The 72089-nt window shown below is 43.6% G+C and overlaps 4 protein-coding genes and 1 non-coding gene across 6 annotated transcripts; 2 read left to right on the top strand and 3 right to left on the bottom strand.

The window, feature by feature from the left end:
• The first annotated feature begins 44209 nt into the window (after positions 1-44209).
• On the top strand, positions 44210-44281 carry Trnaq-cug (transfer RNA glutamine (anticodon CUG)). Its single transcript has one exon. It is a non-coding gene; the product is annotated as a tRNA-Gln (tRNA).
• Positions 44282-44825: 544 nt separating this feature from the next.
• On the bottom strand, positions 44826-51963 carry LOC1270277 (forkhead box protein A4-B). Its single transcript, XM_061647028.1, has 3 exons — positions 48305-51963; positions 46724-47021; positions 44826-46530 (listed from the first exon to the last, which is right to left on the bottom strand). Exons 1-3 carry the CDS (start codon positions 48607-48609, stop codon positions 45451-45453), a joined length of 1683 nt encoding a protein of 560 aa, XP_061503012.1. The 5' UTR covers positions 48610-51963; the 3' UTR covers positions 44826-45450.
• Positions 51964-64532: 12569 nt separating this feature from the next.
• On the bottom strand, positions 64533-66317 carry LOC3290238 (BTB/POZ domain-containing protein 9). Its single transcript, XM_565412.3, has 2 exons — positions 65345-66317; positions 64533-65276 (listed from the first exon to the last, which is right to left on the bottom strand). Exons 1-2 carry the CDS (start codon positions 66183-66185, stop codon positions 64918-64920), a joined length of 1200 nt encoding a protein of 399 aa, XP_565412.3. The 5' UTR covers positions 66186-66317; the 3' UTR covers positions 64533-64917.
• A 245-nt stretch (positions 66318-66562) lies between these two features.
• On the top strand, positions 66563-68877 carry LOC1270280 (F-box only protein 9). 2 transcript variants are annotated; one of them, XM_061650557.1, is made up of 4 exons: positions 66593-66849; positions 66917-67786; positions 67853-68164; positions 68249-68877. In XM_061650557.1, the coding sequence occupies exons 2-4, from the start codon at positions 67086-67088 to the stop codon at positions 68562-68564; spliced, it is 1329 nt and encodes a 442-aa protein (XP_061506541.1). In that variant the 5' UTR covers positions 66593-66849; positions 66917-67085; the 3' UTR covers positions 68565-68877. The 2 variants fall into 2 exon arrangements, with proteins under 2 accessions (XP_308962.4, XP_061506541.1); XM_308962.4 differs by having other exon boundaries at positions 66563-67786.
• Positions 68878-68936: 59 nt separating this feature from the next.
• Positions 68937-71223, bottom strand: LOC1270281 (GDP-mannose 4,6 dehydratase). The gene is made up of 2 exons (XM_308963.4): positions 70465-71223; positions 68937-70374 (listed from the first exon to the last, which is right to left on the bottom strand). Exons 1-2 carry the CDS (start codon positions 70534-70536, stop codon positions 69358-69360), a joined length of 1089 nt encoding a protein of 362 aa, XP_308963.4. The 5' UTR covers positions 70537-71223; the 3' UTR covers positions 68937-69357.
• Between the last annotated feature and the right edge of the window lie 866 nt (positions 71224-72089).

Raw genomic sequence — 72089 nt, 5'->3', positions numbered from 1 at the left:
ACAGGATGGTGAAAGCAGCAGAACCTCGTCTTCAGACCGAAACGTTCAGGCTCCGTTTTAACTGTGTGCTCTTAAAACACTCCCTTAGCAAACATTGCCACACACACGCACATATTGGTTTTCCTGGTTTTCCGACCTTCTTGTACAAACCCTCCTCACTACACACACACACACACATGCAAAAGGGAGTGTGCAAGATAAACAATTCGCAACAGTCGCAAAACCGTTCGAAACAACAGAAACCAAACAAAACACAGCATCATATAAACATAAATGTGAACGGGCATTGGGGACGGGCGGTTTCCTTAGCTGATCGGTGCTGTGCTGCACCAGTGGTCTGGCCTCTGGCGGTGGAAAGCTTACATACTCCCACATCACGACATAGCTGCTTTTTCTTTTCCGACAAAGCAACCGCCATGAAGGTTTTGTGTTGGAAAATAACAATCAAACAATGGCAAACCATTTGTTGAGTGCACGTGGTTTTGCGCCCAGTGTGTTTGCGCGTGTGTGATGAAAACGCACCAGAAAGAGTAGGAAAGCATCTCGCAAGGACACAGTGTGTGAGCGAGAAGCGCGTGTAATCAAATTTACTGTCCTTGCTGCCGCTGGCTGCCCCGGCCAAAACCAATATTCCTACACCGATGTGTGGCAGGTCATTCAAGCCACCCCGAAAACATCTTCATACAATCCTGCGCCACTCCCAGCGCTCTCACTATCTCGACCATTTACCCAACGTAGCTCGGGCACCACCTCCAACACACTCCCAGCGGGGAATTTCGGGGACGGGAGGGATGGTTTTCTTTTCTTCCCGCCTCTTTGTGTCCAAATATAGTGTGGAATGGAAGGGCTGTCCAGTGTCGCCGCACCGGGGCCAGCCCGGCTTGAATGTTTTCAGTTCGAATGTTATTGTTTGGCCTCTCAAAAGTTCCATTTCAAGAAATGGCCCAAAGCAGCTAGTTTCTCGGGGGAGGGTTAGGGGTGGACAGAAAGGTACTGATGTGGTTGTTTCCTTGTTCACTTTCTTGACCTGCTTGAACTTCCTTGTTTTCTTGGATAGGTGGTGTAATATGGCGCAGCAATGGATGAATGGATGTACTTGTGACCTGATCGAATATCGAGCGGGAGCTACCGATCGAGTTGAATGGTAGGAAGTAAATGCGGCAAATTATTTGCCAAAGTAATTCAATCGCAAGATACCATTTGGCGATGGAGCTGAAAATATGAACGTTTATGGTGCGGGGTTGTAATTCAAAATGGAAGATAAAATTGATATGCTTTTGTTGAGATTTTCTCTCAAATGGTAAGAAGAATATAACATCATAAGGTATTTTGGTGGCGTAAGTGTAGTGTAATAATTGAATTATAATAAAATGCCTATATTTCTATCATTTACAACCTCATAATGCACAATACATCCATCACTCATACTAAAGTCTGCACGAATGAGAGCCATCCATCCCTCCGGCATGTCGCGGTCAAGCATCGACCACAACACTGTCCTTAAGCAAACAAACATACAACACACACACTCACAAGCACTGCTATAGTAGAGAAAACTGGAACATAATGCTTTTGTTCGCACGCCAACAATGGTCCTTCCGTCACTTAGTGACCCCCAACCAGTGAAAGATGATACGAGATGGATCCATTCTAGCTTCCTTTATCCTTTCAGCTCCCAAGCGTGTCATCCTACTGCAACAACAACAACAACAGCATCAACCACAACTAAAACCATCATAACGACCATCACAATAACCATACACACATGATTCGTTTTGATTCGTCGACAAAGAATTCAACAATTGTGTCGAATCCACATGACCCACCCTATTCCACCACCACAGAAGCAGCTAACCGCAAGAAGACAAACAAAAACCAACAAAATGGACCGTCATACTCGTCGTACCCATCCTGCCCTTGCATAGCCAATGGCGTTCTTTCTTTAAGTAGACCGTTCCGTGGCACTGGGATATGGCCGCCCAGGGACAGCGAAATATTGAGACCGGCCGGTAGGCAAAATTTCCTTCGCTTCTGCTTGCTGTTTGCGTAAGGCCTTTTAATGGTCAATTCCGCACCCGGAGGCTGTCACGTGCTTCCACTCGGTACATAAATATAATTTACGCAATTTCAGCTGTTATCTTTTGACCCAATAATATTATTTAAATTGGTTGGAACAAGTAGCAATTATATTGAGTGCAAATAGAGATACAAAATATATTCCGTGACAAAAAATCCAAAATTTAAAGGAATTTGAAGAATTCAAACAATTTAAATTTGATTGTTTTTAGACGGTTAGAAACCTTAAACAATATATTCATTAATAACCTTTCGTGTTGATAGTGTTCTGTACAACTAAATGTGATAAGCAAATCATTTAATAATCCTCCTTTTTATACTTAATATCTTAGTTATTGACATTGCTTTCTCGTTTGGTTTGTTCATTTGTTCTAATGAGGATTTTTCTTTTTATATTAATTTAATTTTGTTGCTTTTAGTTTAATTTAATTAATCCAATCATCTAACGATCTCTAAAACTGCTTTTATTCCAATGAATTCAGTTATCTTGTTTATATTGTAGAAAGTAACGTCAGAAATCTGTATTCATAAATCTCTCCACAAAATTTATCCACATTTAACTTTAATGCATGAAAAGGCTACGCACCCCAACGTATTGCATAACATTATCGCGATAACAATGATCCATAACACGCGACCACTAATATATAACCTTCTAATACGAGGCAAAAGGCAGCAAAACACCCTCTAGAATCTGGTGCGGCATGTGTAAAAGGGTAATGGGTTCACATCCTCTTCCTAGCTGAACTGCTGATTTCTTTCGATTCACTCAATGATGCGTAAGTGATTAGATACTATTGTTATTTGAATCATATTGTTTGATTGTAATGGTTATGGATATTAACACGCGAAAACCCGAACGACGACACTGCCGGTAGCAGCATTGCCACCTTGCCGGCTTCTCCCATTCGCATAATCCCACGCCCCAGCCAACCGTTCACGTATGTAGCGCGCCGCTTTAGCCTGTTGGCGTAGAACCATAATCGCACTGAAATAGCTGCAGAACACACACACATTCCCCTAAAAAGAGCAAGAAACTGGTCGACCATACATTCGATTTCTGGTTAACTTTCTCCTCGTCGAATTAAGACTAACAAGGGTGGGCTCGGAGCGCAATGGGTGTCTGGCACGGAACAAACCATTACACCCGCAAGTTGGAGACTTTTTCCGAAACTGAAAGGTACTGACTTCTGACTACCGCCCATTATATGGCGTCCTCATCGCATGGTTGCCCAAGAAACCTCATAACCTCACCACCGATGATTAGAAAGAGAATTTAGAGTAAACCTTTGTCGGGTGCCTTTTTCTTAATGACACCGCCCGGAATCGATGCCGCAGTGTAATTACATTCGAACGAATCTTACGACACGCATCACTAGCTGCTTCTGTCGCAATAGTTTTATCGTAAAAAGGGATTAGTAATTTTAACTCTTTTGTAGTCGTTTGCTGATTTTAAGATTCGCTACACTATTGATTCACAATGCGCTAGTTTGTATTATGGTACGAAATTTTAAAGGCAAAGACAATGTATAACCTTTAAAGCTTTTGTAGCATAGCAGCTAAACGATCTTTAAAACGTTTTTTTAATACAATATCTGGTGCTCAGGTCAATCAAGCGACCATAAATCAATCATAAAATAAAACATGTCACTAATGGAGCCTTTCTTTCACCCATTCAGCCAGACCAAAATCCATCGATTTTTGTCGATCGAACATTCCACGCACTGCGTAAAACATTTTTGCTGCGTATGCGGCGTCGTGGTTCAGTGCGGCACGCGCAATACGCGCTACAGGTATTTTCCACATGGAAAAATCAATCCCTTTTTCGACAGATCCCCGGTATTTTTTTGTGTGTGTTGCTTTCCGTTTTCATCATCATTTTTAAGCTGCTTTCACCCGCAATTGGAAACTACTTTGTAAAGGAAGGAAGCACAAGAGCAGGCTAAAAACAACACATCAAATCCCACTCGCTCGCTCCGCACACGCACAATTGCTATCAATTTCTTCAATCCATTTAACACAGCAATCGAAGAAACGGACCGTCACTAAGCCTCACGGAGCGGACCTTTTTGCATGATTTTGTTGCTGAGCTCAAATAAAAAGGGGAAATACAAAAAAGGGAAACAATTATACGCAACATAATGCAACAAAACTGCAGTAATCCTTCAAACCAAGTGTACCATCCGCTAAAAGCTAAATGGAAAAGAGTTTCAAATAGTTTAAAAATAAGCGAGCAATTCCTTTCAAAAATAAAAATTGAAAATCTGCAACTAGAAGCAAGCAGAACAAAAAGAAACGCACGCACCAGATAAACGTTTTTCAGAACAAAAAGAAAAACGATAAAATAGATAGAGCGCAGCACACAAATCAACCCAGCCTGGCCTTATTTTTTTAGCGAAAAACGAAAGGGAAAGAGATAAATCGCCATCGAACCGGAATAAGCGGATGTGTGATTGATTTTGCTAAATTGAATTCGAATCAACAGAGCAAATGGGCGGTCGGGAGTTCGGTGGAAAAATGTCCACGCCGATCGTGCGTATCCTTTGAGCCGCCTTCGGTGAGGGTTGCTGGGGCTGTTGGTGTTTCATCAAATAATTCCTACTAGATTTCGAGTACTCCGTACATCGATATGCATGCGTTTTCTTTCCTTGCAGATCCGACTAGTAGTTGAGAATTGGAAAGTATGCCACACAAAACCTGAGAGAGTGATAGCTAATTGAAAGAAAATTGAACATTGCTTTATTGAACAGTTTAGCGTGCGTTCGAGAAGGAAATTAATTGGTTAACGCTTGCTCTAGCCCTGCGGGCCCGCTGCTTCTGGCAATTTGTATTTAGATTGGATCGACGAATGTGAACCAATGGCCTTGGCAGCGATACTCTTCCGCCACGAAACGTAAACGCGAATGATAAATATTTACCCAGCGCATAATTCTTACGCAAATTGTCACATTTAGCGGCACTCTGTTCTTGCTTTCACCGCCCGCTCGGCTCCGTTGGCCGAGGACATTCACCCAGGACCGAACGAGGCAGCGGTACCATTCGTGAAAGGTTGCCCCAAAAACTGGCACCGTGTTAGCGGTTAGACCAGTGGAGTGTTTGGTGGTGGATCATCATGAAATTAAATTAAGTCACTTCACCCCCAGCAACAATGGTTATGTGGTGCAGCATTTTGCCTCGATTTAATACCACCGGCCCTAACCCAACCGAAGCAAGCCCGGGGTGGGCAAGCTCGTTCGGTCCGATAGCTTCGTTAATGAAAGCCACGTTCGATAATCGGTCTTTCCGGCGGCATTCACGCAATGGAGGGGATCGGGATGAACGGGCAACGAAGGCAGCTATTTATTCACCCAAACGCTTCCCATCCTGCGTTGGCACTGCACTGCTCTGGGTAGACAAATGACGGCTGCCTGCCATCGACAATATGGCTTCGTGCGGTTGGCGAAACGATGGAGTGACACCGAGGGATGGCCCCCAGCCGCAGAGAACGCAGCGGAAAAAGGGGTGCGTAAAGCTACGCAACAACTACGCAAACAATATCCCACCCCCTCTCCCACCCCCTCTCTCACCCGATACCCATCCATTGCAAACCATGGACGATAAATTATTGAATGATAATCGGATTAATTTATCTCAGCTCATTTGATCACAAAATGAAAATTTTGATTGTTTCAATTTCATCCCGGCCTGTGTCTGTCCCGTTCGCCTGCTCGTCACTGCGTCACCCGATTGCTGATGACCGATTGCTGCCACGACCGGCCGGTAAAGGCATGCCGGGCATCCCTTTTGCCGACAGGTCCGGGGCTAGGCTTCTATGCTCTCCAGGCTCGCCCGGATGAACAAGGAAGGTTTTCGGAAATTTAACGATGCTGAACGTGTAACGTGCTGTTTCTGCTGTGCTGCCTGGAGCCACTTTCACCAACAATCTGCAAACACTCGGGGGCAATTTATTGAGGTAGACGGTGCAAGGATAAAGAGAGAGAGAGAGAGAGACGGACTGAAGTGGAGGGGATGAAGCAACAAAGCGGACAACAGTTAACCGATCCACAGCACCAACAGATCCACCGTACACAACAGATGTAGCAATTTGTTTCGTCCTGAAGGTATTGTACCGGGGCGCTCGGGCAGGATGGTCAATCGGTGTAGGCGTAATTGAAACGATACACGCGCGCATTGATCGTTTTTATTGCGCCTGGTTGGTTTGTTGCCATACCGGGGGTGCCCCTCCCCCCCCCCCCCGTTGCCTCGGTGCAGAGATAAGGATTAATGTTCATTTCACAGCTGCATTAAATTATTAAACTGAGCATCGGTATCCGTGAAGCCCGGTTGAAAGATGCCCTCACAGGACAATGGTTTGACGTTGGGCGTTAGGCTGAACGGCATTGTTTTATTTTAGATCATTAGCTTTGGTGTTAATTTCGATTGGAGCAGATTGCAAGTGTCTAAGGTTTTGTTACTGATTAATTTGTTTGTTAAATTATTCCATTCAAGTTGAGATGATTAGTTTATTACCATAATTCATAATACATAATTCAATTCGCTAAAGAATTTAATTTAATTGTACTGCAGTTCTTGGAATGCACATTACTGGAAAATAATATGAGATTTAAGAGTTCGATTCATCTTCAAAGCACCTTGAAAAACTCCATCTACCAGAATCTCTCGGAATTAAAAATCCAGAGATGGTCTTAGTAACCACAGACAAGATTTACATCGATCAACAAATATTCTCCTTCTTTCTACAGTAAATTCCCTCTAATCTGCTAGTCGATGTGACTGTCTGATTACAAGGGATTTAATATTGCAGATAAAAATGTAGCAAAAATTAACGTACTGTTAAATTTATCATATTTATGCTGTTTTCCGAATAAGAGACCATACAAATATTACAAATAATTCATTATAATATCTCATAATCTGTATCATGAGGTAAAATTTTACTGATTTTACCTCTCTTTGCACTGCGATTTAAAGCCGATCAATAGTATAAAGTAAACTCGCTCTTATTTCGCATCACCTTGCACGTATTTCAATGATACTCCCTTCGTATCAACCCCGCCCCATCCAACTAATGCAAAAAGTTATTCTGATTCGATTTAATACCAACTCGATTCGAAATCGAACTATCAGCCCAGCTGAGGTTAGCCTACGTGGTGAAGAGGGGATCCGAGAATGGTTTACGCTTACTTCTTAGAAAACCAGCCAAATGGAATGTACAAAAAAACCATTCCCTCCAGCCACGATGATTCTTAGCGAACACGCTTGATTGGCACAACTGTACGACCATGGGTCAAGGAAACATTCATGCTCAAACATTTGCTACAGAGTTTTTTTTGTTAGCTCCTACTTTCTGCTTCACTATGCTCCACGACCACAGGTGTCTATGGGTTGGGCAGAATAGCAAAATGCTCGAAAAGGAAAAACGAGCAAAACTGTTTTCGGTGAAGGAAATAACTTTTCTATCGCGTCAGTAACGCGCATACTGGATTCGTGCTGAGAAGAAAAAAAAACCCCTCGGTGGCAAACTTTTGAATAATCGAATTAAACTCACCGACATGGACGAACTTGTGCACCCTGGTTACACACCAATCCTTGGTATTCCTTCTGGGCCGTATCACAAACGGGGGCAGGTGCCGTACATAGGAAACGCAGGAAAGAAAGCCATACTCTCAAACGCTTTCCAAGTGACGACATGGCGACCGGGCGAGATCTCATGAGATTCGCTGCGATGCCGTCGAGTTGAACAGTGTCTCCCGAAAAGTGTCAACGATCGATTCGAAACGCAGCGAAAAATCCAATGTCAACTGCGTATGTGCCAACGATTTATCACTGTCACGTGGTGCGAGGTTGCGCCGGTAAAGCACGTGGTGGAGCAGCGCTCAATGTTTGGTGGTTGAACTGTGAAATTGATTGCGATTTGATTCAGCCAACCGGAAAGCTGTGGAAGGAGTTGGATGAACGGACAGTCCGGAACTGCACTAGCAAAAAAAGTGTCGAGGTGCTTCGTTATGGTTGGGCAGCATTCTCTTTTAGTTCGTCTTATGTGTCCTGATGTCATGTGGCCGGATTGTGATGAAAGGTGAAATTAACTGTTGCTTAAACGGTTCCTGAATGTCTGGAATCAAAACAAAAGTGTGCAGGTGCAGCAAGAGTTCCCGTGAGGGTATAGAAGGTTACATAAAAATCCGAATTTAGTTCAATTAAACATCCCTATCTAACAACAAACGTTTAAATCTTACTCTAAAATCAAACAAAAATAGTTTTCCAGCCAAAGAACTTGCTAAACAGAATTTGGTTCATACACTTTAACGGATTCTTACATCTTTTAGGAAAAGAAAGTAAATAAAAGGAACCAAGAAATCCTTTGTCTTTCATCTTTCGAAACATATCACAAAAGAGAAAGAACCCCTGTTTATTACCCCCGAACCATACATTCCATGCTACAAGTGCATCATCTAAATTCACGTTTGTTTCGAATAACCACGTCCCACATGACAGGTGAACCATCCTTTTACCACTTCTCTCTAACACACACACAATATTCAATTCCCGACAACGAAAAAAAAGCACCCCGTGTAACGACTTCAATTTGCAGCAAACTTCAAAGCGTTTCGGCATCGCTAAACAAAACGTTTGTGCATGATAGTTACTCCTGCTGCACTCCCGCTGCTGGCTTGGGGCATGCAACACATGCAACCTCTCGCGAGTGAAGACTCCGGACACCCTCACTACTCGCCAAACCCAAAACCGGTCCCCAAACTTCAATGGAGTATAAATTTGAATTTCTGAACGACTATTTCCGCTTCAGGTGCTTCAAGAGAACTTTTTCTAACGACGAAAGTTCCATCACGTTCATGTGAAAGGAGGCGGTTTCTATTGTAACTTGCATTCGCTGACTGCAGCTGCGAAGCCATGCAAAGCTACTTCAGACTGTGTGTGTGTGTGATTTTTATTGGAAAATGAATTCTCCTCCAACAAATGCAAGGTGGGACAGGAAATGCAGAACAAACGGTCACTTTTCCCTGTACGCGTTTTTATTTCCGACGACAATTTTCTTGCTCCCACAAGCGACAAGTGCAGGCGGCCCAAACTCTCCCGGAGCAAGAGGAATATTTGGTCGCACTCGCCTAACCAAATGCAATATAGCGTGAATATAAATCTCCACGCAGTCTCTATAGCGTCACCGTTGGAAAATGCACGCGCTACCTCCTCCCCCCCGTTCCTAAGAATCCTTCGTCTGACCATGGCCGATGGCCAGCCGGACCCACACGGTTGACACACTGCTGGATGCTCAGGTGAACGAGGCCGAACGAACCACATACACATACAACTTGTTGTGAGCGTTTCCTTCCACCGCTTACTCGGGTAGCTCGGGTGTGGAATGGACCCCAAAACAACTTCCTTCATCGCGGCCAAATGCACAAATAACATACCACACCCCTCACAACCCCTTGCTGCTTTTGGAGGGAGGCACACCCGAAAACCCAACCCCGTAGAAACACCGGTACGTGCCTGTGCCGACCGTGTGCCAGGGAATCGTTTTAAAATGCATTTGCATTTCAATTATATGCGGCGTTATGTGAAATACATTTGGCAAACGGAATTTGCACATAAATTGAATTTTGCTTTGCTATTTTGCTGCTTCCGCCAACCGAGGCAGAGGGAGGGGAGAGAGGGAGAACTGAGGGCACTGTTCCACGGGACAGAGGTAAATAAGAACAACAACAACAACATCAACCAGCAACTGCAACACCGTCACAACGACTTCGTAACCCCTTCGAAAGTGGTGGCATCCCAGCACTGACCCGGAGTGACTTTTGTGTTCGCGGGTAGCTCCAACGGTCGGTCTTTTTTTGGGGTGGGAGCAACATTCTCCGGACGAGAAGGACGCAGCTAATGGATGTCAGTCCCGGGGCCGGACAAACTCCGTACCCAAAAAGGGGGATTTGGGGAGATTGTTTGCCGTCGAGCAGCGTGCCAAAAACTTTCGCAACAGCGGAGACTCTAAAGTTCGAAACCGCTTTGGCTCGAAGATGCTTTGCACTTCTTATCCCGTAAACCCCGTGACGCGGTTTCTAAGAAATCACCCGTACGGGCACAAGGCGCTCGCGCGTACTTGCACATATCTTTTGCAGTGCAAATTCTATGCCCGGTTATTTATCTAACTGGCGGTGGGCTTGATTTATAGGGGTGTGGTAATTTATTTTTCAATTTGTGCGTGAACCTTTTTGTTCCGCCCAAGGAATTCGATGATTTGCGTTTTGGCATGGCAAGTGCTGGATGAAGGTTAATGTTTAACATTTGGTTGTTTGTTATGCATTTCATGGTGAAAAGGGGTTCGAGAATTATGATCCAGTTATAAGCATTCTCTGTTGGACAAGAACCATCAAAATCCTTAGATTTGGATCGAGATAGATAAAATGAACATGACTTTTCATAGAAAATGACTTCTATGACTAAAAATGATTGTAGGATCTCCCAACAAAAGCTCAGGTTTCTTCATCTACTTCTCACCTGGCTCAACAACATAAGCCTAGGTCACTCTAGGAATTTGGTTTTTGGTGACGTATAGTGCTACCCATAGTAGTCCTAACGGGGCTTGAACTCATGACGGGCATGTTTGTTTGGCCGTGACCAGCGACTTGACGTCTGCTCCACAGAACCGACACCGAGGCTTGAGACAGTTAATTGATATTGTGAATGCATTTTGAACAACAACACTTAATTAAACATAATATCGAGTTTATTGTTTACACTAAAAAACATAAAATATGTTTTATCTTCCCATCAGCAGACAAACCTTCTTTATCAAGAGAAACTGCTGATTTCCTTGCCTCGTGACATAGATTAAACTTGCATTGTTGAACATCGCTACGGTGATCTGATTTCCATTTTGACGACACAGATAAGAGTAATTTAAATTTTAGCAAGAAATATCAAGAAGTTGTATGAAAAATACTAAAAAAATTAAAAAAAGAATTCAACTACTATAGAGCAAAGAACCTGCTCTTGTAGGTTAAACTACTGTAGCTAATTTTTCCCCCACCAAGCCTATTTAAACCCTTTCCGGGAAGCAGTTTTGATGCCTCAATAAGCTACAAAAACAGAAATTAACATATTTCAATCCTATCTTGGCCTTATCGCGTACACACGCTCTTGCGAGCACCATTACGACCAGATAATGAATTTAAGCGCACAAAAGTTGCATCCAACCAGCGGACTGCAACCTTCCCACCAGACGCCGATACGCGTCGAGAAAAGCGTAACTCATCCCGCAAACAGAGAAAAACTGATAGGTAAGGGAAAAAACGCCGCTACCACAACCAACAAACCCCCGCAAGCACACACACACACACCGAACACTCTGAGCGAAATTTATTCCTACCCAGCCCAGCGCAGTCCAGCCAGCACGATTGACTCCAGCGGTGAACATTAAATCTTCCGCAGCGTTTCACAAGCGCAAAACATTCGAACAAGAAAACCAAACAGTATCCGTCATGCTTCCGGTCAAAAGGGGGAATGAATCCCCGCGCCGTTGCCCCAAAAACCGAACCGACTGATCCGCAAAATGCATTGCAGGCAGGCTAAGTTGCCAGCAAACGTTAGCCAGACCATTTAATTCGGGAAATGCTGATTTTCAACCATATTCACCACTAAAACATGGGGAGAGAGGGAGAGTGAAAGAGTGAGAGAGTGAGTTGTAGCTGAAACTGCGATAACGTTCCTTGGGTGAAGCGATGGTAAATGAAACTTTGTGCCTGTGCCTGCCTTGAGACTAACCCGATATCCCTATCCCAGTGTCCTTGAACATGCAAAAGACTGAAAAAACTGGCCAAAAAATCCTTTTATCCTCCTCGGAACAGTTGTTGAAGGCTCAAAATATTCAAATCCACAAAATTTGTTGACTTCAAAACGAACCTTTCATCGAACGAACCACCATTACAAGCACGCTCAGTATCATAAAACACACAGACGCAAAAACGATGCTACCCAACATCATAAGATTTTGCACAAAGCATTTCGCATCCGAAAATATGGACCTATTTCCGGGCGTTCACAATTTTCAATGCTTCCAGAATTAAAACCGTTCGCTCGTTGGCCGTTCTCCTGTACGGCAAAAACATGCAACGGAACATGCACCCGTGCACCAAACCTGTACCTTACGCAGGCTGCGCAGTTCAACAGTTACGCCAGAATCGCTTCATGATAAATGTATGAACGCTGAATTCCTTTTGGGTGTAAGCCAAATATTGCCAACCAACACGTTTCGGTTGAACTAGTTGCAATTTCCTACGGCTAGTGCTGGCTCCCCTCCCCAGTACACCAGTGCGCTCCGGATCGGACTCTCTGTCTCTCTTTCTGGGAGGATTTCCGGATTTGCTTTCCCCTTTACAAACTTACTCCCAGGGACCCGGGATCTGGCCCAGAAGTTTTCCCCGGCAATCCCCGAAAGTCAAACAACCCAGATGGCCATTGTTGCCGGGAATCTTTGCTCGTGCAACAGTACAGAAAGCGGGGCATAGATATGCGTTACGGGAGAATGCAGCTACAGCTAGCAGAATGGTGTACGAAACGCTTGAAAGCGATGGTTTGTATGTAGAGTATGGGAAAACTTATTGGTATGGCATTATTGTAGGATATTTCTTGTATTTTAAAAGATTTTAATTTTTTTTTGAGTTTTTTTCTGCTATATCAGAAGGTTATTTGATTAAAGCAGTTTTTTAAAGGTGTTCATATTTAACCTAATGAATTAAACAACGATTTGACGTTATATAAACTCCTTTGCACAGGCGACTATCATAATTCAAATGAATCAAACGCCTATATAATAGCTTCACCTCCGTACCATTGCATTTACAGACGACTCTTGGGACTTCCTTTTCGGAGTACACCCAACATACCATTCAAACCTAAAGTCATTAATTATATTCCATATACGACAACAGACGCTAAGCTCTCTGATGTATTCATTTACCGAAAATCCTAAACTGAACCTAAAGTAAATCAAATTACCTGAATGTTCACCATTTGGGGAAAGAACTTTAGCAATAATAAACTAAAACTTCTTTGGCCAGTTAATCTACTCGTCAGACGGTAAAATGGTCAAATCAAGTATAGGGCAGCCGCTGAGCGAGTGAGATGATGAGCATGGCTTAAACGCCTAGACCTTACCACAGCAGGGTGTCATAATCATAACCTCATTATCTAAACGTCTCTTCAACGCAAGGCATCGCAATGTAGAGAGTCCTTAGCCGAAGGAATGGATCATTCCTTAGTTAATCCAGTGCCATACTTCTTCTGGTTTTGTTGATTTTTATCATAGACTTATATTTAGTAATCTTGTTATTATTATGTATATGTTAGTATATTTTCTATAATATAATATGATACTACATGAAACTAACAATAGTTCTTTAAAACATTCTGGGAAAGGCGAACATTTGCTCATATTTTTCAAATATCTCACAAAGGAATTCTTTATCTGTACAATGGTTCCTCTCTTTCCTGTAGAGTCACAGTTCTATCCCATCACGAAAGAAATTCTTTCGGTTTAACTATAATTTAGTGTCCTGCTGAGTGTCCTAAAGGACTAAAGGGTTCACTGTTGCCCTACGGTATCCGATTTCTACCCATGAGAAAATGGAAATCACTGGTTCCAGTCACAACCTGCACACTGCTTACGATTCAAGGTCCTTCGTAACTATTCCTTGAATCATCTTCCCAACGCTTTCCTCGATTCATCTTCATGTATCCTTCCACTGATGTGTTTCTCTAAAAACCACACTACCTTGCTAAAGCTTCGGCACCATTACACCAGTCGGTCAGTCGGTACACAAAAAAGTGCGACATCCCGTCTAGCCACTTAAAGGAAAGAGCAAAGAAAAAGATCACAACACAAACCCTTACCGACGATTGTCCCCATTGGAGCAGTCCCGCAGGGGCCAAGCAAACAATGACGGCTGCACTGGCTTGCGAGAACTGAATTCCCGCTGGGCATTTTTACTCCACCACCTCATTCTCCCCACTGTCTGATCCTAAGTGGTTTCGGTGAGGATTTATTAATCGCAAAATAAGACGTCGCTGTGTGGGGCGTTTTTCGTGCTCGGTGCAACGTGAGACGGAGTCGCCCCACCGCGCTACGCAGCCCATAACAAAGTGCACCACGGGTGGGCCGCACCGTACCCAAAAGGGAGGATTCTTTTGTGGTGTGCCTGTGCTTGCAACAGCCAGGCCTGTGATTTCTTTGCAACAGTTTGGCGGGATGGGGATGTGCTCTGTGCTCCAAAAACGTCGGTGCACTTGTGAAGACTCGTGGAACGCCGCCGGTGGTTTCGGGCTCGCAAGTGGAGTAATAATTGAGTTTATTAAGTAATTTATGGCAGTTTGTTAGTTTGTAGTTTGTAGCTGCACTGTGTACGCTGATGAGTGATGTTGCTTTACGTCATGCTATTTTTCTACTTTCAAGAGGTTTGTCCAGCTGACCGGCAGTGCTTGAACCAAACTTGTGTGCCCGAAGTCGGCACTTCAATGTGTTTAGTTGCACTTACTGGGGATTTATTGGAATGTTTCTCGGTTCAAATTTATAAGAACAAAATATCCCCTGCAATGATTTAATAACCTTCAACTGTTTGATGAATCTTCCAACAACCATGAAGTGCTCCACATTGAACGCAATCAACAAAACCACTGCCAATTAAGCTAATACGAGTGTTAGCAAACAGAAATCAATTTCACCTCAAAGATATTACAACTTATTCGGAAGCGTAATATGCTTACCGGACACTTTGACCCGGCCATGCCAAGCAAAATATTGACACTTTATTACAAGCCTATAAAACACATACAGCCCTGAGACAACCGCCCAGTACGCTAACATTAATCGGCCATATTTGCTCACCATCAAATGTGGATAGTTTGGTCCGGAATCTTCAAACTTTTGCATTAATTGCCGACCGAGTCCGATCATCAAACTTTGTCGTTTGTGGCCGATACCGGCACCCCATACCGAACACTTGTTTCCCGATGGTGGAAAGTGGTTTATCCTCGCTGGCCCCTTCCCGCTCTCTTTCTCTCTCTCTGTATCTTCCATTTGACCATTTCATCACCCAACCGACCAACCGAGTTACCCATTTCGAAGGTGGGAGGCGAAAAGAGCTAGATTAAATGTCCCGGACTTTTGCACAGACTCTTATCTTATCTCCCATTCGGTTGACCGCTGCCGGACAATGCTATGGATTGTTGGAGCTGATCTGCTCGCCGCTTCCATTCCCTATAGCCAAGCTAGACACTTCCGGACCACATATTGTTGAAAGGATAATTAAGTGATTCCAATTCGCCTTGTCGGTTTTGCGTCTCTCCATGTCTCCAAAGCTCGGCAAGTTCGTGTGGAAATGAATTGTATCCATACGGTTGTGTATGTGTTTCTGACGTACTATCGGTGTCCGTCACATCCAAAAACCCATTCCCCTTGTTACACGGCAGTGTGCTCTGTCCATTTTTTGTTTGTCCTTTCCCACTTTTTTTCTGCTGACAAAGATGAAAATCTTTACTCAAACACGTTTATGGGTTCCGGGAGCTAATGAAATAACGCTGAGATAAAAATGATTTATCGTTCTCTGTTCAGGGCGTATCGGGTGCAGCTGCCACTGTTACTGTCAGCGCAGACAATGCGGTCGAGCTGCTTTCCGTAGTACGGATTTACCTAGCGCAAACGGGTGCAGTTGGTGCAAATGGTCACACCTTGCATGTGTTCAATGCGGTTACCCAAAATTCGTACCACGGTCAGAAGGTTTCTTCAACCATCCGCTCAATCATCCCTCCAGAAAAAGGTGGCAATCCTATTTCCCAACCTCATCACGACATTCTTACTACATCTTACTCAAAACATCTTCATTCGACGTCCGATGACCGAAAGCATTGCCAAACGCCAAACAGATGTAGCAGTTACTTCCCTAACTTCCCCCTTCAATTTCGTAATGCATAGAGCCTACAGTGCAAGGAGTTTCCCTGCCGAAACAAATCTTGTTTACGACCATAAATAACATGTCCTTATTTCCTGTCCAGCCGCCCAACGGCCAGCATTTTTTTTTTTTGTTTGGGGGACAAACGGGAAAAGGAAAAACGAGATAAAAATGAATTTTATGCAGTGCCAGACAAGCGCACGCGTTGGTCAGCAGATTTTCTTCTTGCACAAGCACCGGAAGCTCGCCCCACGGCTAAGCCGAAGGCGTGCAACCAGGAATGTCTTGCAGATCGTAAAACTTGCCCATATCAGCAAATAACGCCCGCATGAAACCTGCCCGCAAAAAGGGACGTCGCTACCGGGCAAAAACATTCAAACAAGTGGAACTTATGGGGCTCACCCGCTCGACGGATTCGATAAGAGGATGGATAGTTTGGAGAGAGAAAGAAAAAAGAAAGAAACGGGGCGGATTTAGGCTGCAGATCAAACAAAACATGAGCCGTCTAGGGCCGTGTCTATCGCAATTGATCTTTGCCGTTCTCTTTGTTTGCCAAGTTATGCACCTTTCTTTTCGAAAGCAAAGGAAGCCACAGCCCCATACGAATGGGGCAAGGTCCCATACATGAATCATTGCGTGGATGGATAAGGATTAGTTCAGGAAAGTGGCATACACAAAGAAAGGAAGAAATTTGCCGTAAGTTGCAAAGATGTTAAGGATTTAAAAACGATTTATTAATTTAATTTATAGCTTTATCCTGAACCTCCGCATCGCTGCTGTCGCTCGCTGTGTGTATGTGTCCTTCAAGAGCAATCTTATTATAAATTCCTGCAAAGCCTCGTACAAGCTTCTTACAATTTGCTCATCTTTTTTCGGTCGGTTGTTAAACCCTCCTCCACGCGACATAAAATCACACACTTTATGCGAACAATAAAGCTCAATAATGCTGCACAAATCGCGTTAAACCACCTGCTACGCAATCGACAAACAGCAAATTTCGGGCGAATCGGTTCGAATCGGGAAAGGCGTTTGCGTTCTTGGAAGGAAGATAACTTCCAGCCTTTCTGTCTCTCTCGTTCTCTCTGGCGCCATAGTGGATTCATTTCCAGTTTCCACTTGACAAGAGCTGAAAATTGAAATTTTCCAACCACCGGGGGAATTTAATGGGTGCAGATTTTCTTCCCTCACTAGCACACATATACACTGCAGTGCGAGCGCTTGTATAATTATGTTTGCCTGTCGATGAAAACGCTTAATTCGTCGATTCATGCCGATGAAATCGTTCTGCGGAGTGCGTGTGTGTGTGTGGATAGAAAGCAATCCCCCCTGGGATTGGTAGAGCGAAGCGATGAGTTTTCAGGATGATGCGCCCTTCTTATTTGTGGGTAGACAACTCCATTTCAAACCCCGTACCCGACTTCCTTTTGTACTGGAACAGGTACTCTTGTTGATTGAGAGTGCTCCTCCGAAAAACTACCAAGATCGAACAATGTACTCGTTTGAGCAAAAAATACGCACAAGACCTGTTCCACCTACAACACGCCGTACCACACCACCCCAATGCTCAAAGAGAGGGGTTTTTGGTCTCATCATCACAATCAGTGGAAATAAAAACATTAAACGATATCAAAACACCATTAAAATATGCACCCCTTTTTCCGTTTTTCTTGCTGTGCGGGAAAACTTCCCTCTATTCCCTTTTTTTTTATTTCTACCCCTCCCGGTGAACAATAAATGGCTCACGAGATTCCTCCGTGCCACATTCCCGTAAAAGGGGGTGTCTATTTAGAAGCTCTCCCCTGTACGGTGTTATTTTGCTAGGCTCTAGGTCTAAGCAAACCGCGCTCCGTAACCATGGACGTGTCGGTCTCTGCACAACTGTAGGCTCACCGCGTACCCGGGAAGAGCGCGACAGACAGGTTGCTTGCAGGCAGACAACGTGTCTGTGTTTTGTTATAATTTATGTTACGCCACACCGTACCACCCACCGTGTGTGTGTGTGGTTCGACCGAGTATGGCGAGTTGGCTGGCTGTTTATGCCTGTATACAGGCATCGGGCATCGAATAATCACAGAGGGACTCCGATAGCATCAAGTGGAAATAGAGGTATAGCAAGCGTGCTATGTACTCCCCTAGCACGTGGAGAGTCATCTGTCAAAACGCATCCAAGCAAACATCGCTACCAGCAGCACTACGTACGGTTGTTAGTGTGTGCGAACACGACTCCACTACTGGATGCTTCAGTCCGATAACTTCGCAAAAACGAAAACACCCACCAGAACAGCACCAACTATTAGAACAAAACTGAAATGAAGAAATTGGGGTTTCACATAAGGGGTGTGAAACAAGGCAATAGAAAAGGATGAGATAAATAATACCAACACACACACACACAAACATGTCCTCCCTAACAGCCTGCAGCGGTAGAGGTCGCGGTAAGTGCTCATGAGGGTATTTAAGACATGTTGCTTCGCGATTCGCAGGACAAAACTGGGTGCAATTCCACACAGTGGTACAGTAGTAGGCCTCAGGAAAAAGGCAATTTGCTGCGATTTATATCACCCGGCGAACACTCACGCCCTGGCTGGTTGGAGAAATCGAGTCCTTGAAGCGTCCCGGACAGCGACCGAGCAAAGCGATATTTGGCCAGATAAATAACTATCACCTACAGCCCACAACACCCGGAGCCGTTCCCCATAAACAATATGATTTTGGTGGTCAATTTTATGATTGCTTTCTTTCGCACCACCCTCCCAGCCAGCCGAGGTAGGAGAATATGTATTCGATCGTTCGTAGAAATTGGGCGAAAGGAGCTAGAGAGTTGCTCGCTGCCATTTTGAGGACTTTCGCCGGTGTTTTGTTTTGTTTTTTATTGCTCACTGTCAACCTACCCCACAGAACACCCCACAGCACCTTTCCGCACTGCCATCGGTCATTGGCCGTACAATAAATCCCGATCGATGTGCCACCATCATCAACATCAGCAACGATTCTCGGAAAGGCGCCAACAAACGGCTGCCCTCAATCGTTTGAAGCCAAACCACCGGCAGCCTCCGGTGGTCGATTTATTTGCTTGTACTTCTCCGGTGTCTTTGCCGCATGTTGTTTGTTGTTTTTGTTGTTGCTGTTGACGTTTATGTTTGGGTGAGACCGTTTGCTAGCTTCCCCTCTTCACGGTACATTCATTTTTATCTGATTTTACCGATTGTGTCGTTCCAGATTGCCTTCCGACACACCGTCTCGCATCTAGGCGGAAGCGGACGGACAATCGGTCCAGAGAGTTGTTTTTTCTTTTTGTCAAAACCACCGAAAACGGCCACTAAACAACCAGGCCAATGTGCATGTATCCTGCGGCAAACAATGGACAATCCGGAGATACTGCGGGTGTTTTGTGTTGTGTGTATGTGTGTTTGTTGCCACCATTTTACCACTCGGAGAAAGTCCCTGGAGGATCATAACCGGTTGTAAATGGGTTTATTTGCTGGACGGGACTCCAGTTGAACGTCAAAGTGAGAGTGTTTGCGACCGTGTGTGCGACGGTCATCACGGCATGTCACGGCGTGATGGCGGAACGGACATTATTGCTATTACCATTGCTTTACTGTTGGATTGTTGCCTCCCGGACACGTGTGGACCGGTGGACGTTCTGTTTGGATATGTTTATTGAGCGTTAACACGTTGTGTAATGCATTTACGCAGTTCGAGGTGTTGGGGACCTAGTGAGGGACAATTTTTTGCAAGCAATTCGGGTTGATTTGAGGACACATTTCATATTTATTTAAATAGTTAATCTTTGTAGTTGGATTTGATTATAAAAGAAAATAGAATTTGAAGTGCTTCTACGCGAAGTTGCCCAATTTTTAGATTCTTTGTACCAGTTACCAGGCATAAAGATACATTTAATATAAAATAATATTTTCCATAATTCCTGGTAGAGTTATTCCAATAAATCAAACAAAATAAAGGCATAAAATTCACGTTGATCCTTAAGCTATTCTTGCTTTGGGTGGCTTTGTAAAAGATTCTTGGTTGAAATTGAGTCTGAAAAATCAAACTAATTCTACATCAAAAGTTATCTTGCACATACTCTGCGTATTGTATGCATCCTTTCAAAGGAACCTAACCTATATCAGCTACACCATATGAGTTTTACCACCTTGTTTACCACCACACCACTTTCGTTGCTCGATCAAAATGTATTATTTTCTTGCACTTCAAAATAAAAGCAGCAAAAGATCAGCTTTCATCTATCCCCTTCCTCTTCTTCATTTTCGCATAATTTTGTAAAGTTCATCCAAGTTCCCCATCGAATCCTGCGCTAAGTGGAATTTGTTGTTTGGCAGCTAAGCACTCCAACCGGGAAGCGTTCCCGTGCACTTAAGAGCTTAATTAATCGCGGAAACATCTGGACGGGTGTTACCATCACCACCAGTGTGTGCACATACACAAACACACATGTGATGAAAAAGGGTTCATCCACACACACACACACACACACACACACACTCACATATGCCACTTTCAAAAACGACCGATTTTTTAAAAACCACCCTCAGCAGCGTGATGCCATCAATTTGACAAAACCCCCTGATGCGTCCAACACCGCACGGTCAAAACATCAACCCTTGCCATGCCAGTCCACACATGATCCTTCTCTCTCGTGTGTTTGTGGTAGCCTAAGCAACGGGGGTGTGGCTATCCTGGTTTAAGGGTCGAAAAAACCAGAGGGGAAAGGGTTTAAAATTACATTACCTCTATCTAAATCGCCCGTAAAACTATGGACGGCCCCTTGCGTGTTCTGCCTGTTAAGGTTTTTTTTTTTGCGTAAAGAAACTGCTTCATCAATACACTCACATACACATCCCTCAAGTGTTCCAACGCAAAACCCGGGCGATGGAAATGAATGGCATGCAGCTCGAAAACGCGTCCTTCCCTTGCGCAGCGTGTGTGATTTCTGTGGATAAAACATTTTACGATCCAGCGACGTGTTAGCGTGAATAATTTTTAGACCGAGTGCGTTTCTTTGATTTTCCCCCAATTTTTTATGTTTAAATTCCGCAAAGGGAGCGGAAATCACCGGGCTCAACAGGCACCGAGCCGGTGGACAGGGAACCGGTTTGGTAAAAATGGGAACCTTTATCAGCAAACCGGAACCCCAGCCACCCGCCCCCTGGGTGGCAGCAGCGCTAAGGCAGAGCGATGAAATGTGACTATTTTGATTAACTAAATTACGAAGGGATCTCGTTTGGCCTTTGCTCCCTTCGGTGCGTGTGTTTGAGCCAGTGCCCGTTTTAAAGGGCCATTACTACACGCGGGCAATGGAATCATTTACCTCACACGCGCGTTTCCCTCCGTCCGTACCAGCAAGCAAACCCTTATCGCGTGTTTTGGGAGAAAAGTAAAAACTTAATCATATTTTTCACACCCATCAAACGTTCGGTGCAAGAGCAATACATTTTAGCTCGCGAATTTCTAACCAAACCTCACACGTGTCTGTGGGTTTTACCATTCTGCTTGTTATGAAAATATTTGCGCTAGCAAAAATATACACCAACCAAGAGCGATACGCCGCACGTCGCACGTAAAGCACGAGCAGGGCACGCCTCACACATGTGCGCCCCGGTTTGAGGACGATATAGGCCAGTTTTACGACCGTGTTAAATCATCTTATCAGTTTTATTACGCGTTTCACAAGTTCCGGTTTAATTTATTATCTATGGTCGTGTGGATGGCATGGCGGCTCGGGACGAGGGCCACAAGACAGCGGGTCTAAGCGGGTGCGTTCTTCAGCTGTGTCTGAAGATTTCTTTTTTGTTCAAAAATAGCGATATTAATGTGTCGTTTTATGTCTCACAAAGTGGAATACATAGGGGAAAGCGGGGCAAAATGGGCATGTGGGGCAAAATGGGCACCCTCTATTTAAGCATTATTTGACTACAAAGATACTTTCCAATGCTCAAAATGTATTCATTGGAGTGTTCTATGAACACCATGTAAGTTTCATAACCCTAACACAACAAATAACCAAGAAAAGTGCAAAATAAGTTTTAGTAGCATATTGATGTAATTTTTGGCACTTCGAAAATAAGCTTAACCCAGTGTCACAGGGATGCGTTGAAGTTTTACAGTATATATTATTAAAGATATGATATTTCTATACAATTTGTCTGAAGAAAGCAAGGCGATCGAATGCGTATTTATACTAATATAACATAAAATACAAAAATGCTTCACGTGGGGCAAAATGGGCAGTTACGCTTGGGGCAAAATGGGCAGATACTTTTGACAAATGGCGTTTGGTGAGGCTATGGTGTTGTATTTGTCGCCTCAATAATGATAACAGACACAGCTTCAAAAGAATCGATTTTGTAGATTTAAACGTGTAAAAACTATTTTAATTTTGATAACATATTTTTGGAAGAATTTTAAGGGCTTTTCTGACCAGCAAAACAAAAGATAGAACGAAAATACATTTCACGAAACGTGCGCAAAAGCATAGACCATTACCTAAGCGCAGTTGTTGTGGCCCATTTTGCCCCAGTGTTTTGACGTTTCACAGTTTGTTTACATATGCCCATTTTACCCCAGGGATATGCCCATTTTACCCCGCGTGTCAAAAATGCTTCTCGTAAAACATCAACTTTTATTTTACATTATTTACATGTTTTTAAGTTGTTTTTATTCTATGTGTCAATTTTAATCCATAGATAAATGGTTGAGGCATACATTAATGAAAGAAAAATTGTGTTTTGTGGAATATTCAAAGGAATATTCAGTAAACTGCTTAACATGCCCATTTTGCCCCGCTTTCCCCTATCATACATTGTACTATTTTTAGGCTAATTTGAAGCCTAAAAATTCAGCTCTGCTTACAACTTTCTTAAAATAGTCAGTTAAACAACTAAATGATTACTGTAACTTACATCAAATGTGAAATTAACTTACAAATGAGTAAAGAAAATGTTATTAAATTTCATTCATGCAGCCAATCCCACCAAGCTACACAAATGAAGACATAACTTTCGTTTAGTGCCTTCCAGCAACGCTCCTTCTGAGCTCTCAATTAAGCTTCTGTATCGTAGCTATAAAATTGAAACTCGATTAGCTTCATTTGCATTTGTACGCTTTTTTGTGTTTTGCCGAAAAAAAAACTCCACCCGGTCGCATAAAAAGGAGGCTAGGGGGCACTTAAACATGCAACATGCATCTCCTCCGCAAGCCGCATTGCATTGCATTATTGCAAGGAAGCAACAATTTGCGCAAAAGATTCAGACACGAAAACTCGGTTCAACCCGCAACAGGATCGTTAAAATCACGTTAACTTGCATTTCCTTACGGTTTCGGTTCTGCAAAATGGGACGCGCTTCCGGCCAAGGATTCGAGCTTGCCTTCCCCCCCCCCCCCCCCCCTTCATAGCAGCACGGCAGGACAGCGACCTACAAAACCCAGGCACCACCTATAACAATTGCCCCAAATGACTGGCCTGTGTTTCAAAAACTAAAATAAAGCGAAAAAAACCCCAAACCTTCGTACATTCGCGGTATCTTCCAACCAAGTCTGGCCACGGAACAGATTTCCAGTGCAATTATGGCACAGCGCAAACCGGTAAAGACCGGGTTGAGGCGCCCCCGGGGGGGTTCGGTTTTCGGGCACACAACTAATGTGCACTGGGGGCAATATGGACAAAACACACAGTACGATCGCAAGCACAGACCAGACCAGAGAACACAGTGGTCCAGAAAACGCATTATCATTACACAGAGCGCTATTTGTTCTTGGGTGGCAAAGATGTTCCCCCCGGAGCGGAGGAAAATGAGCTTCCAACAAAGAAAAACATTACACACCAAGCACACCCCTCCGAAATCTTAATAACTTTATCTAACGAAAAGTGGAACAGGGGGGGTGGAGATTTTCCAGGTCGTAAGTTTTACTTTCGCATTCTTCTTAAGACCATGGTGCTGGCTGGCGTTTCCTCCCATCCCGTTCAGCTCAAGGGGTTTCAGTGATTTTTCTACCATTTTCCACATTTCCATGCACTTTCCCTCGTCTATCAGCTCCAAAAACCCCCCCTCATTTGCTCCACTATGGTAGAGCAACAGTAGGAAAATATCTTTTTCTCATTTGAAACTCATTCGCTCCCACCGCACGGTCAACCTGCCTAACATCCGGTCGGTTTTCGTTCGCACAAACCCCCCGCAACTGAAAGATTAAACACAATGACAAAGGAGATTAAGCAAATTATAAACTTTATCCATAAACGTGCGAATAAAAATATAGGATACAGACGTTCACCTTGTGCTTTCGCAACGTTTCATTCCCGGTGAGTTTTCGCTGAACTTCTTTCCACCTCCGCATTTTTTTGTTTGTAATTTTCTCTCTCTCCTTTCCCATACATCGCCGATTGCACCTGTTAATGGGTGGAAAAAGGAACGGGAAAACCCTCCATATAATCCACCTACTTCCGTGCCAGTGGAAGCCCCCAACATCCCAAGCTCTTTTAACGACCCACACACACACACTCAGGGAGAGAAAGGATTTAAAAATAATATAGCAAAAAAAAAGGTGGTGAGAAAGCGGTAGGAATTGGAAAATAAACCATTCCACAGAGAGAAAAAAGCACAGAGGAAAGAGGGAAGATTTTTAACCCACCTGACCCCCTATCGCAGTGAAACGGCACCGATACGGAGCGAAAGGGAAATACGGCGCACGCCACACGACAAAACGAACTTTTCCGCAGTTCGTGTTTTTAAGCAAAGTCATGTTACAGCAACTTTCGATGCATGTACGATAAAAACCCCTTTTTTGTCACACAACCTTTTCATCGGTTCTTTTTTTTACACACATGCAACCCCCTTCTCCGGTATAGGTGTGACCCTAGTAAATGAGTCCCGTTCTAGGTGATGGAGGTGGTGGTGGTGGTGTTGGCAAAAATTGAAACCGAAACACGACGAACTCGGGGCAACACAACACCACCTGCCCTCCCCGGTGTGGAAGACGGGACACAGTTTCAGGGTTCAGGCCGGGCCGTGCAAACGTTAACGTGCTTGTTATGCTTTTCCGGTCACAAGCGTACCGTAATGATACACTTCCGGGAGCCGGTGGAATGGTGCACGGTCCGGAAACTAGAAATCGAACGAAATCGAGTCGGACTAGCAGAGTCCGAAGTTGGCGAAGGAAGTGTGAGAACAAATGGAACGAAAAACTCATACACACTGCCCTGCTCCCTGCCACGCAGACAACGTACAAGTAGCTCGAACCAACGTTTTCTGTTCACATTGGTCAACATCGACCATACATCCGTAAAAGTGTGTTTCTCGGTAGTAATTTCGGTTACAACTGACAACTTGAATAGGGTGTACCTGGGTCCGGGATATTGTTTTTTTTGCTGGCCATGAGAACATGCACACGATCATTGGTTTCTTAGTCATGACAGAAATCAATGTTCTGGGTGCACTTTGACCTGCATGGAGAAGAGATGTAGAAATTGTTGAGAAAAAAACACGTAAACATGTTTTCAGACACTAATTCAGCATGAGGCTTTGCTCGAAATAATATAAAATAATCAAGTTGTGCCTGTTAATCATAACTCGTGGAAAGATAAAGCAATTACATGGACAGCAATTGACAAATTTGGTGCCATTTGAAAGAAGAAGTTTTACGCCTCCTTTGATTACACAGCTGTCAATGCTGTCGATCACCGTAGCTTGCAGTTAAATCGTTAATTTAAATTTAAATGCAAGTCAAAAAGTAAAAAAATAGGAATATCTAATAGATAACCGTCAAACAATTGCTTGACTGAATGTATGAATCAATTCTTTTTTAAATTTCCAATCCAATTGTCTTCATTTCTCAGCACAACGAGTTAAACCATCTTCTCCGCTTTACTGCTTCCAATTTTATACATTTATCGTAAATTTAACTTTTGAACAAATGCCCGCTGAGTTTTGTTCGATCGCCAGAGAAACGAATAAATCAGATTCGAGAGATTCGGGATTCGATTAAGATGATTTATGTGCTCGTTCCGAATCAAAGTTATAAAACTTCAAAAGAAATTATCTACACCCTCTCGCTTGCACCTCGCTTCTCCCCCTCGGCCGACAGACTCAGCCACCCTTCGCAAAAGGGGCGACAACTTCTTCCTACTAGTTCGTGTTTATTTTTTACTCCCTTTACGTTGTGCAACCAAAAAAAAACCGCCCGAAACCTTCACTAACAAACCTAACGATATAATCAAATATTTGACAGTCGTGCTGGGAAAAGAAAGCGTGCTGGTTCCGGATGATGATTTGCGCAACAGAATCAAGGGCCTTTATCGATTGCAGCTCGCCCGTCAAAACCCGTGCTCGTAGCGCCTCGATGGCGCTGTAACACGGCTCCTGCTTCCCATCGTATGCGCATTCCCATTCCCAGTGCCCATCCGCAAGGTGACGAAATGTTCTAATGTTGCGAATGAGTGGTGTTATGTCCACTTTTATTGTTCCGCTACGTTCCCACTCTTCCCTTCCCAGCAACTAACAGCATCCAACAGATGGCAATCGAAGCGGTTTAGGGGATGGCAGTCACATACGCAGCCGGCACTCTCGCAACGCAAACTATCAACAATCGGCATCCATAAATCGGGATGAATTTTTATGAATTCACATAAACTGTAAACGATTCTCGGTTCAAAATCGTTGATACTTGGGCAAGTGTGTACCGGCTGTAAAGCTGGTTGTTGTCCCTTTTGCCATTTTCCTTATGCATTGCAAACGGGGGAGAAACAACGGCCTCGAGCTTCGGCATGAAGCGCTACAAATGGAGCCATAAAATTATTTAATTTTTTATTAACTGAATTATACCGGCTTAATGGACTCCCGGGTTGAGTTTGATTTTAATACATTGTAGGTACAATGTGGGAGGGCGATTGAAATGGTCATGGAAAGACGAAATGGAGCCATTTTTACACGCTGAAGTTTAAAATGCAATGCGTCGCATACGTTACACTGTTTCGATGAATATTTTCCTCAAACTATCATACGAAACGCTTCACAATCAATGGTCCCTGCTTCTGCCGCGTTCGATGCAAACCGCAGCCGATAACGGGCCGTAACGTTTGTCGATGGAATTTATTGAAAAGAAGAAAGATAGCGCTCCTAAATCACACTCACGCCCCGCCAATCGGTGTGACAAACTTGGCGAAAATATTGATTCCCCATTAAGCTCGGCCACACACACACACACACACACTCCGAAAATCCGTTTCGAACCAAAGCCCCATCATCATCTTATGGCTTCGGCTCCAGCAAGAACCACTCCCATGAATCACAACGGGAGGCTCACACGGACACACTCACATTAGTGAGCGCCATTTACGTTCGATCGGAGTGTAATAATTTTTCCTTCGATGTCTTCGCAATCGCGCAAAAGGAAATAAAGCTATAGAAGAAGACGTATCGTGTAGAAAAGTTTTTCCACTACGATCATAACCCGTACCGAAAGCCGTCGCCGGGTGCGTGTTATCCCACTGTGCAACAATCTCTTGCACGGTGGACCGCCGCTTTTGCAAAAGTTAAAATGTGTTTCTTGTCAAAAGCGAAAACTATTCCAGCTTTGGCCACACGGATAAAGCTATCTATTTCCTTCCACTCTCAGCCTTTTCCTCCGAATCGCGCTCGGGTTGGTTGTTGAAAATTGGACATCCTGTGCTCATCGCACACTTAACAGCGCCACAACCGATTGGAAGATTTGCTGCAAATCTAGCCACTGGCCGCTACCAAAAAAAATGAAACAGCCGGACCTTGCTTTTGGAGTGGAAATAGTACAACCACAAAAGTTGTAGCATAAATTCAACAATAACGTTTTATTACCAACGAGAGCAAGCGCAGGAAATAAAAAATGCTTCTCAAACAAACACACACACATACACAAAAACTCATAAACAGATAAAAATATGTCGTATAAAACCACAGATTTTACGAGTTATGAGTGCTCCCCAGAACCGTTGTCAGGATGCTGCGAGAACACACACACTTAACACGTTCATCCTGCCGCCGTCATCTCATTTACACCCCGCTACCCGGGGCGCATTTTCAATGCGAGCAAATTGGTTGTGCGAATTGTTATTTCCACTTACTGGGATGCACTTACCCATGCCCCCGTACAGAGAGAGGGGGGAGATTTGGTTGGTTTCGGTGGTTTACTAGTTTGTCCCAACGGTTCGGCAGTAGCGTAGCCTCCGTTTGCTACAACGTTTTCGAGCGCTTCCTCTTGAGGTGGCACCTACCGAGCACAGCGCCGAACATGGCGGAAAACCCATTACACCACACTCAATCGCACTATTTTACGGTCAAAATTGTTGCCTCATTTAGCACCGCAAATGCGGGTATGCTCCCCCTGCCTTTTCTTCAGGTTTCTGTACTTTTGCTAGAGGTAAGCAATGGTGTGACAAATCCACAAAAAGAGACAGAGAAGAAAAAAAGTCCCCCGCCACAAGATGAGTAGCAAGAGATAGCAGCCGAAAATTGAACGAAACTGTCGAAACTTGTACCGCGATTGAAAGATATTGCCGAAACCGAAGTGCCCCGAAGCTGCTGCTGCTGCTGCTGCTGCTTGCCTGGGAAGCAAGTGGTACCCGCGCAAGTAAAACTTCAATTTCAATCAAATCCTTTTTCTTACGACTTTTCAACTGCACCAACTGCTGGGTTGTGGTGACATGAGAAAGATTCAAGCCACCTTCGCATCAATTCTATGATGGGGAGAGTAACGGAGGATTTGTACCGTTTTGAAGCGCACATGAGCTTTGCAAGAAATGCATCGATTTTCTGCGGACCGATCCATCGCTTCACATTGTTCTCGTGCTATTATGAGTTGTAGGGCATTGCATTATTATTTTCATTTTCAACCCACTTTCAATTCTATTTTAGAAAAAAGATACCTACGGTTTGTCGATTTGTTGAACTGTTCGAACTACAGTATGAAACATAAAACCCTTAATATTCAATGAAATCTCTCTAATATCTTCAAGAATAATTGTTTCTTTAAGATGAACAAGTTTACATTTGCTGTTATGGATGTCTCATAGCAACTTGTAGATTTTGTTAGCCTTCTTTTACTAAACTGTAACTGTCTTTTAAATTTACTTTAAAGAGACTTCACTGTATGTTGTATTTCTTCGATATGAATTCAAGATTAATTGAGACATTATAATAAAACAAGAATAGCAAGTTGGCTTCTTAAACCTATCAAAATGATATAAAAATCTGTGTCTCCTGGGTAACAAGAACTAACATTTGCAACATCGGAAAACAGGGCGATTATTTTACAAATGTAAAAACTCAAAATGTTACCATCGGTAATGGAGCTTCGCACTTTGTAATGTGTACCCACCGAAAATATAAAAAAATGTTAACAGCACAGATATTGAAGCTTAAGCATTTGATTAATTATCCCCAACTTGCTCAGTAAGCAAATCTATCAGAAGTTCTTGTCAGTTGACTCTTCTCAGACAATTGCTAGTGTTCTCTGGAACAATATGAAATCAGTTGGTTTTTAATCCAGTTGGAAACTCGAATAACAAGTGTCAATAATCCAGTATAATTCGCAACCCTACACAAGGCTTATATTATTTAAACCAACTCTATGTGCTTCAATAGAACAAAACAAAACAAATGTAACTAAATAACCTAATCTCCCGCAACGAATTTGAAGAATTCTTGCAAAACTCAACATTCCTAAACTCAAAGAAACATTTAAATCAAACTTCAACCAATAAACTTAAACCCCAAAACTAAACCCACACACGATGGTTGGTAAAGCTCATCCTTTTGCGTTGACTGTTCGCCTTGCTCAATCACCCAGCCAACCGAAAGCGCCCCATGCTGTGTGCATCTTCAGCTCTCGCATCTGTATCCCGCACGCCGCATGTTAACCGTTGTTTGTATCCGTTTGATGGGAAATTGCGGATCAAAAAGTTGCAAAACCCCCATCGCGAAAAGCGATGATAGCGCGCTACATATATCCCCGAGCACCCTGTTCAGCAGAACCCAAAAGTTCCATCACTGCACAAATATTGCAGTCCCAGAGACTGCAGACCCACACAGACCAATGCCTCTTCAAAGAAAACCTCCGTTGCCTGCGAGCAAACAAAATACGCCGCTGCGGTGAAATAAGTTGCCGGCGGGAGTGCATCGAAAACCCGCGAGATGTACGCGATGTGTGGTGCAAAAAGTTTCTTGCAGGCAGTTTGGGGGAAGTTTTCGACCCAAAACTGAGCAAGACAACTCCCAGCACTGGATGCAGAATGGAACGCCCTCTAAAAGCCAATGGCAATTCGTCTCTTTCGCGAGCGGACATCCTCCTCAGATGGCTTTAAAACTTTCCTCGATTTTTTTACATGTTTTGCAAAATATTTTTTGCTAGAATAAAAGGGAAAAAATCGCTCTGATGAATGCTGTGCCGTGATGAAAGCGATTTGATTTCCTACATCCGATTGTAGGATAAGATATTTCCGTAAGCAATTTTTCTTCACTGTCTCTGTCTTTGCGTTTACCTTGCGGATGCATGCCCACATAGTATGGCAGACTACCGTCAGAACATAGTTTTGGCTTTGATCCTTCCCAGCGGCAGTAAATCGCGCTAGATGGAAAATCTTACAACCAACTGAACTGACATAAATGGATAGAGGCTTCGGAAGGATGTATGCTTGCACGTTGCAATCCGTTCCAAAAGGCGAATAACTAACGGGATAACTTTCATTCCAGAAAATGGCTTCAATCCATACAGCTCAAAAGTCGTTTGTAGCTCGTAAATATACATATTTTGGGTAGTGAAGTCGAAAATCCACGCTTTTGGAAATTTCTCCTCACGTCTACAAAATAACTCGTGAAAGTGATAGATCGATGAAAATCACGATTACTATTATTTGAGCGTTTGCTTTTCCATTGCTTTGAATTTGTCTTACAGTAGCGTAGGCAATGTTTAAACTGTAAAAGTGGATGTTATTTCACACAAAAGCTATTTAAATACTTCCAATTACAAGCTTTCGTTTCGACACTTCGCGAGTTGACATCCTTTTCGCTTCCAACTAATAAGCTCACATCCATAAAACATGACCATCGCTAGTGATCGCTGAAACAAACACCAAACAAAGAAAACAATTTAAAATTGAAAAACCCACCACACGGCTCTCTTCCCATCTGATAAGCAAGCTCTAAGTGATTTTTCTTTACGCAGCTGCAGTAGTTGCAACACAAAACACCAACCACTCCCAGCAGCTGCAGCTACAACCAACCGGTTGACGAAGTGCGATGAATAATGCAGCAAGTAACCTCTCCTGCCTACTTGCTTGCCCACCGTTCGACCGTAGCCATCCCAAACAAAATAGTGACCTTTCCCCCAAAAAACCTGCCCCAATTCAAAGGGGGGGGAGGGGGTCCAACAATAGCAGCACCATTAACAGTCAGATGATTTCTCTTTCCAGTACGTTCACACGTTCGCTCGTTGTCTGCCGTTGACATAATCCTTGGCCGATGCAATCGACTCCACGATGGGTCACGATGGGTCAATTCCATTTCGCAGTTTGCCTTATCAGATCCTTTTCGGTGCCACCACACTCTCTGCTGCATCTAGAGCACTGTTTTTTTCCTTCTCTCTCTCTCTCTCTCTCTCTCTCTCTCTCTTACTTCTCACTGCTCTATCCTGAAGAAAATAAGCGAAAGAAATCGAAAAACATAAAACGAATCTACTGGTGCTTCAATGCAGCACTGTAAGTAACAATTTCATTAAGACAGCTAGCACAACAGAAGCAGCAGCAGAAGTAGAAGTAAAAAAACCCTAGGACAGATACCGAAACCTCACCAATAGCAGCTGAGATGAGCTGAGGGCAAACAAAACACTGATTTCGATTCGACTCACCATCTAATTAGCAATTCCAGTTCGGAGTGACTGTCGCCTGCGACTTGGTGTGCAGCGGCGAGTTGGCGTTCTACTTGTTATCGTTTTTCTTAAGACACAAACGCGCCACAGAGAATGACCTAGCCGGAGTGAGGGAGTGTGAAAGTGAGGAAAGCAAGAAATGACTGACTGGTCAAAACTCGATCCTTGTGCCCGTTGGACTGGTTGGGCTGGATTGGTTTCAGTAGCTTTGGTTTCTCCACCGTACCAAGTCAACCTTTTCCTCCCACCCCGATGTGTGTGTGTGTTTGTGAAGAATCTGCTCATTTAAATAACCACTTCACTTATTACCATAAACTGTTGTTGGCGAAACTTTCTGGGCGGTTGTATGGGTGATGGGAGAAACCCGATGCTGCGGTTCCGATCGTTTCCATTGTGAGGTTAAAACGTCTTATGAACTTCTTGAACTCTATTCCCGAGCAAATGTGAGGGGAAGAATTCAGTTAACAAACAAATGAAAATGTGCTTTATTTTGTCACATAACATGTAGTCACATCACGTATTATTTATTAGTTTAACACTTAATTTAATGCTCTATATGTTGATATAATGTTTTCCTTGATTTTTGTGAAGGTTTTAGATTGTTTTCCAAATTGATTGTGGGAATCATTCAAAACACTTTAAGAAATAGTCAGTTAGCAAGATTCAAAAGACTTGCAAAAATCATTGAGGCACCATTGTAAAACTCCTAAATTTATTTATTCATTCATATAGTTAATCATTAGGAATTTAAGAAGAACATCAGTAGATTGAATAACAAAGAAAGTGTATTGTAATGAAGAACTTCATGCGCATATGAGCGACAAGGTGAGACCTGTAGATGAGACTTGTAAATGAAGACTTTAAATGAAGATCGTAGCTGTTGATGTACACTTAAACTACTTTTTTCTCTAGTAAACCGTGACCATTGTGTATTTTTTTCTACTTTTCATGACAATTCAGTAATCCAGTATAATTTCAAATATGATTTTAGATGTATCGCTCTTGTGAAAATGAGTTCCAACATGTAGGAGATGTTTTATCCTTAATTGGACTTTTTTTCTTCATGCCAATAATTGCGAACAAAATACACCAAAGGCAGAATACCCTGGATATCAAGAAGCAAACTATCAATTTCCCTCCTGATCACGGGTTCGAGCCCAAACCACTTTAGATCTAGATCGCATAAAAGTGTTTCTAAAAAGCCTTTTTTATTAAGTACAACAATAACTTACTATGCATGACTTCAGCTACAAACAATACATTCAATTTCTTACATTAACTCTAGCCAGTGCACCCCTCGCAAGCCCATCAGCAATGCAAATGTTTGCGAATCAAATTGGCTCGATCTGGCTCGCACTTCAGCCCAGAGTTTGATGTTTGTCCGTTTACGTTCGGCAGGCAAACATCTTTTGCAGATTCAGTTCAATTCTTAAAGTGCACCATCACTGTTTATCAGTTTATCTATCTCCTGCCATTCGGACACTACCAAACATTGGGTCGTAAAGTTTTCCATAAAAAAACATTCAGCAAAATTCGCCCGAAAGGACACGTGGCGGATAACGCCACGTAAAAAAGGAACTTTCTCCAGTCGAGTTTGATGGAATCAACAAGACCGCTACGGTTCGGCTAGGAGGAGAAAGATATAGAAAATTGACCGGGAAAAAGTAGTAACACACAGAAAAAAACGCAGATCATACAATACAAAGCCCCTTATTGTAGTTCCTCTCCTCCCTTTTTTCATTCCTCTTTTACTCACGCGCCTTCCCTTCTTGGCTTTTGAAAAGATGAAATATTCCTCGTTTGTGACGGTCGTTCCGGCGTAAGTGTCCTCTTAGCATTAGAATCCTAGTGGGTCCATTTGAGCTGAAGAGTTTTGTAGCGCTGCAATTTGTAAGTAGGAATTGTTTTCATTTCCCCGCCACCAACTGGCCGCACACGTCCCCGCCGCCCAGTGAGTCAGTACTCGACGGTACAGATTGCATGCGGCGCCATCCTAACAATCCCACTATTGGACAGTAATGGCCGCATGTAAAGCACGACAATCCTTTCGCCACTCGTTACCACAATGCTCGGCAGCCTTGGGACGGATGGAGGGAAAAAGCAAGGAAAGAAATAACAACACACAGCTAGCAACAACAAAAAAATGAATTCATTCATCAGAGCTCAACCCGAAAGGGAATGTCCTTTCGCCGAATGGTTGGCAGCAGCAGCAGCAGCACCAGCAGAACGAACTATACAGGCACTACAGCCGAATGCCGAAATCGAAAGTGAGCGTTCGAAAGCAAGGCAGAAGGGTAAGTACGGTGGTATTACTTTTATGCCTCTCGCTCGGTACATACACAGAGTGGCTGTGCACTGAAATTAAATTGGCTGGCGTCGTCTCGACTTGTTGGATGCTGCGATTCGTTGCCCAACACGCCCGAACGCGCCACGCGGACCAACGCAAGTGGTTGTGCATTACTTATACGCAAGCGAGCTTCAGTTTTAGGTGAAAGGCAAAGCCTTTTAGTAGTAAATTTGTGCCGAAAATCACAAATGGAAAAAATCGCCATCGCCATCGTTTATCCCGCCCAGTGTAGCCGTTTGTGTAGCAATTGTGCATGAACGTGTGTGTGTGCTTGTGTAATGGATTCTATTTACAGTAGATTGTTGCTGAAATGTAATGGCGGCCGACGAAATGTAACGAGGTTTTCGAAGTGAAGTATGGGCCACGGGTACTTTATGGAAAACTTATTCATGCCGAATTTATTTCTTATCTTGCGGAAAATGTAAGTAGAAAACTCCAATTTTATGTGAAATAAAGACAAATGATTGGTAGTAATATTTTTGATAAAGAGATAGCAATTTCATTAGAAGAAAGTAAATGCATATGAGTTCCTTCTGAGCCACTTTCTCGCTCCGAGAAGCAATTATTCAAATATAAAACTCACAATTTCATGTATTATACTGTGATATTTCAGCATATTGATCTATTCCATTGGGTGCAACAACAAACAGTGGCTGTTACATACTTTACTCACCTAAAACATCTTCTCACTCGCACCATCTCGTTATTGTTACACAAACACAAGTAGAAACAATTAAACCGCATGCCGCATCTTTCAAACACCTCGCCGGCCGATGCCGATTTTGGGGGATGATTTAGGATTGGATCATGTACGCCAACGACACGATCTACCCATCGAATTATACCAACCCGCGCAGCAAACCAGCTCATACACACATCAAACCACAGTCCAATTCAAAACCACCGTAAAGTCGGGATATTCCTGCCACGCCCGAACCAGACGCCATGGATGAGGAGGCAGGTTGCAGGTCGAGAAAGGCAGGGTGATGATATATTTTGCTACCGTTTGTGCATAATTTATGTCACTTTAAATTTTCCCCAAAAACCCGTACCGCGCTATAGGGAAAGCAGAGAAGCAAACTCCTGTTGCTTCCACACCGAGCAAGCGAAGTGGTAGTGGCATTTGGCGGAACGCGCTGGCTCCACCACCGTGCATTATCCCGGGGCGATGCATTGCATCCGGACAAAGAGAGTGTTGGGCGTACGAGAAAAAAAGAAGAGAGAACAGTGGGCGAGATCGGTGGTGGTGGAATTTTTGGATGAATAAATTTTAAACTTATCTGCCCCGGCACATCGGCACACGGTCTGCGCAAGATCACGCGCTATAATAATCCGACAGGGAGCGGGGGAGGGGGGCAGTTGCATGGCTGGCACTGCACTGGAAGGGGGAAGCACTCCGCGGATCGAGAAAGAATCATCCATTTTTCATGTTTCGCGCTATGGCTTTAATGGGGAGGGACACGTCTGCAGTGCCTCCAAGTTTGTTACACCTACCAGCGAGGTGCACAGGAACGCACACGGTAATAATCATCACCAGTGGATGTTTCACGCACCAGTTGACTTATGAACTGTTGAATGAAGCCATCGAAGGGCTATAAATTGCACTTTCACCGTCCCGATTACCCCATCGAGAGCGTTTGGGATGGCATGCTGTTGGTAAATATCTTCTTGCTGTACAAGAAATGTAAGCACCGATCCTATAAAGCTGATTAAAACTCTGCCCAATATCACTCAAGGCACGGTGAGGGTTTAAATCATTTTAAAAACCATTTTAACTCTTGTCATTACTTCATACATCATGCACCGGAGCACCAGCCCAGACACGGGGACACGGGAACATCCCACGCCGATACCGTACTCGAAGTCGGCGCGCTGCTCAAAATCTTCACCCAAGCCTGACAATTCCCTTCTACCGTGTGAGGAAATTTGAACAATGTTCATGCATAAAATAAAACCAAACCATTCTTATTTGCAGCAGCACCAGCTGCAGCACCTGGGGCAGCGTGCGACGGATAGTGCGATAAATCATGAACACCTTCACCCTTCCTCCGGCTGCGATCGGCAGAACGATGCAGGAGGAGTCCTTTTCATCTCCTGAACCGCAGGGTCCTGTGATATCCCCTGAAAGGTACTATCCTCCTAACTGCCGACATAGCGAGAGAGAGAGAGCGAGAGAGAGTGAGAGAGGAATTATTAGTTTCTGCTGGACGCCTCGACATTGCGCCCGTCCATTACCAAAGCCATATGCTGATGTGGGCAGGACCGGAATTCCTACTCCAAGCGAAGAAAGCGGTACCTCCGGGGTCCGTGGTCCATCCGAAGAAATGGTTATTTCGCAGACGGTACGTCGCCACGAGCACGATGCGGATGTGCCACCCGCCCATTGCAAACGTGGCACGTGATTAGACGCTGGGGGACATAAAACAGCTACGTATGCCTTATCCATCTGAATACCAAATACCGGCCCGGCTTCTGCTGTTTCTGCTTTAACGCAAACACACCGGAACCGTTTCCGGGGGGCGACGGCTCGAACTTGTACGTGTGTGTGTGGGTCTATGTGTTTGACCAAAAATCTCGAACCTTCTCGATGGTAGTTAAAACGGACATCGGAAATTCCGCCCGGCTTCTTTACAGTTTCATCCGTAGCTAGCCGTGTGGACGGAAGTGGTCGTCGAAGTGGTGGACGCCCGGAACTCGGTGCCGCCCAGTCCACTCAGTCTAAACAGATAGACACACACACACACACGCCGGACTCCGGCAAAGATCAGACAAGCCAAGCCAGTGGTAAACGGTAGTGCGCGACTACTCCGGTACGAATGCCCTTCTCTCGCTCGCTGTCTCCTTCTCTTTGCATAAATGATTTAAGTTAATATTTGCATAGAATATCCATAAATTTATTGAATTTGTAACTTAAACAAATCCTGCAACGGCAGAAAACGTTTGAGCAGATTACTTTTTTTTTATTTGCGTTTATGGGTGGAGCTTTCCTTCACGTTTGAAAAGGAAAGTACTTCCCATATTTTAGAAGCGAATGCATACGCGTGCCCGTCATACAATATCTCTATGCGGTTCAGTTATTCTTACACTATGGTACGCAGTAAATTCATTTCATTAAGAAGGAATACATCGGAAAATACATATACTATTTTTTTAAACTAATCCTACATACTTGCATCTCACTGTAGAGCTCACAAACGAGTACAAGGTAGGCGTGATTTGTCTTCTCACACTCTGATTTGACTGAAGGTTGCATCCGGGAAAATGGCAAATAATGCTGACCAACTACATTTCCTACTCCATGAAGCAGATGGTCAACAGAATAGAACTTTCATTTTCAACACCCTTCAAACAAAAACGATGGATTTGGTATTGTTCGAAAAGGTTCAGACGTCCACTAAAGAGAAAGTAAATTGCGTTCGTTTCTATACCAAATGTGGTTTTGAGGAATAAAAGCTGCTGTGAGGGCACTTAAACTATTGGAAAACTGTGAGAGCACTTTCAACTTTGTAATGCACTTTACACTAGCATTATTCTCAAAATCAGCAAAATAGTTCAAACTGAAAAGGCTCAAATGATCTTTAGTTTATCATCAACATTGCTCAAAAGTTTTGAGGAAATTGTCAAAGTTAAATCATACATTGTCTGCCTTTTAGGACAATTTCTATAACTTTTAAATAAATGTTTGAAAAAAAAACTATCTGTTAAATTCTGGAATAAAAATATTACTAAGCAAGGAAAGATTTAAATAAATTTATATTTATTGGCATTTCCACTTCTGGTAACTTGTATTCTGAATTTCAAAGACATTCAAAACGTTTGACATCCAATCTTTAAGCAAAATTATGCTATGAACACACGGGAAGCAGTAAACACACAGCCCAACATCAAACGACTTCCTTGATTTGCACAACTTTCTATTCAACAGGATGCAAAAACAAACCTTCAATCAGCAACAACTCGGAAACGCTACTCATCATCTTGCCACTTGGTACAGTCAAACGACCCTCTCACATCCTTGTAGCCCCTCTCACTCTCACACACACTCACATTCACCGGTGCATACTGTCTTAACACACCTCATACTAACACCTAGCACCAGGGCGTCAACTGTTGCACGGAATCAGTGTGTCTAAATTAAAATAATTAAAACATAATTAAATTACACTTCACCTTCACGCCCGTACGATGCGGAAGAGCAGCAGAGGAGTGGAACGAAGTGTTTCCTGGAGAGCGGCAAAAATGCGACTCCTGACCAAACATTCCAACCGTCTACTACTCCACCTTCACCTCTCATTATTATAGTGTTGGCGTCGCCGCCCACCACTACCAGCGCCAAGAGGTGCAAAGTGATTCCTTTACTTCGGCTTGTTATTACAATTTTACACTTCAACACCAAAGGAAACATCTCCGACCCGTTTCATACCCAGCCCCAGCATTCACCGACCCAGTCTTGCCTTGGTCTCCGACGGGTGGACGAATCCACCCCCCCCCCCCCCTCCCCTCGGGTTCGACCGTACGATGCAACGAGCAGCCAAATGCAGTGGACCTTAGACCGCGCACCAAGAAAGCATCCATTTTTTGCTTTATGGGAATTTCGCACGCCAACCGCGCGCCAGGTGTACGAGCAGGAGTGTACGTCTTTGTGCAGGTTCACTTGTTCTTGTTTACTTCCCTGCTTTCCTGTGCTTTCGCGCGACACTCAACTATGGCGCGTACGCTCGCAACCAACGATAACATTTTTTTTTGCTGCGCTACGCGTATCATAAACAAAACCGCAAGGATATAAATTTAATATTAAGATCTCACCCTGAAGGATCCCGTTCGCCTATCGTAGAAATAAAAATAACCAACTGATAGTTCGCAAACGAGGGAGAGAGAGAGAGAGAGAATTGGAAAACAACGCCGCACAGATGCTATAAAAAGGAACAACCCCACTTGGTGAAGATGGCAGTAGAAATTAACTTAACCCACCTTCAAGGAAACCTCGTCCGATTAAAGAGGAGCGAAAATCGCAACAAAAAATCTTTAAAAAAAACACTCTAAGTACATAAACACAAACTTGATCAAAAGTGATTAACGGTGCAAAGTGTTTTGCCTGTTAGTGGGTGTTCTTTATGCTGGAGCTGCTTTTTTCCAGCCCGAAGACGGAACAGACTCTTTGCACTTAAGGGTGAAGCCAAATCAATGCCGCTTCCCCCGATTTGTTGCTTTCTCCTTGCTAACGATAAGTGCACTCTTGCAAGTAAATTTAAGAAAATGTGATTTTACTTACACTTCACCTGCAATAAAGCATTGAATTTATTTAAAACATTTTCCTCACGCTCTGGTATGCAGCTTCGTGGAAAATTGCTCTCAAAGATGTGGTGACAGGAAAATGAAATGAAAATGTACAACATTACCTGAAACATGTTGGAAAAGTTTACTGCTTCAGTTCAGAGTTCAAAAATGAAGATAAACGCAGATTATTGAACAGTGTAATGTTATTTATATCGCCAAACTTTCGAACATCTAGTATTAGTGCAAAATGTACGTTTATCAATATAAGCCTGTATTTCTGAGCAGTTTATTGTCATTCTTCATAAAGAAGCATAATTTCTATCAGTTTTTTTCATATTTTCATATACATTTACAATCACTTACCAGGTTAGCTTAATCGTATTATAATAGAGTTTTTGCATGATTAAGGTAAATCATTTTGCCTATGATGATTTTCAATAAATATTTGGGTAATTATATTAATAGTTTCTATGACTGTTATAGTTGCCGGTCTGGTGGTACAGTCGTCAACTAGTACGACTCAACAACATGCCCGTCATAGGTTCAAGCCCCGAATAGACCGTGCCCCCATACGTAGGACTGACTATCCTGCTATGGTAACAATAAGTCACTGAAAGCTAAGCTCACTTCAGGCCTTGACCGACAGCGGTTGTTGTGCCAAAGAAGAAAAGAAAAGTTTCTATGTTCCTTATTTGTAGACTCTCAAATATACTATTATTATTTTTTATTAAACTATTTGGCTTTAAAGGTCTGGGCAACATGAAGCTCAATATGTTTCTACGATTCAATTTTATATAAATTTATATTAGTAAATAGAGAGAAACAACCATTGTTAGCATAAAAACATAAATTGTGTAAAATATCATACATAATATGATATTTTGTCGATTATTAGAGCATGATATGTAAAGGATTGCATGCTTTTTTTGACAATAAAATAGTGTCATAACGTGTTTTTAACTAACAAGTTAACTTTTCATCTAACAACATCTAACACACTGCTATGGGTAAATCAAGAAGTCTCTTAAATCCAAACCCAATTATTGGTTTAGGCAGGCCACGGTTGTTGTGCCAAAGAAGAAAAAGAAGAAGAAGATATTGCAACACTATTTAATTTTAATAAAAATTTCATAAAATGGAAATGATGGTCATGTAATTTGTGGATGTATTATTGGTCATTATCATGAAGATTAAAATACCCTCGTTAAAAGCCGCATACAGCTTACGAGGTATGCTTTGCTAACATAATCAAAACTGTAGTTGAAAAGACCAGAAATGGACCACTTCAAAAACTTATTTGAAACCGACCGTGCGTCTCCATCACGCCCAACAGTACAAAATAATGAACAATTGAGCATTGGTTTAAACACGTGATTTACGTGAGTGTGTACGTGCGATGTATTTTGTAATGATAAAACTCGTGCCTTTAACAGCAACCCCCCCTTAAACGGCATCATTTCGATGAACCAGCCGTAGACAAATTACCTTCAGTCAACCACAAACGATCGTTTCAAGGCGCATTGACTAATACCGAACAGACATGCAAAGCAGCAAATTCGGGGTTGAGACCAATACACCCAAAATGGCGCAGCGTAACATTTATCACTCAATTTCGTGCCATCATCGATCGCGTACGATTGTTGCAAACCGTGCTAAGGAAGCACGGCGTGTACACATAATCACCTGAGGAAAAGTGGGCCTCGAATATTCGTGTTAACATACACGCTACATCCAAACTCTCTTTCCCGGGGAACGCATTATTTAGCCTTCCACGGAAACGCGAACGATTCACTTTCTTTCGTTTCCCATCAGAACCAACACACACACACACTCACATAACCTCACTCCGCTCGTGTCTTTCGATTCGATTGGTAGATTGGTGAAATTTCAAAACAAACAAAACCCGCTACCGCTGCATCGCCAATCAGCAAAAGTACAGCCCCTCGTGGACACGTGGGGTAAAACAAAAACAGACCCGCGCGCACACACACGCAAATGTGAAGCGTCGGTTTCCAGCCCTCAACTTTCCGCTGCCCGCAACAGATCGGCAACTTGGCACCGATTCAATCAGCACAAAATAAGATAAATAGAGCGAAAAACAAGCCTAAAAGCCAGCCACAACCGGTAGACAATTTACGGTCGACGGAGAAGCACAGCAACCATGTGCGCTAAGTCGCGTGTGTGTGTGTGTGTGCGTGCGTGCGTGTATGTGTAAACCCCCAAAAGAAAAGCATCTTTTGCCGAAGAAAACACTGCTGCGCAAACCTTCCGCACTGTTGTTTTTAACGGGTGCGCTTTGTTTTGGATACTACGCGCGACCTCGTGCGTGTAGTGTGCGCTTCACCTTTGCACCCCGGGGTGGTTGCGTTTTTCACAGGAGCCGCATGATTGATTGCACATAATTTACCCGCTAAATCATGTTAATCGCCCATCGCTGATTTAGCCGGGTGGGTTCCATGGTTTGGCGTTGCCACGTTTCGATGGTTTCGACAAACAGGCAATGGGTGACATTGTTTGGTTTTATTATTGTACCAAGCGTTTCGTGGTGGGGCGTTTGCCGTAAGTAAGGCAGAATCGGCACAGGTGTGCTTTTGGCGAGCATGCCAATGTTTGACTATTTACGCTTGGCAATGGTGCGTGGTATTGAGGCAAATCGTTTTTAAAACTGGATGATTATGGAATCATTCTGTACAATAAGTGTTAAATATGTAAACAGGTAAATAATTTTAATAGTTATAAGCTCATATTGTGCTTTCTTGTTATATTTTATCGTAGCTCTATCGTTTACCTCTATTTCTTCGTTGTTAAAGTTTAAATTTTACTATGTTTGTTTCATAGAAATAATAACTTTCATGCATTAAAATTGAGCTACTCTTAAGAAATAATTCAAAATCAAACTTTTGGATGGTATTTTTGCTGTAATTTAATCATTTGCATGTTTTTCTTTGTCGTTGATTTTCGAATTTTTAAGATTTTTACATTTATTTTATAAATACTCTACCTTTTTAAATTTGAACATTTACAACAAATATTTCATATGATCTGATTTATACTGCACGACAACAATTCGTTCTATTTTACATCAATTTGTTCACTTCTAAAACATCGCTTCCAAAACGCTTCGTAAGCCACCCTTAGCTTTAGCGCACTTTATTTATATTCGTGCCGCACCTAGAGGACAACGTTATGGCCAACTTGTGTACCTTTTTATATCCCAAAACTACAAAAACAATTTCCCAACCAGCCTCGGTAACCTCCTCCGCCTTCCCTCTACACAGGGCGCAATTCACATCGTCACAGGTACGACATACACACAACCATTGAATGCAGATTTATGACATGCTCGGTGGAGGCAAATATTTTACGATGATTTGCTTATGCATTTATGCTTCACATGCTTCAGTTGCTTCAGTGTATATGTGTTCATGTGTGTGTATGTGTGTGTGTGTGGGACAATGTACCTCTCTCTCTCTTCCTGCATCAACAGCGCCAGTATTTGGAAGAGGAAAGGACGCCTGGAGGCTTCGCTCATAGTTGGGAAAGTCATATTTCGTTGGTCTTAAGTCCGCGACCGGTTCTTCCAACCCAAATCCAGCCCAATCCGTATCCTGTTGATACAGTTTTCTCAAACACCAGGTTGCTTCTTTTTAGTGCCAGCGCAAGGTAAATACCGAAGGCGGAGAACGGAAGAAACGTTGAATCATTGCACACATATGAAGCAAGTTTTATTTGTGTGTTTTACGGAAGAAGGGACAATTTGAATCAACAGACCGGCGGCCGCTCGAAGTATTTTTTTTGTTAAAACACCCTCAAGAAAATGCTGCGTTTTCGCGACCGATGCAGTTTGCTGCTTGTCCCTGCTGCTTTCCGGCTGTACGGCGTTAGTTTGACTTGACATTCAATTCCCCATTTTTTCCTTTCAATCGAGACCACAACCCCTTTTCCCCGGGACACAAAACAACATCGGTGGTACGAACATACACACGCAGATACACGTAAACTTTTTCCGTGAGCCACCGAACCGTTTCCGAACCGGTGGCATAAATCAACTTTATTAGATTCGCCCCATGAATAACGAGCGAAAAAATCGAATTTAGAACCTGAGATTTTTAAAACAAACTTTTTCACTGCCATCATCGTTACGAGTTTGGATATGCGCGCGGCCTCCGAGTTCCTCCTATGCCCTCCCGCGAGGCCGGTGAATTATGATAAATCGAATCGAGCTAGCCCCGAACGGTGAGAACCAGCACACGGGTGGGTGGGAGATTGTGAGATCACTGAAACAAAACACCCAACCTCCTACCCGACTAGTGTTGCCGTTTCAATCGTTGAACCGTTTCGCGTAAAAATGATTTTACACGCATTGATAAATCGGTAAACAGAGGGAGGGGAGTTGGAGTAGAAGATGGGCAGCAGCAATCTCGCCACATAAGCCCGTCGTTACTCTCCAACATTAGCAGCAGCAGCAGCAGCATAAAGAAAGGGTTATGGTATTGGGTATGCAGATAAACGAAATCCAAATAATGAAATTGAATAATAGAATCAACACATTCGATCGTTGCTAATTCGTTTTCGAGAAAAATTAGGCGGCCAAGCCGCACCCAACAAAACGGCTAATTTTAGGCCCTTTTGCAAGTCGGGTTCCATGGTGTAATGGTTAGCACTTTGGACTCTGAATCCAACGATCCGAGTTCAAATCTCGGTGGAACCTACCGAATACAGAAAGTTTTTTTTCTAATGTTCATTTCTCGCATAACGAGGTCAATCCAGTTATTCACTAGTTATACAAAAAAAACCGTTTCATGTAATTTTTATAATAAGAAAAATATTTCATACCAGGGCTAAAACAATGCTAAAACACAGTACACTTTTGTCTTTATGACAGAAAATCCAATAGAAAAAATGTGTATATTGCCAATGCCAATGTTATTATTATTCCAATTATATTTTCACTCTAACAACTTCGCCATAAATCGATTTGTTTTTTAGCCAAAATATATCTTTTGTTTGTTTTGTTTTGCTTAAACTGGGTAGTTTTAGCAAATATAATAATTTTTTTATGATGCATTTCCTAAAGGATTTGTCGAACTAGTACAATCTCCCACAATAGAATTACAAAAATAATTTAAAAACAGATTATAAATGTATATTTTGTTTCGTTTGTTATTTTGTTTTGTTTTGTTTTAGCTTTTATTTCTGAACAATTTATGTTTTTTTTTTATCTCATAAGATCAAGGAACATCGTTCGTTCAAACTCATTTGCAAACATTTAAAATTAGCAATTTTATTTGGAAAACTTATTTGTTTAACAAACAACCTGCATTTTAGCTTCAAACGCATACAAAATCGTAAGTGTTTGGAATTCACTAAGGCATACAGTATCTCCGGTACTACCTGTACCGGCAAAAGCTTAGAGTTATTCTCTGTTAGCAGCACTCAAAAAATAGAACGATGAACGCCCAGTAAATCGTGTCCGAGAAGTAATGTACTCTTCAATTTTCTGCCAAATTTCAAAGCACCACTAAAAGAGTCAACAAACCTGGATGCAACCGGTAGGAGTGCCCACACACTCACCAAGCTTCCCAGAGTCACCAAGCGCCTGCTGGGATGTCATCTTTTTTAATCGTCTATTCATCACCTTACACCAACACCAACTTTCCCTCTGCCATTCGCTCTCTCCGTCTGCTTGCTTCCCCTAATGGTCAGTTTCGGTCGTTGCCAAACGGCAACGTTGAACGAATTTTATTTACGAAACCACTCCACTGACTAGTTAGTTTGTCGACTTAAGCTACTGTCAACACACTGTCCACACATCTGCTCCTCCCCCGCTCCAATCGTGATGGGTGAGAGATGTAAATGGCGACCATGCTATCACGCTCCCTAGTCCCGTCGCATAATACTTTCGATGGTGAAATTGCTCGACTTTAAGCCACCAACTTTCGTGCGAACCGGTACGGTCACTGTAACCGGTGAGCCAGCATTCGGACTTACACGCCGGCCGGGCGAGAGTCGGACACTGTTTACACTGGGGCAGCAGTACGCTGTTACCGGCGAGCTGGACGATCCGGACGCTCTGACGGATGCTGCTGCTGCTGCTGCTGCTACCGATGTCGGAAGTGTCGGTTTCGATGCGCTTTCAGGTGTGCACAAACCATCACCGGCCGGGGCAGTAGCAAATCCCGTTTGATCCGGACTGACCGTTCGGAACGGCCGTTCGCCCGAGTGAGAACTTTGCCGATCGGGACTGGTGGTGCACGAGAAAGGTGACGTTAGCTCGCAGCCTCTAACACGCAATCCACTCAGCTCGCCCAGCAGCAAAGCGTCCAGCGTGTGGGCCGTGAAGCGCACCGTCGAAGGGAACTGTTGGTTCAAGCAATTATCACTTTTCCTCGCACGTGCGCTTAATTCCATCCTCGGATGTCGCTCGCCGGCCGGATTTAGTGCGTTAAGTTCATTTTCGTACTCGCCCTCGGAATGTGTGCCACTCGGGGAGTGTACCAAGAACTCTACTTCATCTACACCGTCGATGGAGGGAACCGTATCCTCGTCGCTCCGGTGCTTGATGTGGTGGCATCCTGAAGAAGGTGACCATCTTCCACGCTGGTGGCCCACTCCATCCCGGGCTCCGCTCGTATCGGCTAATGAAGTTGTGTCACGGGAAGACGTCGGCGAATCACCTGCTACCAGCCCATCGGCCAGCAGCGCTGCTGATGAGGATGCCCCGTGGACATAGCCACCGTGAGGGTGATGGTAGCAGCCGGAACCAAGCAAAAGCAGGGCCGGATCGGCCAGCTCCGGAGACTGCTGCTGCCGCTGCTGTATCAAATCATTTCGCACTATCAGATGATGAAGATCGGTGCCCTCGTTTCGTCGACCGTGGGGCTGTGGTGGCAGGTGCGTTACCGTTGACGGGCTCATAAAGTCTCCGGTCGGTGGAAAGGCCAGCCCAAACGGTGAACCCTGCGAGGGAAACAGAGGGGAAAAGAAACGGAAACTGTACAAACGGCGGAACTGCATACGATAAGCATCGGCAGGCAGGTGATGTTTGCTCCCCTTGCGATCTTTTTTTTTTTCTATCCCCTCCTATCTCCCAGCTCCACGGTGAAATAGAGCATCCGTCCTTTATTTATCTAACCACATCCGACCGCCTTACCTGAAAGTGGCCGTTCAGGATCAATTTTGCGTTGCGCTGTCGGCGGGTACGACGGCGCCGGTAATTGCCCTGCTCAAACATATCGTTTGCCGACGGGTCCAGCATCCAGTAGCTACCTTTGCCGCCTGCTCCTGCATTTCCTCCACCACCCTCACCGCCGTCCCCGTCGGACGATTGGCCCTTGCCGCCGGTTCCGGACGCTTTTTCCCGCGGTACCTTAATGAAACAGTCGTTCAGCGAGAGATTGTGCCGGATGGAGTTCTGCCAGCCCTGGCGATTTTCGCGATAGTACGGAAAGCTGCAAGAAGATACGCGGATGTGCGAAGGCAAAAACGGAAGAAACCGTACGTGAACGAAGGGTGGCAGACACTGATGGTTTGAGGAGACTAATTGGATGAGTTGGAAGAAGCACGGGCAGAGAGATGTGGTGGATTTTATCAACACAGAATTCCACCGTATTAAATCGTTGCATATCATATAAGCACCTTATCGTGCATATTTTAAAATATTTTTCTAATTGTATAACTAAAACCAGAGATTGTTAATAGTTTGAGATTTATGTGTGTGTGCAATACAGAACGTATGGAAAAATTCTCATAAAAAAATCAAATAATTTTTCAAAACAAAATCAAATTTGCATATTATTCAAATGCAGGTCATATACAGGTTGTCCCTGAGGTACGCTATTAATGCGGACCGTGAAGAAATCACATATCTCGAATTTCCGAGTAAGTCGTATTTTGCGGTTTTCACTCAAAATTTTGCTAATTTTTGAGCAACTTTGCTTAAAGTAGTAATATGAAGCACTACCCCAATTATTTGATATAATTCTTATCCAATATTATAATTTTGTACCTATTCGAATGATTTAAAAGCTTTACCAAAATGGAATCTGTTTTACATTAGACTATGTTGGGTTAAATCAGTGCAATTTTCCCGAAGAACTGTAAAATTAAGAAAACCGCTTATTTACGGATCGGCATATAAATGGTACAGCATAGCTCGGGGACCACATGAACATGGTAATAGTACTACTAGTAGTAATAGTAGTAGACGTCTATCTCTCCTAGGATGATTTTCTTCATAAACATGATTTGCGCCGTTTCGCGACGAGTAGCGTGAGACTCGAGTCCAAAAATTAAATAGTTATTAATCTGTGCGAAGATTTGTTTACTGTTCTTAAAGATATGTTTTATCACTTGCTTGAACACATTTTGGTGCTAAAAAATACAAACAAAATGGTTGAACAAATTCATAAATATTAAAAAAAAAGCAAACGGATAATTGTGAGAGCGATCCAAAAATATGTACACAAGAAAACCTTGAAAAATCTTCTAGTTTATTCAACCCAAATTTAAATACTTAAATATGCATAACCAATATGGGGAAATAATATTTATTTTTCCAAGTATTATTCTAATCAGAACTTTTACTTCATTAAATCTAACATTTGCTTGCCAAATAGATCTAATAAATAGTTCGCACTCAAAAATTATTTTAATCTACATGAGCAATATTGTTAATAAAAGTGACTGCTGTTTTGCTCTCTGCCCAACTTTGATTTAAAAAAATCGTACTTACTTATCCATAATGTACTTATAGATTCCGCTTAGTGTTAGCCGCTGGTTCGGTGCACTACTGATCGCCATCGCTATCAGGGCAATGTAGGAGAAGGGTGGCTTTTCCGGCCGATGGACCGACTTCAGGAACGAGAACGGCAGTGACCAATTGTTCAGCCCAAAGTACGATTGGCCCAGCGTGGCCGCACTGTGCTCCGGATGGGGCAGGTAGCGTCCACCTGCGTGCTGACTGCTGAACAGTGCCAGATCGTGGTTGAGGCTTTGGATCTGCTGTATTGCTGCCGCATAAGAGCTGTACGGTAGCATTCCGACGGATTTCGGGGACGTTTTTCGGTTTCGACAACAAAGATTTTCTCGTTGGTAATTTACAAACAGTCGAGTATTTGCAATCACTAAAAAATATTGCAGAATTTCCTGAACACTGTACACTTTACACAATCTAATTGACAACACTTAATGAATAAATCCACGCGTCTAAGAACAGTTCGGCCTCACGCAATTGAGATGTTACTCGAGAGGTTGACCTTTGCTCACAAATGTTCACTCAACAAGAACACGGCGCAATGCGTCTCACACGAGATGAAGCAAGCGACTAAAATCCTGCCTCTCCGTAAACCACACAACGAGCCAACCCTCCTAACGCCATTGCGCGCCAGTTCGCGCATCGTTAACAGTGGCTTACGCCCCCTTAGGGCCGCTGCTGACGACGATGATGAAGATCCAAAACAACGCCATCGACCGCACGCAAAACCATCTCTTCCATCCCACACCTCCACTCGGGACGCGCCTTAACCCGCAAACACACACACATACAGCATCTATTTATTTTATGCAAAACAGAAACAACTACTTTCATCTTTCATAAACACACGGCACCTTCGACAAACCCGCTTAGCGCGATCGGGGAAAAGGATCTACACCTCCGAAGCGAAGAGCACCAGCGCGCACAACCATCCGACCCACCGACCGATCGTTCCCATAAAAAAACGGTAACTCATCCCATCGCCGCATTATTTATGCTTTACACTACATCCAGCGTCGTAAACGTGCAATGCAGCGTGCAGCGATGCGCGAAGGATGAGAATTGTACCGTTGTATTGCGCTTTGACTTTTCCTCTTCCCGCGTGGAAGATTTCCACTACAGAATTTTCACTTGCAGTACGCTCTATCTCCCTCTCTCTCTCTCTCTTTCTCTATTTTTTCTGGCCCCTTTTCTTCGGAAGTCACCCGATCTGATGTGTCTTTTGCGCAAACGGAACGGGCGCCTGCGCACGAACACACTGCGCATACGTGTTTATTACGAAGGCGGACGCGACCCGCGGTTTATGACTTCCTTTCCCGTTTACCGACGCGATCCGTGCCGCCGTGTCGATCGCGGATCACTGCCATTTGGCTCCGCCCATCTATTTATTTAGATTTTCCACGACCACAGAAAATTCCCATTTCCAATGGGTACCGGTGGATTCTTTCTACCGTGGCAAATGGATTGTTTTGCTTTTGCCAGTGTGGAAAGGTAGGGTATGGGGGAGAGGTATTGCCATAAGCCGATCTATGATTTGTGGTCGATGATGAGTGGGGATTAAAAATGGTGCCACATTGACGGAAACAAAGTTCTACTTCGATCTGTTTTTGTAAGAATTTAAAAGATAATTTATTGCCTTTTCTTGGTTCTTTCTAGCATTTTTTTCGGGGGAACGTCTGTGTCGAATTATTGTTCGATGTATTCCAGATTTCAGCGATCTTCTATAAAAAAAGGTAGCTTACGAAAAGAAAGGTAGCCTTTTTTGAAGATCTCCATCTACAAACAGATTGGCTTGGGAAATCTTATCGCATTGTTTTGTTGAATCATTTAAATATACCTAAGGGAATGCAATTTCATGTCGTTCGCCTTCCCTTTTGGGCGCAACCTATTGCATACTTAAATCAATACTCTAGTAGTTCATTTATATAAGATCAGTAGATCAATCCAAGGGCCTTCATCCCAATTATTACCTAAAATCATTGTATATTTGTATATTAATTGTTAAATCGAAGGACTTCATAAGCCCATTAGATTAGATTAGATTTGATGTTTGATTTAGTCTCACACTTACGCACAACAATTACAAAGACGCTAACTATTCAGACGAAGAAAATTAATAAGGGACAACACATCGGCAACCGTCAAGCAAGGCTCGTACGCATCATAAGCCGCGTTAAGATTCATATAAGGTCCTTATCTCTGGGATGACCAGCAGTACTCCAGGACGAAGGTTTCTAGCAGGTACGTACAGATAAACCGACGAGAGCAATACCAGGCAGTCAATGCTATCATTGAGAAACCCAACGATGACAGCTAGCCTGTTGTATTCGGTCGTCGAGTTGCGGCAGGCCGAGCAATAAACACCTTTTCGCGTAGTCGTGGTTGCTCTCCCACGAACGGACCGCGAAACGGGTGGAGTCCCTGCGTTCCAATGGACTCCAATCGCGCTAATCCCCCCGAACAGAGGTGGACCACCACACAATGCTGGCATACTCCAGCACTGTCCAAATAAGGGCACAATAAAGCGTTTTGGTGCAGAGTTGATTGTAGAGCTCGCGAGTCATGTTAACGACCAGTCCTAGCAATTGGATGCATTTTTGTTCAATTTTTCCATTTCCAATATATTGAAAGTTCCCAGTTTCGTGCTTTGCAGGTTTATAATAATGTTACTAAAGGTTAATATTACTAAAACCCCATAACGAAATCTAATATGAAGATCTTATCTTTCTCCCCATGATTACACTTCCAAAACCACTTCACCGTTCTTGCCTTGAATCAAATCTTCACAATATTCACTTTCCCGCGTTTCACTTTGATGTTGCTACCAGTTGCAAATTTTCACCCTGCAAAAACATCCGCCCACAAGTCACAGGCCTCTGCCGTCTTTGGCATTCACGCGTAATGCCACCGTACCACTGTTTACTCATCAACTCCTCCACGAGCGCACCATGGCCATCAACGCCACCAACAATCGGCCAATCCCGACCGAAGCCTTTGAAGTCAATCGATCAGCCGTTAACATCCGGCCAGTCGAAGTCGAAGTTCCACATTCTTTAGCACCTCTTCCGACAACAGCAACAACAAAAAAAGAGCCGGGAAAACACCGGCATTTACAACGGCAACTCATTAGCAAACGGCCAAAGCCATACACACCGTTGGAGTTGGGAAAAAAACAGGCTGGGCGGTTTCCTTTTTATGCCCGTGCCGGGCCAGTCTTTTAATCTTTCAAGATGTACTTTAAACCCCGCAAAGTGTACTGGAAATAAACAAAACATTCATCATAATAAACACCTGTACGGTTGGCCCCCGTACCATCGGAGCGCCTTTGGGGAAAAGCAGGGCTCCTTTGCTTGATGATCTGCTTCAGAAGAAGCAAAATACTTCAAAACATCGTTTTTCTTCGAATCACGTCTTTAAAAGGTCTGAAAACACTCGCACCCACTGGCCTCTGGTTTGGCCTATTAGCAATTGTTTGTAGCTCTTCCATCTTCCTCACTAACATTCAGCGTCAGAGCAATGCAAATCCATTTGGTTGGGATCAACCAGATCTGTGTGTAGCCTGTTTAGTGCATGATCAAAGCCACTTAAATTACGCTTCTTTTTAACAATCATGTTTTTTGGTATATATATATATATATGTTCCGTCTTTGGTTATTTGTAGGAATATTCTCCCCAAGCAGTGGCTCTGTCAATCAACCAATCGTGTTCCCGTTCTGCATTTGCATCACTTTGAGTGCCCGTCAATATTTTCAACACGCTTTCCGACGTCTTAAAACCATCCCGATGCCCTTGGCCGACTGCGTACGTTTATAGCCTATGTTCCAGGCGACATCTTACGTCGGCTAATCTTTTTGTAGCGCCACCGTCATCCGTCCAGGTTCGTTCCACAGATTTTCCACATTTTCTTTACCGTTTTTTGCTACTCTTCCTACTCCTTACACTTTATTGCATTTTATGTTCACGGGTTTACAGCGCTTTCACTGCTCTCCAGCGCGCAGAGAACGCACAGTGATGATATATTATTTGTTTATGAACATGTCCCCATGATCCCTTCCGCAGGCTCCGGTTTGGTGCAGCGACAAATTTGTAAATCCATTGCACATGCGGTAAAGTTCACTTACGAGCGTGCACATCCTGGTTGTTTTTTGTTCGTATTTGTTCGTCTTTTTATTGTCCTTTTACTGCGGTTACGTTCCGTGTCGCTGTGCTGTGGGACGCTTGCGATGGGTTTTATATTTTATGATTTGCTGGCTTAATGCTCTGATGCACATGCACGCTGCACGATGATGCTTCCGTGCGGTGGGATAGAAAGAAACCGTGAAAGAAACTCGTAAGTGCCTGTAAGATTGTTACTCAGATGTTTGTTGTTGCCATTTTCTTGTTAAAAATTAAGAAAACAAATTAACTCACGTGGCGAACAAGAACAAATAAGCGTGAGATCAAGACATTTAATAAAAAAATTGTTACTCAAAGCCGTCTTGAAAGTGTTGATAGTAGAAAAGAATAGATGAAAGGAAATAGCAGTATAAAAACAGAAGTAAAACTTAGAAATTTTACAGAATTTGACAATGTTGTGTTAAATTATATGATAGCAAACATATAAAAAATATACATATTAGTTTGCATTTGACAAAACCAACTACAAATTAAAAAAAAAAATATCATATTTTAAAGAATTTATTTAAATACGAATAGATATGTTACTAAAAGTAGACAGAAGTAGATTAAAGTAAAATTAAAAGTTAATAGAAGTAAAAACATGAAAATTGTATAACTTTCGGATTTTTGCATAATTTAAAAAAGAAGCTGAAAACACATATAGAAAAAAAATGATAACTGCGAATAAGCAAAGTCAAGAAGTAAAAACAAAACAAAAAATTGTTACAGCTTGTAAATGATTGTAAAATAAAACAAAATGAAGCACAACGAATGATACAAAAAGGTACAAACTGATACAAAACAGATAAAATAAGTACATTCTTGAAAAAAATAAAGAAAATTGCACAAACATTGGAAATAATTGTAAAAAACAGCCTCAAAACATAAAACCAATCTCAACTAATAAATGAGCTCAAACAGACCAACGCTTCCACCCCAGAACCACCTGTATCAGGCTCATTCCAATTGTACCAATCATAATGCTAAACGGAAATCAAATGCCACACAGACACACAGACATCCATCATTGTTTGTCCACCGTTCGGATGCTAGTGGGTCGAAATCAGTCGCTCAAAACCCCTTTCGGACGAACACAACGTTTGCAACATTGATTTCCACTCAATTTTACTCCCATTTTTTACAATCGCTCACGTTCGGTTAGAAACGGAAGAACAACCAGCAAAAGAGAAGAATGCTAGTGTGTTAAGTGTGGAAAATAAATCCCTCCAGAGCCGGTGGAGAAACAGTACCGGCGACATTTTATGATTGTTTTTCTAGCGGCTTTAAACATTTCCCAAGCGCACCCCACGTGCTGTAAGCGTTTGCAACCAGCAATGCAACCAGTCCGATTTGCTCGATGATGCAGCCCAAAATTCGGCTGCGCAGTATTATTTCAGGCCCTACGCCCTTCCGCTGTTCCGCTGCGCTCAAATGCTGCGCCCACTGCTACGCCTAGCAACGGTCTTTCTGCGGTCGTTGGTGTTGCACACGGAGGACGGGTTTGTTCCGTCGAGCACGTGACATTTATGGCTTTCTTTACTTCTTCCAACCTCACCGGCTCACAGAAGCGGCTGCAGGAGTTCGTTTGCACTCTTCCTCTGCTTCGCGGGCCGGATTTTTCGTTGCCACTTCGGTATTGTTGGTAGTAAACTCTCTACTCCAGCCATAGTTTGGCTGGTTGAGGAAATGCGGAAAAAAGGAAAATATTTTATATTTGAGCTACACAAACATCAGCAGCGGCTCCGGGGTGCTTGCTCCGGTCGAGCTGCTCGGCAAAACCTCACGCCCCGGTGCCGTTGTGGATGGAGTAACAAATTAGTGTCACTATTTGTTTTCTTTATGTTTGCGTAATTGACGTTAATACAGTGGCGGTGGAAAATCCTTCTAAAGTGTAGGAACTCTGCATTGGTGGAAAGTCTTCGGTAAGCTGTTTGCTTTTTGTCACTATTACTGCCAATTGCTTCAGTAAGAATGAGAGTACCAGTTGAAGGAATGCTGGTGAATGTAAAATGTAAAGTAATGGCCATAGTTTTATAACACACTTTTGCAGTAAAAAGGTTGGGTTATTTCTTGTTAGTTAGAAATAAATGCATATAAAACAGATACAAAAAGATCTAAAATAGTTAATAAGCCCATACATTAATTTTAAACTGCAATCACACCTAAATGACCCAAGGAAACAAGATCTTCTCCGTGCACTAAACATTGAATCAGAGATCTCAAGTACGATTGTTAATTAAAGATACGTAAATAGTCTAACTATGCTTCTATCAACCAAAACTCGTCCTAAAACTGTACCCAAACACGCCTATTTATTTATTGACTCACTTGACTAACTGACAACGTATCACATCGAACCGAACTTAAAATATTTATCTGAGCAAACCCGTTCAGCGTTGGACACGTTTCTTCGTGGCCACATAAACTCAAACACACACCGTTGAAAAACAAAACTCTCGCCCAGCAATTACGCTCCCGAACGCACTCCTCGTGCCCTTTAGAATGTATCCTTCCCAACTCCGAGAATAAAGAGCCAACCCAAAGACTATTACTATTTGTTTTGATTTGTCCTCCGAAATGGGCGGAAAAATGGGGTTTCGTTCTATGACGATGACGATCGTTCGTGCGGCTTTTCCCATTTTTCCTCCACTCGTGTACTGGATGTGCACACACACACACACACTGAAAAATGCCATTCAAATTACAGTTTTCGAATTACTCGCCATCTCGTACGCGTTTTCTGGCCCTTGCTAACAAGTTGGCATAAGCGGGAAATCCGGGACCCACTAGAAGCCTATCCCACCAGGGCAACGAAACATTCTTGAACGGACGATTTCGGTGACAAATGAAGGTACGCTCGCTAACGTTCGCCTCTGGCCGATGGACGATCGTTAGGGAGTAGAGAAAAATGCCTTCCCATCAACCGAGAACTGCTGCTGCTGACGTCGTTCGCGAACCATACCGGGTGTCGTCATTCACTGCAATTCCCGGTACGTATGAATGTGCATTAGGTTGCGATAACTTGTACGAAGGATTTGGAAGGGTATTTCGTTAGGGAAATGGTGTAACAGTAAATGTACGAAGAAGAGGACGGGTTTTTTAAAGCAAACGGGATGATATGCCTTTTACAAAAGTATTTCACCATACTTTACAAGCAATCAAAGCAAAACCAACGAGGACTGACTTATTGAATCCTTTGTCTTGAACATTCAATGATCTTAATATTATTATAAATGGCAAAAGTTTTCATTTATATAAACTTCTTTTTTTGGAACATTACGAGAACATCTGAAATGTTGTAAATTTATGCTATAGTGTCGCTCTCTATAAATAATAAGCAAACAAACTGTGACCTGTCTTGGCGGTTGTTGTTGCCAGTTATTTCCACACTCAACTGTACACAATATTCCAAAATATTTTCAAACAAAACACATTCCATTCTCGCTCATCCTCACCGTCTCACACAAGTCACCCATCACGAGTCACTTTACCCACAGTCACCCAACATACAGCCAAAAATATGTTTTTCGCATGCTGCAAGCTATGTTGATACATTATCACTGAAGCGATTCCTAGCGACATACCGGAATTTAGCATCAGCTAAAAGATTAATAGCGCTAACTGCTGGGATGGCTGTGATGAACTGAAAAGGTTTTTTCCCCAAAAAAAAGAAATAAAAATATATCTCCCACATTTCCGTTCCCCGGTTTGGCGATACGGGTTTCGCGATATTTAACACCTAAAACTGGCGATTTTTGGTGCAAACCGACGCGGGCACGTGTCGCGTGACGTTTGCTCTGTGGTGTGTGTGGTCGCCTTGACACGTCGGTTTGATTCTCGTTGTCGTCGTCGCCCTGTTCCGGTGGTTTGAATGTTATTCCACTTACAAATGTAGCGTACCGTCTAGGGGTCACAGTACATTCGGCCACATAAAAGCATTGCATTTCTACTGTATGAGCTCATTCATACATTATGTTGTAAATATAGCACTTAGTGCTTAGTGTCTGTGCTTGGTGTATGCAGGCATGACAGGTTCGTATTTTGTAAATAAATAACTTTGATATCATCTTGGACCATTTCTCCTGAATTTAAAAAAAAACTTTGATAACTTCCCTTCGTTCGCAGTGGTTTGTTGTGTGATCAAGTTATTTGCTGTTAATAGTTATGTACTTTAATTTGTCAGTCAGATGTGTTGGTCTTAACAAGTTTAGATTTTATAATTCTTTGATGAAAGTGTTGGGTTAAGACAACTAAAAACTGCCGTTCGTTCAAAGCCCAATGAAGCATTAATATCATTCTTCTTCTTCTTCTTCTTCTTCTTCTTCTTCTTCTTCTTCTTCTTCTTCTTATTATTATTATTATTATTATTATTATTATTATTATTATTATTATTATTATTATTATTATTATTATTATTATTATTATTATTATTATTATTATTATTATTATTATTATTATTATTCTTATTCTTATTCTTCTTCTTATTATTCTTCTTCTTCTTCTTTTTCTTCTTCTTCTTCTTTTTCCTTTTCTTCTTCTTATATTCTTCTGCTTCTTTTTTTTCTTCTTCTTCTTCTTCTTCTTCTTCTTCTTCTTCTTCTTCTTCTTCTTCTTTGGCACAACAACCGTTATTGGTCAAGACCTGTCTATTCCACTACTGGACTTGGCTTTCAGTGACTTACTGATTACATATAGCAGGATAGCTTGAACCCATGACGGGCATGATTATAAGTCGTACGAGTTGACGACTGTACCATCAGACCGGCTATAAAGGACATTAGTGTAACTATGAACTATGCATACTTGCTCTACCCAAACTCAACAACGCAACGTTAAGCTACAAATTAATGCACCTATTTGACGAAATTTATTTATGAATGGCTTCGTTAATACCTTCATTAACACCTAAGTGAGATTGTTATCCCACCACACTCACCACCAACTATAACATTCTCATCATGCGCTAAAATCAAAACTGATTTAAAGCACTTCCAGTGATGAGCCGGTCCATTTGCATTTAATTAACCAACCGCCCCGTTCAGACAGCAACACGACCGCCCTGGATTGACACGTCATCAGCGGGGTCCATCCAAAAAGTATCAGCCCACACAGACTCATCGTTCAGCCATGTTTCAGCTTTACATGTTTACCTCCCCACAATTACACACAACGTAAACGAATGCAATCGATACATGCCCGTGCCACCAACACGGAAAGCGGCACATTCTAACGACGGTTCGATTAATGAAACCGATTTCCATTCCCAATAGCTTCATCATCAGCACAATACCAAAAGTAACAAAACCCAACCGGACACACCAAAACCACACCAAACCAAGAGGCACCAAACGGAAGCGGGCAGTTAAAATCGGTTAAACGGTTGTTTGTGTGTTTTTCAATTTGAACCATTTGGTTCCGAGTCGTTTTTTTTTGTCGATTTTTATTGACTTCGATTTGGGTGGTTTTGTTCCGATTGGGGATGATCGCTCCAACACATCATGGATGCAGTGCGCGTTACAATGGTTTACATTTTCCATCAGATTGTTCTGTCTCTTTTTCTTGCTCTTTCTGTCTCTCTCTGTGGGATTCTGAGAACGAATTAAATGTTCCCAATAGAACATGCAAACAAACGGATCGTCAGGAGTATCCCTTGGATGACCAGGCTGGGAGCACGGGAGAAAGGGGTTTTGAATATTATTTTCAAACTACTGACGAGCGCATCGTACGGCTTTTGTTGGCTGGATTTCCTCATCTATGCGAAACCGATCGATATTTACTGATCGTAGTAACCCGTCGACGATCTGACAGATCGTGCCGTAAACCTTTTCCCCAAACGAGGTAGGCTACTGTGTACCCACCCGCTCTCCTTCTCTCCTCCTCTCTCTATTTATTTGATCGATTGTTTATTTGTTTTGAAATTTACACCATTCTGAACAGTAGCGGGGAGATAATGCTGATGTCTGGTGGGGTTTTTTTTTAACTAAGACCGATAATACTAAGACCCCCCGGTGGGTGGCCCTAACTGAGCAAAACGAGATGACCCGTCGAGAAAACGGAGGCCCCGTCGAGCAGGAAAGATCGAACGGAACGGTCTGCAACAATTCAAACACACACCGGACGTGTGTGGTTATTTCGAATATTTTGCGCGATGCCGAAACACTCCCGCAGGGCACATTTTTATGGGGCCACAAACGATCGTAAAATGTGTACACACCACACACTTTGATCTTTCGGAACGTGCGTTATAATATTTGTGCCGCGTGGAAATGGTTTACATTTCCAGCTCCGAACGGGAAGCCGTATCGATCGTGCCGTTTGTGGCGGAATCGTTGTCCGTTGCCACATGATCTCTGGTAAGATCGTTAACTATGACGAAGAGGTGTAAAGATTGCTAACAAGGCGTGTGTATTGGACATCTAGGACAAAGGAATGAAAGGACGATCCTTTTGAGATTTTCTTATAATAATATTTATAATTAATGATAGATAATAGTAATGATTATAAAAATACAAAATCCCCTCAAGGTATGCAATCCACATTACAAAACAGCGTTTTGGGATATTGCAAAGAAGTTATTCATTTTTAATCACAAAACTTGAGATATGCTTCAAAAACTAAGAACTACGATGTTTATTTTCAACCAAAATACTCAAAGCCCGTCCATATTTTTTTTCACAGCGAATCTCATCTCATTCCTATCAGGAGACTTTTCACTTTTTATCGCAGTTTAAGCATGTCTCGTAAATATTTCAATTTCCAATAAATTTCGATTGAGTCCATTAAATCGCAGGGTCCGGGTGGGGTAGTTAGTACCGGGAGCATAATCTAAGCCCCCGAACGCCACAGAACACGAGCATTAAAAATGGACCCACCAAACACTCCCATAACCGTTTAGCAGCCATTAGCCTGCTTCATGGCTTCATCAAAGATCAATCATATTTATATGCCCGTACGCCATCATCATCGGGCCTCAAAGCTGTCATCGTTTGTCTCACGGCACGCCGCACCGAATCGATTGTACATGAGAAAAATCTCTTTCTTCCTTTCCATCTCTCTCCCTCTCACACTCTCCCTCTTCCTGGCTCTCGGTCAGAAACGGCAACTTAAACGGTTAATTGACATATTTTGACGTCAGCATCTTAAGAAGTCGTAAACAGGGCTTCAAGTGTACGCGCGTACACCCACCATCCCAGCAGGCCCAACCTTCGGGGCCTGTCCCTATTTTCGGTGTGCTCGCGTTACAGTGCATCCGCCGTCCATCGGGAACGAGGGAAAACCGATCATAAAAGATGCCCTTTGGTGCCAGCGAAATGGGAAGGGAAGGAATGAGCCGAGAGCCGACCAGGCCGTACCGTGCCGAGGGTAGAATGCGATTTCTGGGAAGTGATTTGTAAACAGATCACATTTTTCCCATACCGCTGCAGACGCTGGAGGGCAAATCCAGACACATTCTACTGGATTCTAGGCTTGCTTAGGAAGAAATGCCGACGGAATTTTCAGTAACGGCACCAAGCCGTCTAGTTTGATGTTTAGGGCGATAGAAACTGTAATTCAGGAACACCTAAAAGACGAATTTTGCAACCCAAAACTGATGTCTTAAGAGCTTCAGATCGATCCTAGCTGACACAATTGAACCAAATTAAAAGGTGATCTGGTGTTGTGTATCGACAAACACTTAAGATCATTTCCTCGAAATCGTACCGCTCTCTAATGCTCACTTGTCAACGCAACCATTACACCCGCCTATCGCCAACAACACCGATCGCCAACCGAAACGATCGCGCACAGTTTTGTTGCATTTTTACGACCTTCACATTTACACATCCGTTCGTAGCATCTTCGAACGCATCTTGATCGGATGAGATCTAGCAGCCACGGATTCGTCACCAGCGTGTTAGCAGGTTCCTTTTGCCTACCACAAATACCAGGCAATGTGGTCCATTTTCCAGCTACCCCGCCCGGGGAACTCGATCCTCCGAAAATGATTTCTTCGCCAGCGGTCGTAAAATCGGCCCTGTCGGCGTGGTGCATCCAGTTAAGGGAAATGATTTAACTACTTCCAGGGAAACTGTGTTCCGTGTTTTAAATACCACCCAACAACGAACTCAAAATTACTTAAACGGTGCCGTTTCTCCAGAGATTTCCCCGCTTTCCAGCTTTCCCCGAAAAGAAAAGGCCTTACACGCCCTTGAAACCGACGATCAAACGTGTACTTGGTCTGTTTTGAGCGCAAAAGGGGAATTTCTAGTACCGCACATATTGTGCCCTCCGGCCACCACAGCCCGACCGACCAGCCTTTTCCTTCCATCGAGATTGATGACGGATGGCCCGCGGCAGCCCCGACGGAGACAGTTTTATAGGTGAAAGTAATGTCAATTTTAGGGATTTTATTACCCTACCACCCCTGGTGCACCTTAAATGCAGTCTCAGCGTGCGCGATCTCTCTCTCTCTCTCTCTCTCTCTCTCTCTCTCCAACCAGTGTACCGTAATGCGTACCGGTAGTAAAATTGCTTACGGGTAATTTGAGTGTACCAGAGCATCCAATCATGCATCCAGCAGCGGCTGCAAAGCTATGTCCAATGTCATTGGCGAGAGTAATTGAACCGTGTGCCGTGCATTGTAGTAGTATGTTTTGGTTTCGAAGTAATCATGCCCATGGTGCAGTGTCCTTAAAACTGAGCGCGTGGTCGTAAAAGTTTGTTTTCCTTCCCCTTGTGTTGTGTAACATCCTTTTTAGCGCTGCCGGCAGGCACAGGAAGGAAGGGGAGGGCATGATTGTAAGCAAACAAATCATAAGTAATATTTATTTTTATTTTTATAGTTGTCGTAAGATCCTAAAACAGTTGTGAAGATACAAATGGTAGCGGAACTTGGGGCAAGTATGCCACCTTAAGCATTTCAAGTTATAACTCATTAAAACATGTTTTTCAAAAGCCGATTTAAATCTCATAACCATTTTACATCTATTTCCTCACTTATAAATGAGTTTCGCTTGAAAAAAGTGCAAACAAAACAGTTTTTGAAGTGTTTTAAAAAGGATCCAAAAAGACGTTATTTTTTGGGCTATGGGGCAAGAGTGCCACTCGTATGGGGCAAGACGGCCACCTGGTTAAAATAACCGTATTTCTTAGATAATTGGAAATTATAACGTTTGTACCACTAGTGAATGTATTCCTACATGTATTTAGTCACCAATGAACCCTTTTTGACCACCAACTGTACCACAATATGGTTAGTTACTGTTCTGTTTTTCTGGCTCACAATAGCGCACCATTCCGCAGCACGCTACAACAATGTTTACATTTTTGACAGCTCGCGCCTATGAAAGATGGTGGCACACTTGCCCCAAACAGAGATGGCACACTTGCCCCAAAAGTTGTAACTTTTTTGAAATTGAATTTTTCAGTGACAAAAAAAAAAGTTTTTTTCAACTAACCCCACAAAAAATTACACGTTTTTTCAGCTATACGGTGGTGTAAATATTTTCTGGGTTGATTGTTCGCATGATTTTTGAGAGCTTATTTGGTTGGATTAAAAAATTATAATATTCTGCTCTATTTTGAAACTCAGTATAAATAAGTTCAAAACAATGGGAAATATCGATTGGTCTATATGAAATTAGGCTCAGAATACTTAGTCATTGGAAAGCAACCAACTGTATACACAATTGATCATTAAACTAAAGTTTTTAAGGAAAAATGCTTGGTGGCACTCTTGCCCCGTATGGCACACTTGCCCCAAATTCCGCTACTGATAATGTGAGATTGCATCTTCCGCTCGACGTATGTGATGATACAGATGATACGTTAAGCCATTCTCTTATTGGGGGTTTAGTGCGTTTTGTGGCTTAGAGAAATATCTTGCCATGTTAATGTAAGAAGTAATCGGTTCGTTTTGGTTTGGAGACCTGCTAATGCAATATGATCCACGGTCACTCAGCGATGGGTTTTAGTTTAAAAGTTAAATTAAAGCATGACAATTTAAGCAATACATCTCTGGAGATAGTATGTATGGACAATGGACAAGTTTACATTATGGTCGTACTGAGAGCAAATCAAGTATTATTAAGCCTAATACAATAGGGATAACATCATCATAAGGTATAAGGTCCCTCTCATTCAATGTCCTTCCACACTTACGCTATTAAAAATTCATGAAGTTATTTCTCTGAATCTTTAATTACTAAATTTCAGCTAGTATGGAAAAACGTCCGTGTCTTAGAATTAGTTTACGTAAACGATCGGTATTGTTTTTTTTTATCTTAAGTTCGATCGTAACGTTATATGCTTTGAGATTAGTGTTCGAAACATTCATATATCTTAAAAAATTCATATATCTCGAAAGATTCACATACTTCTAGAGATTCATAAATCCCCAAGGATTCATAGAGCTTGAGCTTTTCATTATTCTTCTTCTTGGCGACAACAACTTACATGGTCAAGCCAGCCTATAAAGGCTTTCGAGACTTCTTGGCAAGTATCACGCAGCTGGTGAAGCTTTCATGAATCTTTGAAGAGTTTGAAGAGAATCGAGATTCGAATCACTCATCACTGAAGATTCCTATGAATGAATCTCAACGAAAGATTAATGAATCCCAACACTATTTGAGATGAAGTATTTCATCTAATGAGGGGAAGAATTACCAAAAATAAACAATCGACAATTATTTGAAAATTTAGGATTTGACTACGAAAGATCGTTCAACCAGCAATATTCAGAGTCAGAATCGTCCGGTGTTGGAATGCATTGGAGTGCGAGTCGACCGAAGTAGGAGTCAGTTGAATTCGGAGTTTGCTTGTGTTGGTGCCGTCGGGGGTCGGAGTCGGTCGGATTTAGGGTCGGAGTCGGTCGAAGTCCGAGTCAACCCGAGTCAACCGATGCAATGTAAGGACTTTGAAGCCAACATTGTTTCTACACCTCGGCGCTCTTTTGGATTAGTGAAGGATGAAGCCAAAACATCATATAAAATATCTCTGATTCCGACTCCGACGCTTGTCGACTTTGACACCAACAGTCTCCGAATTCGGCTGACTACGGTTCCGACCGACTCTAACTCCGTCAGACTCCGACTCCAGCCGACCCTGGGCGACTCCAACTCCGATCGACAAGCCGAGGCGTTGGGTGCGCGGCATAAAGCCAAACGCAAGTTTCAATCTAGATAACAGAATACAAATTACATAACATTACAAACAAGCCATTTAACATTCTTCTTCTATTTGGCGTTACGTCCTACGCGGACATGCCGGCCTATACAGGCTTTCGAGACTTAATTCATTACCACGTAGCCGGATAGTCAATCCTTGCTACGGGAAAAAAAATTAAAATTTAAAATTATGAACAACAATCTATTTAAAAATATTATCATTCTAACGTATCACCTTAGCCATCGTTTATGCGATCTCTTTTAAGCATTAATTGTTGCTATGTGTATTTTTTTTAACTACTAACTCAGTCATACGAATTATACGAATTATTTTTACTAGCCCACGAATTCAGATGAAGTGCAAAAATCTATTTTAAAAAGCAGTTTCGTATGCTGCCATCTTCTTCCAACACCACGGTGTCTAGACAGCATAGTCAAAATAAGGACAAAATACGTCTTATGTCTTCAACAGTCACTACTCTTTGCCACTGAAATTATTCGCGAAAGATGTGACGCTTCCTCAGAAAACAGTGATTATTTTTTCAACAAATCACACACAACACGCAGGAATGATAAATAAATAATGCGTTGGAATTTCGGTCAGCACTTAACACACCGACAGGACAGGCTGAAGCCGTTATAAAGCCGAAACGATCTTCACGTCAACGTTTGGTGCACGCTGCTATGGGGGCGATCCGTTGGGTCTTTTCGGATTGTTTTATAGAGCGCGTGGGATCACTTGGGATCGGACCTGTTGTGAGATTCTATTTTTTGATTGGCTTGTATGTTTTAGCTGGTTTACACAATCATATGACGTTCTGCGCTTTGTTCCGCAAAGACTTTCCGATTTTATTGCTTGATTTGTGTATTGCGCCGATAATACAAAATAGTAAATGGAAAACAAATACTTTTGTACTTTTTTATTGGCCAATATTTCTCTTTGTAGGCATCGTTTCCTGGTTTCACTTCAACTTTTTTTATGCAGAATGATACCACTTCTACCCTAATGTTGGAGGTTATCACTTATTATGTTTCATTTAAGCAGAAAAACTCGTTTTATAAGTAGAAATATCAAGCAGATTCTTATGGTTATGGCTCTCAGATACCCTGTAGTATTGATATGATTCATTCAACGGTATAACTCATTTATCATTTTTAATATCTTCATTCAACAATCCACTAGATTGTTGTGAAAAAAAAACAATGAAAATCACCTTCATAATACATACAAGATGAATTATTCGTTTCCGTAATCCAATGCACACCCGAATACAAGTGGTGCATGTTCTTCTAATCCGAAGTGGAATGCCATTTCTTCTTTTTCTGTTTCATGTGCAACATTGCCTTTATGGAATCAATATCTTCATATTTGTCGGACGTGGTCACTTCAATGTAGCGTACTTCCCGCGCCCGGAAGTGCACCACTTCCGTGGGTTTATTGTGAGGCAATTCGGCTAGTCGGTGCCAACATTCCCCATCGAGTGATACATCAACGCAGTAGACCACATTGTCTGCGCTTTTCATCTTATAGCATACCTCGATCTTGTTGATGACGTGCGCTTTTTTCAACACGACATCGGCACATCGTATCCTTCCATCGTACAGCTGTGACCATACGATTTTCTCCTTCACTACGTTCTCTCCTGGCACTGTCGGGGAGGAAAGGGAAAGCAATTAAAGCTATGTAAACAAACCTACAGCAAAACGACATTCTTACCTACGCCACGATTACGCAGCTTGTAGAGCGTTTCCTTCTCGGCCACAATGTTCAGCAATTGGTCCGACTGTAGCACCCCGGTCGGTCGCACCACCGTGACCAGCTCGTTGTGGGACATCAGCGGAAAGCGCACCTTGTCGTATATTTTCTTGTACTGATCCGCATCCGCATCTTCCTTCGCTCGGTACCACTTATGCACGGCGAGAAATATATCTACCTCCGGTGCATCAAACTTATCCCGATCGAGCAATCTGCACAGCGACTCGAATGTGAGATTCTGGAACGTCTCATGCCGCAGCACATCGAGCGCATTCCTGTCGACAAACTCGTCACACACCGCAAGCAGATCGGCGAGATCGAACAGCCGACCGGCGTCCAAAATAGCGCACACATTGCCCACGGACACGTGCAGCGACAGGTAGTTGATGATTGCCTTCTCCACGCTGGGAAATCCGTACTGGATGGCCAGCCCGAGCGTGTCCAGTATGTCCTCGTCCTTCATATCCTTCAGCGACATGCTGCCGGAGTAGATGTAGCGCAGCAAATATTGGAACGGTTGCAGCGGAACCTGCAGCGCAATCTCGGTCTGCTTCGTTTCCTCCAGCCCACCGTACAGCAGCGCTTGGAAGTATTCGCTCCGGGCCGCCAGTATCACACGGTGCGCCGGTATGCGCTCTTTTTCGACGACGAACGTAACGTCCGCCTTGTCTTCCTTCATGCACAGGCCCGCGATGTGTATCGCAAGCAGGGCTGTGTCTTCGATTTCTTCATGATTTACACTATCCACATGCTTTGCGGGCGAGGGCGTATCCTTCCTTTTTTCCTCATTAACACTCGCCATGGCGTTTCAGCTCTTTGCTTGAACAATTCACCGTACAGAAATGAGGAGCAAGTTTCGTCCGTCCTACGGGCAACGCATGCCGTGCAGCTATAAACAACGACCCGGTGTAATGGCGCCAAGCGTGACAATTCGCCAACTGTCAACACAACAAACGAACGGCAGCTGCTTTGGATTTGCAAGAAATCTGGTTCCGAAATGTTTTAACATTGATTCAAAATACGATTTATTACTTTAAAATATCAGATTACGAAACTAAATTCCAAATTCAAAGCTCAAATCGAGCTATTTACCGCCAAATGTTATGGAGTCATTTTTCTCCACAGCATGAACCAACCACTAGGCACCTTGCCGGCATGGCTGCCAGCCAGCTCTGCGCAAGGAAATCGCCGTTTGTTTACATTTGACGTTTCGTTTTCTTCTTCCCCTTCCTGTGTTGTTTTGAAACAGTCGCTGTCAAAGCAAAGAATTTCACGTCCTTCTGCAAGTCGTAAAATGGCCCACGGTAAAAAGTGAGCCGTTTTTCGGAGCGGTATTGGCGGATCTAAGCGTTTAGAAAGACAAAAGTAATCCTCCCCCGGGTGGAAGCGGAAAGGAAGCTACAAGTTTCTTGTCTCACGCACAGTGCAAACGGACTATGGCCAGTTGGATGGTGCAAGTGGATCCCGTGCGTTCGCATTTTCAGCCGTATTTCGTCCATATTATCAATCTGTCGCACTCATCCCTTTCCAAAGTTGTTCGCTACAGTGACCGTGAACTAGCACGATACCAGCGTGACACTTATCTCGACGCCACGATCCCGGCTTGAGCGGACACACTAGGATTGGTTGGCATCGCCGTCACTTTTAAGCATCGCTCAGGAGGAGCTACCCCCTAGAAGCACCGCCACCCGTTCGGCCTACGATGGATTCGACGTCGAGTGACGCCGGCAAGGAAGATGACGATGAGAGTTCTTCCTCCTCCACTACCAGCGGGTCGGAAGCGACCAGCCCGAAGCGCTCCGAGCTGGACGATTTCCGCGAACAGTGGCAAAAGGAGTTGAAGAAGGAGCAACACGTTGCGAGCGCTGCTACGGTTGCTCCGACTGGCGGTAATGTGGGGGATGGGAAGGATTCGATCGAGCAGCAGGCCCGCCTCCTGTTCCAGCAGGGCTCGGAACTGGAACGAAGCGGCAAGGTGTTCGAAGCCATGCGGCTGTACCGCCGGGCGACTCAACTCGTGCCCGATATCGAGTTCCGAGTGTATGACAAAAAGCACGCCAAAGCGACAACCGCTGCAGCCGAGGTGGACGGGCTGATGGAGCGCATGCTGGAGGCAAACATTGACGAGGACGAGGAAAATCTGGAGGGTGTCGATCTGGGGCTGCGGTTTCAAACGCTGATGGCTCGGTCGGGAAAGCTGTTCGAGCGGGCGAGTGGTGACCGCAAGCTGATCGTCACTTCGGCCCACTTTTCTGATCTGCCGATGGAGGTCATCCTGTACATTCTGCGCTGGGTGGTGTCGAACGATTTGGACCTGAAATCGCTCGAGCGGTTTGCGTCGGTCTGTCGCGGTTTCTATCTGCTTGCGCGAGATCCCGAAATATGGCGTCATGCCTGCATGAGGTACTATTTAATTCATCTTTTATGACATGTATTTTGTTTCTACTACAACAATTGCTCTTATTGCAGGATTTGGGGCGTTAATCTGGGTGTGCTGAAGGGAACACCGTTCAGCTCCTGGCGCGAGATGTACATCAACAGGCCGCGCATACTCTTCCACGGATGTTACATCAGCCGAACGAGCTACCTACGGTCCGGGGAGAACAGCTTCCAGGACCAGTTCTATCGCCCGATACAGCTGGTAGAATACTATCGCTACTTTCGCTTCTTCGCTGATGGGAAGGTGCTAATGATGACGACCGCCGATGAGCCGCAGCAGTGCGTCGTGCGGCTAAAGCAACGTGTCCCCACACAGAATGAAATACTGCGCGGACACTATCGGTAATGGCATGAAGGACAACCAGAAGGAAGCATTTTCCCTTTATTGATCATAATTTTGCATCATTTTTTTTTTTGTTGGTACAGACTGCATGACGACATCGTTATTGTGGTCATACAGCGCAACCGTCCATCGGCGGCCGGACAAATGCAACGCCCCGGTCGCAAGGCACGTGATATTGAGCCAGAATATGGACAGCAAACGTTCCTGATGGAGCTACAGATTGTGAGCACCGGCAAGCGGCCGTTCAGCCAGCTGCACTGGAAGCAGTACACGATGGTGCAGCAGCGCAACAATCAGGAGAAAACGACCCAGTTCGAGCTAACCACAACCAAGTATCCGCCGCTGTACTTTTCGCGCGTCAAGAGCTACCACCAGGAATCGGAAGGACCATTGAAGTAGTTTGCTCGTGCGGCGCGCAATACATGCTCTTTGCTTGCGGGAGCCTAAAGATCGAGCAGAATACGATACTTTACCCAGAGAGAGACACAGTAGGAGATGATTTATTTTTTGCATGGTTTTTTTCTCTCCTACCCGTAGGTAATGATAGTACGAAAAACAATCGTGTTAATTTTAACCCGTTTCGGTGAGTCGTGTGATGGGCTGAAATTGTAAGAAGAGAAGCAGTTCTTCGGTGTCGGAAAAGCCTAGCTTATATGAATGTGAAAAGGCTCGAGAAACCATCTTAAAGGTGAATAAATCAGTGTTATCGAAATGGTCCCCAGGCTGACGAACTGTCCCGAATTAACTAAGAATAAGCAAACTCGAGGTATGTATAGTTTTGTTCACTTTCGATAATTTATTACTAGCGAGAGCTATTGGATAGAGAAACTGATACAATTTAAAATATTGCCATGGAATATGCGCAATTGTGTGGTTGTCCGAATTCCCGATTACGCCTAGTGGATTAATTTGTTCATTTTTGGCTAGTTTTCTCCCCCCCCCCCGATAATGTGCTTTTAGTGGATAGCAGTGATAAAATAAAATGCGCCAATGGCCGCTATATCCACTCTTTCAAATACATGCAACCCCACTGTGGTTAAAATAAAATCTTCCCCAACGAGGTGTGAAACCCTGCGGGGACTTTCCATCCCGTGTGTCACGGACCAAATACTGACCTTCGATATAGTTAACACGTTAAAAAAGAAGAATCGTTCAATCGCCCAATCGATATCTCGCACCTCCCCCAAACTGCTTAGGCCGATGGGTTGTTCTTCATCAGCTGTATGTCCGCCGCCATCATGTCGGCGATCAGCTCCAGGAATGTTACCTTCGGCGACCAGCCCAGCTGTGCCTTCGCCTTAGACGCGTCGCCCAGCAGCAGGTCGACCTCGGTCGGGCGGAAAAACTTGGGATTGATGCGCACCCGCACCGTATTGGTGCCCTTCTCTACCCCCACCTCATCCACGCCCGTCCCTCGCCACTCGATCTCGCGCCCAATGTACCGGAACGCCTGCTCGACAAACTCCCGCACCGAGTGCGTTTCGCCCGTCGCGATCACGAAATCTTCCGGCCGCTCCTGCTGCATCATCAGCCACATCGCCTCGACGTAGTCCTTCGCGTGGCCCCAGTCGCGCTTCGAGTCGAGATTGCCCAGCTCCAGGTACTCCTGCTGGCCGAGCGAAATCTTGGCCACCGAGCGGGTGATTTTGCGCGTCACGAAGTTCTCCCCCCGGCGCGGCGACTCGTGATTGAACAGGATGCCATTGCAGGCGAACATGTCGTACGCTTCGCGATAGTTGATCACAATCCAGTACCCGTACATCTTGGCACACGCGTACGGTGAGCGGGGATAGAACGGGGTCTTTTCGTTCTGGGGCGTTTCCGCCACCTTGCCGTACAGCTCGGACGTCGATGCCTGGTAGAAGCGGACCGTCCGCTCCTGCCCCACCGTACGGATGGCATCGAGCAGCCGGAGCGTACCGACCGCATCCACCTCCGCCGTGTACTCGCTCAGATCGAACGAAATCTTCACGTGGCTCTGGGCAGCCAGATTGTATATTTCGGACGGGCGCACCTGGGCAATGATTTTCACCAGCGCGCTGCTGTCGGTCATGTCGCCGTAGTGCAGCTTCATCTTGCCCTCCCGGTGCGTGCGCGGATCCGCATACAGATGCTCGATGCGCGACGTGTTGAACGTGCTCGCGCGCCTTATTATGCCGTGCACCTCGTAGCCCTTGTCCAGCAGAAATTCCGCCAAATATGAACCATCCTGCCGGGTTTCGAGGGGGGTTTGTTTGGAAGAAAAAAGAGTAGTGACACCTATTGCAGGGGAGGAGAGGCAGCCACTTTAGCTACTCACTTGACCCGTAATGCCTGTTATCAGTGCCACTTTCCTATCGACCGGATTCGTCACTGCCGCTTCGCCCTCCATGCTTAGTGGACTAATTTAGTACGATAAAAGCACCCGACTGTGTTTGTATGTTATTAGCGCTTCTGCGGCAATAAAAATGCTTCTGCGGAATGGCGTGTGGGTATGGGTGCGAAATGGAATTTGCCAGCAATTTGCAAGCGGGGACCGGCTTTTCCGATGCCTTTTTCGTAGACCAGCTCGCTGTGACGTGTATTTACATTTGCTGCCGTTTGTTTTGATAGCACAGCACAGTGGATTTCCAGGTCACCATGCGGGTTGACAGGCTTAAGGCCCAGAGAACATTTGATAAGGTTTTTTTTTGCACCGGCTTGCATAATTCGATTTTTAGGACACGCAGTAAAATACAAAATTTAGCTTAGTTTGTGAACATTTGATAAATTTAGGGGAAAATAACAGAAATTGAAGCTAACTGAACAATCGCAACGTACCGGTGCAACTTATTTTTGATACTTATCAAAGGCAGGACCTTTTTGACCAAATATATTGTTGGTTGGTCGTTATTTCACACTGATGTTTCAATTACTTGTCTATAACCCTTTATTTATTTTTTATCTTCTACAAACCATCATTTGGCAAGCATTTTTTCGCAAAATTCCTTTTTTGTTGCAGCGTAAAAAGCTTGCTCACGCTTACATAACAAATCCAAGCACCCACAGCCGCCACTATAAACCGCCGCCAGCATCGTAGCAATCAGTGTGGCCAGATTATTTTGGCCGTTTTCGGTAGGCGCAACAATATTTTATCGGTAGTTTTCGGTAGGTTAAAACTCGAGACTTAACTCGAGTTAAAAGAAGTGAAAGCGAAAGAAGTGTTAAGCGTGATGGGGGGGGGGGGGGGTACTAATGCGCAAAATGAAAGTTCCATTTCAAAAGAATATGCATCCTTTACCTAGGATATGAATTAGATTTGGTTCAGCGGTTAGGCTCGTGGCAACGCTCATCGGATGCGATTTTATCGGACGGCCTGTCAAATTTTTATATGGGATTTAACAGATACCGTCGGACGACGAAATCGCACGTCCGACGTTATCTGTCAAATCCCATATAAATCTCGATGGTGGTACAGTCGACAACTCGAACGACTTATCAACATGCCCATCGTGGGTTCAAGCCCCGAATAGACCGACCCCCCATAGCTAGGACTGACTATCCTGCTATGGTAGCAATAAGTCACTGAAAGCCAAGCCCACTTCACTAGTGGGTACAGGCAGGCCTTGACCGGCAGCGACTGTTGTGCCAAAAAGAAGAAGAAGAAGAAGAAGGAGCAAGAGAACGCATTCTCCCTGTGGTAGCGCTCCATCCGCCATTCATTAATTATCAGCCCAAAACAACGAACCTCGGATCCGATCTTGGGCCAGACCCCCACTGTGTGTTTCTACCTTCCCCTCGCCTGAAAATTTCATTCTTTTTGTCTGTCGGGTAAGCTTTACAGGGTTTCACACTTTATCTCAAGACCGCGGGACCCCTTCCCGAATCTGTCTTAGCCAAAGCCAAGACTGCGGTATGATGCTTGAAATCGTTGATGATACCTGAAAACGTTGATGATACCTGAAT

The sequence above is a fragment of the Anopheles gambiae genome, chromosome 2 (assembly GCF_943734735.2).
Source record: "Anopheles gambiae chromosome 2, idAnoGambNW_F1_1, whole genome shotgun sequence".
Classification (NCBI taxonomy): Eukaryota; Metazoa; Arthropoda; class Insecta; order Diptera; family Culicidae; genus Anopheles; species Anopheles gambiae.
This window is presented reverse-complemented; position numbering and strand designations above follow the sequence as displayed.

Bases quoted from the DNA above. Each gene is read 5' to 3' on its own strand.
- LOC3290238 (XM_565412.3), bottom strand. From the start codon at position 66,185: ATGGCGAGTGTTAATGAGGAAAAAAGGAAGGATACGCCCTCGCCCGCA. The intron at 65,277-65,344 runs GTAAGAATGTCG...CCTCCCCGACAG, and splicing joins GCTGCGTAATCGTGGCGTAG to TGCCAGGAGAGAACGTAGTG.
- LOC1270280 (XM_308962.4), top strand. From the start codon at position 67,086: ATGGATTCGACGTCGAGTGACGCCGGCAAGGAAGATGACGATGAGAGT. The intron at 67,787-67,852 runs GTACTATTTAAT...CTCTTATTGCAG, and splicing joins TGGCGTCATGCCTGCATGAG to GATTTGGGGCGTTAATCTGG. The intron at 68,165-68,248 runs GTAATGGCATGA...TTGTTGGTACAG, and splicing joins ATACTGCGCGGACACTATCG to ACTGCATGACGACATCGTTA.
- LOC1270281 (XM_308963.4), bottom strand. From the start codon at position 70,536: ATGGAGGGCGAAGCGGCAGTGACGAATCCGGTCGATAGGAAAGTGGCA. The intron at 70,375-70,464 runs GTGAGTAGCTAA...GAAACCCGGCAG, and splicing joins TAACAGGCATTACGGGTCAA to GATGGTTCATATTTGGCGGA.
- LOC1270277 (XM_061647028.1), bottom strand. From the start codon at position 48,609: ATGCTACCGTACAGCTCTTATGCGGCAGCAATACAGCAGATCCAAAGC. The intron at 47,022-48,304 runs GTAAGTACGATT...ATCTTCTTGCAG, and splicing joins TATAAGTACATTATGGATAA to CTTTCCGTACTATCGCGAAA. The intron at 46,531-46,723 runs GTAAGGCGGTCG...TTTCCCTCGCAG, and splicing joins TCCTGAACGGCCACTTTCAG to GGTTCACCGTTTGGGCTGGC.